This window comes from Solanum verrucosum, unplaced genomic scaffold, assembly GCF_900185275.1.
Source record: "Solanum verrucosum unplaced genomic scaffold, falcon-dt-bn FXZP01000268.1, whole genome shotgun sequence".
NCBI lineage: Eukaryota > Viridiplantae > Streptophyta > Magnoliopsida > Solanales > Solanaceae > Solanum > Solanum verrucosum.
The window spans coordinates 3,939,006-4,011,094 of NW_026019957.1; the positions used below are offsets into that span (position 1 = coordinate 3,939,006).

The 72,089-nt window shown below is 31.9% G+C and overlaps 1 non-coding gene and 3 pseudogenes across 2 annotated transcripts; all 4 read left to right on the forward strand.

Annotated features, from left to right (window-relative positions):
* The first annotated feature begins 9,497 nt into the window (after positions 1-9,497).
* On the forward strand, positions 9,498-14,001 carry LOC125814408 (patatin-17-like; annotated as a pseudogene). Its single transcript, XR_007442120.1, has 7 exons — positions 9,498-9,707; positions 11,222-11,403; positions 11,888-12,047; positions 12,392-12,556; positions 12,649-12,936; positions 13,647-13,792; positions 13,944-14,001. The product of XR_007442120.1 is annotated as a patatin-17-like (transcript).
* Positions 14,002-27,224: 13,223 nt separating this feature from the next.
* On the forward strand, positions 27,225-27,331 carry LOC125814762 (small nucleolar RNA R71). The gene has a single exon (XR_007442129.1). It is a non-coding gene; the product is annotated as a small nucleolar RNA R71 (small nucleolar RNA).
* A 5,331-nt stretch (positions 27,332-32,662) lies between these two features.
* LOC125814372 (probable inactive patatin-3-Kuras 1) lies at positions 32,663-59,241 on the forward strand (annotated as a pseudogene).
* Positions 59,242-69,000: 9,759 nt separating this feature from the next.
* The window catches only part of LOC125814415 (patatin-03-like), a 7,589-nt pseudogene continuing 4,500 nt past the window's right edge, over positions 69,001-72,089 (forward strand).

Consider the following 72,089-nt stretch of genomic DNA (forward strand, 5'->3'; position numbering starts at 1 on the left):
GGCGAAACGAAAACGGTGAAGAGCATTTTTTTACTTAAGAAATGGACGGAGGGTATTTTTATATTAAATTTGGATTCACATAGAAAGTTCCATATTGGGGAGTAAAACACTTCCTAATAAAAGCGATTTTATACTCAAGAGAACTCGAACCCAAGAATAAAAGAATACTTATCATTCCACGGGAACCTCGTTGGTAGGTTTTGGTGCTTTTGTTTTGGTAGTTGGGTGGATGGTATATATGTAATGAATGTGTGTGTACTAGGTGAACAGTTTGTTTTGATATTAATTCTTGGATTTTGGTTGTTCTGAGAATTAAAATTCTCAAAGTTTATAGCAGGTTTGTTTGGCCATAAAAATTAAGAATGGTACCACAGAATCCACAACATTTGCACCTTCTTTTTTTTGGGCTTTCCGCTCAGTGTTCAGTACTCATATTGAAGCTCGACTTAATTTGGATTCGCGCCGAAAAGTCTCACATTAAGGCGTAAAGCGGTCTCTAACAAAGGTGGCTCTATACCCAAAGAAGCTCGAATCCGAGACCTTTTGGTTAAGGATGAAAGAGTACTTATCACTCCACCACAACCCTTGTTGGTTCATTATATTGCACCTACCTATTCAAAATTTTAAGTTTTCAATTGGATTACCCATTATTTTCTTGCACCAACGTTCAAAAATATGGTATACAATATTGTACAAAACTCCAAAAAATAAATTATACGAAAAAATTATATCGTAAGGCAAATATGTGATATGTATTTACTATAGAAAATAATAGTTCAAAAGAATTACGATTCATACCTATTGTTAAAATTTTATAACAATTTCTCTCTCCTCTCTCTGCTCTCTCGCTCACCTCTCTCCTGTCTCCCTTACATCTCTCCTCTATTTGCACTCTCTCCCCCCTCTCTCTCAGCTCTCCTCTCTTTGCCCTCTCCCCTCTCTCTTGCCACATCCTTTCTCTCTCAATACAAATACAAATAGTAAGCAAATGTTAACAATCAGCGATACAAATACAAATAGTAAGCAAATGTTAACAATTAGCGATACAAATACAAATAGTAAGCAAATGTTAACAATCAGCGATACAAATACAAATAGTAAGCAAACGTTAACAATCAGCAATACAAATACAAATAGTAAGCAAATGTTAACAATCAGCAATACAAATACAAATGTGATACAAATGATAATTGTCAATTATATAAAAAAAATCAATAATATTAAATACAAACACTCATGACAATAGATGAATACAAATACACACAAGGCAACAGATACAAATGGCAATATATGAATACAAAAACACACAAGGCAACCTTTATGGACTATTCAAAATTCTATGGACTATAATTTTTCCTATTTGTAAAAATTAGGCAAATGACTTAGTATAAGAAAGAAATTACTTCCTTTCCCTACTCTTTCATTAATTACCAAAAATCCCTTTTTTAGTGTTTTTCGGATACATAATATAGCAGCGCGGATACTTTAATTAATAACGGGCTGATACTTAAATTATTAAGTTGTTAGCAACACGGATACTTAATTAACAGGCGGATGCATAATATAGCAGTGTGGATACTTTAATTAATAACGGGCGGATACTTAAATTATTAAGTTGTTAGCAGCACAGATACTTAATTAACGGGCGGATGCATAATATAGCAGCGCGGATACTTTAATTAATAACGGGCGGATACTTAAACTAATAAAGTATCCGGTTAAGTTGAATTGGGGGAAAATAAGGGATTTTTGTATTTTAATGAAAGAGTAGGGAAATATTGAAAATAGGTAAAGAAGTGTTGTGTATTTAAGTAATTTTTCCTATTTATTATTGGACTATTCAAAATTCTAAGTCTCAAACTTCAAATAATATATTATAAGAAAAAACTTTGAAAAGTATAAGAAATATTTATAAATTATATCAAAGTAAATACCTTTATGTATAAAATAAATTTTAAAAATTATATTACAACGTCGGGTTGAGTTTTTTCCGTTTAAACCAAACTAATCGAAGGTTTCTCGGATTTTTTTTAATGTCAAATCAAATTGAATCACTAATCAATTTTTTTTATTTAACTTTACTTGTGGTTTATTTTGATTTTTTGATTCAGTTTTGTTCACCCATAATCAAAATATCCTAAAACGTTGAATTAATTAATAAATCAGACATATCCATGTTTTATTTATAAATAAATATCTGTGATTACTTGTTATTATACATTTTTTATTACACATAATTTTACAAAGATTCACTAATATAATAAATCACCAATAGTAGTAACTTATTATTTTTTTGATAAATTTTTCACATGCTATGAATAATTTCTTCACATCGAGCATGAATCTTTTTTACAAAAACTAATATCATTTATATCATTATACGTATAAAATATAAACTTGTGGACCATATTTTATATTGCGATCCATGACAGAAATTATTAGCCATCTTTGTCTACATCGCTGGCAAGAGCCTTTAAAACGAAGAAAAATATCATAAATAGCTAAGATATGAAAAATGTGGTCATATGTTTCTGTTTCTCTTTGATTGTTGTGGTCACCTAATTAAAAGTAGGGAAAAGTTTGATATACTTTTCAATTTTGTCACTTAGTGTTGATTGTCTTTTATCATGAAAATAACACATATATACCTCTATGTTACACAAATGACTCACATATATCTTTTTCCTACAACAGAAGTGAAAAAGTTATTTTAAATTTTTTAAATTAAAAATCAATAATTCATGTAATGGCGTATTTTTTTAACTTTCTTTGCTTCAACGACTAATTCGAAGATTATTTTGATGGTCAAATTTATCTTTTTTCACTAATTCTTTTATAAAATTAATATATATGCCCCAATTTTTTTACAGATACAAAATTATATTATAATATGATCATAAAAAATAGTTTTAAATTACAATATAGCTGTAAAAAAAAATAGTTTTAAAATTTTCTTTTTCTTCCTTTTCTTCTCTTTTTTTCTTTCACATTTCTTTCTCTTATTTTTACATTTACACTAAAGAATGAAAAAAAAAAAATTAAAATAAGGATAAAAAAATCAAATAATAATAATTAAAGAAGTTAAAAAATAATTGATGCGTGCGAAAAATCAAATATACCTCTGACTTTTTTCAAGGATCATAGATATATTTCTACACAATTTTTGTTAAAATTTAAAAAATAAATTCAAAAACAATTTTTTTCGCTCTTGCTAGATGAAAAGGGTATATGTGAGCCATTTTTATAATGGTAGGGATATATGTGAGCTACTTTTATAACAAGACATATCAACTTTATATGGCAAAGTTGGAGGATATATCAGACCCTTTTTTTCTTAAAAATATAATCTTAGTAAAAAATGTTTTGTTAAAATGTCTGTGAGTTTCTTACTTATTTTTTTAGTGTTTGATAAGTATGCAAAAAAATATTATTTCAAAAATATTTATATAATCTAACAAAATATAATCTTAGATTTTTGCGATGTTTAATTGGAAAAATAGTGTAGCTAATGTGGTTTACTTTTATTTAATAGATTTAAATAATTTACAAGTGATAGGAAAAGAAACCAAGTGAAAATAGGTTTAAAAGAAGCTAAATTAAAGAAAATGAGAATATTGGCTAGAAACGCAAAACATTCAAATTGCCATTTTCTCCAATTTTATGTACACTATTTACAATATTTGTGTTGTGCACGCAATCAATACCATTAATTTTTATAATAATTGATTATATCTTTTATAATATGTGGAATGATATCATTATTTGAATGCACTACTATTTTAAAAGTGAGTTAAACATAAAATATAAGTTGTTTTTAAAATATGACACATAATTTTAAATTTTATTTTGAACTTTCACGGCTAAATACTGATTTTCAAATTAAGTAAAATTTCTATTAAAAAAATGTGAATAGTAATTTCTCTAGTTAAAAGGATAACTTAGAAGTGAAAGGAAATGAACAACCACAAATACTTTTTGCTTTTTTCATATAAATAAACAATAAAAAAAAACACAATTGCTACAATAAAATAATCTTTGTCCTTTAATTTTTTGGGTAAATCTTACATTTGAAAAGTAGTAGAAAGCTGACAAATACTTCCTTTCACTATATTAAAAATATTTGTTTACTTTTACTTCTCACTTTTAGCGTACTAAGAATATTATTTTTTATATTTTATCCTAAATATTAGTTACTTATTTTAAATTATTTTTAAAAACAATAAACTTATATATGAATTTATATGAATATTATGATAGAATACTCATATTAATCATTATTTAAGTGACATACAAAATTCAAATTTAATGCGAAAATCAAAGAAAAGATGTAGTGTGTAAACAAAAGGTCAAAAAAGGAGACAAAATAAAAATGAAATTGATATATAGATTAATTTATGTTATTTTAGTACATAATGAATTACCACCAAAATTAATGCCCCTCCATTCCTATTTATATGTCACCATTTTAGATTTCACGTCCCTTAACAAACTATGTAAGTTTATCATTTTAACTTTAATTAAAATTTTCTTGAAGTCAAGTTTTCATTAAATAAACATAAATTGATTTATTTTAATTAATTAAATTGCTAATGAATATGAATTACTCATTTTGTTTTTCTATGTGTGTCATTTATACTTTCAACGCTAATAACTCTTAAGAGTAAAATAGAAAGAATAGTGTCATTTATGCATTGATTTTGTTAAATAACAAATATTAAAGACCATATATTTTAAGGACGATATGTAAATGAGAATGAGGGGTGTCCCCGTCCCTATTTACTTGTCAAATATTTCATAATTTGATTTCTCTTTTTACTTGTCATTTTTGACAAATCAATGAAAGACAATACTTTTTTCCTATTATATCCTCAATTTATTAATATTGAGTTAATATCTTTGAAAAATATAGTGAGTAAATATGTTCGAAACTCTATCAATTAACAGGGGTAAAATTGTAAAACTCACCATATCAATAGTTATTTTCTTAGATATGTGGTACGCCAAATCAAATTTTGACAAGTAAATAGAAACAGAGAGAGTAATAATAACTTTTGAACTTTTTAATTTATTCGAACCGAATAGAAATGAATAACTAAGAAAATATAATTAACAAATAACTTTTGGATTTTCTCATATATCATATAAATAAGATTCTTTTTGTCAAAAAAATATTTTATTTAAAAAAAAAAGGGGAAAATGAATGTCATCTTTACAATTGTCAGAGCATTTATTTTGGTTGTTGGGTTTGGTGAATAGTTAGAAAATGTGTTAAATGTGTGTATTAGGTGAACAGTATATTCCGTTCTTTATTCTCTATTTATTGAGAGTTGAACAGTAGACCGTAGTTCTTCGAATTTAAAGAATTACTATTCACATTATTTCAATTTTTTATTATTTTATTATTATTTCTGTTATTTTGTAGTTAACATATTATTTTATATAAATTCATTAATTAAATCTCAAAAATTCGTAATTCTTTTTAAATGTAATATAATAATAAAAAATATTTATTTATTCACTATATTAAAAATACTTCCTTTATTCACTATATTAAAAATATTTATTTACTTTTACTTCTCACTTTAAGCATATTAAGAATATTTTTTCATGTTTACCTAGATATTAATTACTTATTTAATTTTAAATCATTTTTAAAGACAAACTTATATATCAATTGATATGAATATTATGATAAAATACTCATATAAATCATTAATTTAAGTGACATAACAAATTCAAAATTATTGCAAAAATCAAAGAAAAGATGTGTGTAGAAAAAAGGGAGTCAAAAAAGGAGACATATTAATGTTCCAAAAGTATGACGGAGGTAAAATGGTAAAACTCGTTATATCAATAATTGTTTTCTTGGATGTATCAAGTTAAATTTTGACAAGTAAATAGAAACAAAACTTTTGATTAATTAATTTAAATTGAATAGAAATGAATAACTAAGAAATTAACTTTTAGATTTTCTCATATATATCATATAAATAAGATTCTTTTTGTCAAAAAAATATTTTATTTTAAAAAAAAGGAGAAGATGAATGTCATCTTTACAAGTGTCAGAGCTTTAATTTTGGTTGTTGGGTGAATAGTTAGAAAATGTGTTAAATGTGTGTATTAGGTGAACAATATATTTCACTTTTTATTTTTCATTTACTGAGAGTTGAATAGTAGACATTACTTTGGTGTATACATCCGATGCGGATAATTTTTTTCTCTATTTTTACACTCTCTATTTCACCTTTTTATTATTTTATCATGATTTCTGTTATTTTGTAATTAACATATTTCATATAAGTTAATTAATTAAATCTTTAATATTCGTAATTCTTTTTAAATGTAATATAATATTTTTTTAAAAAAAATTATTTAATATATATTAGTTTCATCTCAAATTAATAATATTTCAATTTTTTTTTTTTTTTATCACTTTAATATAATTTGACTTATTATTAATATTCACTATAAAGAATGCACAAAATTAAATGGTCTATAATTGTTCAAACTATTCGCGATCCACGTTCCCAAAAGAAGAAATATTTTGCGATGAAATAAGAATCGTGCCGAAAAGATATTGAACGTGCATTCGGAGTTTTGCAATCACATTTTGTATTTTATTAATGATTTCACTTTTATTTGAATTGTCCATTAATTTGTATATTATATGATATTTGCTTGCAATTTATGTTATTTGAAAATTTAAAATAAAATATACTTTTATATCAGATAAAGATTTTGAAAAAAATAAAATTTTATATCACAAGAAAATTATATTAATTGATTATTTCAGAAAAAGAAAGAAATAATCTATATTATGAAATAAGAAAATAATTGATTATGTTCCGTTTATGACGCCAAAAAAATGTGCATTTGGGATGAGGCGAAGACATTAAATCAGTAGGGAAATAGCATAGCTAGTATTGACCTGACCCCCTGTTCAATAACTTAAGCCTACTATTTCTTCAAGATACGAAACGAACAGCCGAAAATAGTTGTTCCTATTGTACTAATAGCTTCTAATTTGTGGAGACTTGCTTGCTCCCTTGGGCATTGTTTCCATAGGAACTTGAGAAGGGATACAAATAGAGGAGTTAATAAGGTTTTGCAATTCGCTTGAAAACATTCACAATAAGAAAGTGCTGCAAGTTAAAATAAGAAAGAATTATATTTAATTGATTACTTCGGAAAAAGATAGAAAGAATTTATATATATATATATATATATGAAGAAAGTAAATTGTGCATTATAGCAAACTATTAATCTAAAATAAATATTATAGCTACAGTTTCATTTAATTCTAATTTGTAGCAAACACATTGTCATTCGTCTCTCTCCCCTGAATCTCGCTTGCCATTCTCTGGCTCGCCTCTCTCACTTTATACAAACACAAATGTATAAATTGTATTTGTGTTTGTATAAAGCGAGAGAGAACTGTATATACAAATACATATCTCTTCGTCCTATACATTTATAATTATACAAATACAAATCTTCCCATGTCCAGTTCTCTTTTGCCTTTTTCTCTTTCTCGCTATATACAAACACAAATTATACAAATTACAATGTATGATTTGTGTTTGTATAAAGCGAGAGAGATATATTTTAGAGATTTGATATACAAATACAAATGTTTTAACTCGATTCAATTGTATACAAATTCAAATTTTATGCAGATATACAAACACAACCATTGATACATATACACAATAGTTACATATATATACAATTATATAACCGATATACATATACAATCGATACAATATTATACAAATGAGATGCATGCGCATCAGATGCCTACGATTTATACAAATCAGATGCTCAATAGCAAACTATGTTTGTATGGAGCGCAAATAACAAAATTGTATCTATAGAGCGCTAATATGATTTTTATGTTTGATATTTCTAAAATTTATTTTTATATAGTTGGAGTAATTAATATGTGATACTAAAAGAATATAACTTGGTGATTATATAAGTTACATAAAATATAATTAACCATTTTCTTATCAATTTATACATAATAAATAATATACTTTAATATTAAAATGTCATGCTCCAACAGACTTTAGACAAACCAAAGAACAAAAAGAAACATCAATTATAAGACTGGGTTCTTTGGAATATTGTACTCTCTCTTGCTCAAACATGAATTGCTTCTTGCTCTTTTTTTTTTAAAAAAAAAGTTTTTCACTCCATGTTTGATATCCACATTAAAGTCTGATTAATTTGAATTCACGTTAGATAGGACCCCATTTGGGGGAGGGGGGGAGGGGAGGGTAGTGCTTCTTGTCAAAGATTTTTCTATATTCAGAGTTTGAATCTAAAATTTCTAATTAAAAAAAGAAGCAGCCACATCCATTACGCTACATCCTTTGATTATCTTGCTTTTGCTCTCTCAATACTTTCAATGAATGTATATATTATGCAAAGAAAGAGAACTCATATAATAATACATATTTCAACATCATAAGTTAGAAACAAACATGGAAATAGTTTTTTTTTTAAAAAATAGAATAAGAAAAGTACAAAAGAAGAGGGAATGTTTTCCGGGTTAATACCTCAGATGGTCACTCAACTATCTAGTCTTTCCTCAGAAAGTCACTCACATGGTGACTTTTTAGTGAAAATTAAAAGTTGAGTGACTTTCTGAGGCAAAAGTGGATAGTTGAGTGACCATCTGAGGTATTAACCCAACATTTTCCTACTATTTTTCATTTTCCCACTAATTCCTTGTAAAATTGGAATCCTAATAAATGCTCTCTTTTGTCCGAATTAAATAAATTATTGAGATTTTTTTATAATTCAAAATAAGTAAATTGTTCTAAGTCTGAGGTAATTATTGAAACTTTTTTCCATATTTAGCATTTTTTTAATATAATAGTTTGGGAATAATCAAAAGAGCAATAGGGTAAAAGAAACATATTATTTATGTCTTTAAATATTTTTCTTAAGTGTCATACTCAATAATTCGCTAAATATGATTTGGTATATTTACAATATTATTATACCAAACAAGATATTAATAATACACAAAGTTAATTGCATATATTATTCTTTTGTAATGCACTTTACCAAACGACCCCTTAGTAATGCTTACATTAGTAATATCAAATAAGAATAATGTTGAATGAGGTGTATTATTTTGTTGTGCATAGTATAATTCTGTTGAATAAGTTGTATTAATGTGCACAAGAATAATGTTGAATAAGGTGTATTAGTAATGCTTAAATTAGTAATGTTTGCATTAATAATACTTATATTTGTTATGATAACATTATTTCTTATACATTGTTTGGCATATATAACTTCTATAAAAAAATATTATTTATAAAAATACCCTCCACACTGGCCCGCTATCCACGTGTCAAAATTTGAATGGATTCTCATACAACTTTTATTGGTTATGTCTAACACAAAATAAAATTTCTCAACTTGTTTACGTGACTATATATACCATGCTTGTTATCTGCTCAAAGCACCAAAAAAATTTAAAAACACTTTGAGATATTAAGTTTTTATTAATTATAATCTGCAAAATGGCAACTACTAAATCTTTTTTAATTTTAATTTTTATGATATTAGCAACTACTAGTTCAACATTTGCTACGTTGGGAGAAATGGTGACTGTTCTTAGTATTGATGGAGGTGGAATTAAGGGAATCATTCCGGGTATCATACTCGAATTTCTTGAAGGACAACTTCAGGTAAAAATATTTTTTTATGTATGTACGTAAGTATGGCATTACTATCGTTTTTCTTTTTTTTTTTACGCTTGAATTGTATTATTTTGATGCTTATTAGTTATAGATAATATTAGTAATTGTACTTCTATATTATCGATAGGGTCATGATAAAGCTAATTATTATTATATAAATAAATCATGGTTTTCTTATGTTACAACTTATTTACTATTTTTGTAGTAATTGTTTTTGATTTATTCATTGACTTTTATATCGAAGTATATATATTTCCACAGATATTTATTTCATATGTAAACAAGATGGTACAAAAGAAAACCCTAACCTAGCTATTTATTTTATTTCCTCTTCCAACTTTGTACACTTTTTGAATTAGTAGACATGGCTGGGAGTGGACCCATGTTGAGTGAAGGGGTGTCAAGCGTTACCCTTTTCTCGAAACTTTTTATTAAATATATATATATTTAATGAAATGACACTACTAATTGACTGTAGTTACCTATTGGGTGTTTTACTATTCAAGGATGTTCATACTTTAAGACAAGTAAAAAAAAAATAAACCTTGCTGGTCAGATTATCAAAACGGAACTATAACTTCTGTTCTCTTTTTTAAGAGAAAAAACGGAACTAAAAAAATTTAAATAAAATGCCTAAGTCTGGGCTCAAACCCAAGCCTCCAAGGCAAATTTGAACAACATTAACTACTGAGCTATCTTTCTTTTCTATATCAATAGTGTTCAACAATTAGTATATATCCAAAATTATTGATATTTATCATATATACTCGCAAAAAATTTTCGACGAAGATTGTTCATGATCTGACCACTCTCGCTAATTAGGTGTAGCTTCGCCCCTGACATGTTGGTTCTTTGATTGATTTTGTAGTAGAATTGAACTCAAGACCTTTTCTATCTTAAAACTAGTCTAAATGAATGAGTCAAGGATATAACCTTCTTATATGTATGATAAATTTTTAAATTATTTTTCCTTCTATAAATTTCGACACCGCTTTCTAAAAATTCTGCATACGGCGTAAACCCCACCATACTATTGACTCACAACTATTTGGTTGGCTTTAAAAAAGATCTGTATAAACTTGAAAAATAATTTTTTGAGCCTGATACAACTCATTTAAGATGAACAATTCACATATGTTTTTATATATATAAATGTCTTTGATTAATGAGTGAACAGTGGTGGAGCGAGAATTTTTAATAAGGCGGTTTAAAATTTGAAGAAGTAAACACATGAACTAATCGAAGAGGATTCGACATCTACTATGTATACATAAAAAAAATAAAAATTAACCATGCATAAATAGTAATATTCTCCACCAAAGGGGGTTCGTATGAACCCCTGAATGTATGTTGGCTTCGCCCCTGTATATAGAGATGTTGAAAATCTACCTTGTAATTTTTTGTCGAAGGGTTCGGGTGAACCCCCGCCACCCACGTAGGTCCACCCCTGTGAGTGAATTGTTTTTGTTTCAATTTATATGACTTACTTTCTTTGTCGTCAGGAATTGGACAATAATACAGATGCAAGACTTGCAGATTACTTTGATGTAATTGGAGGAACAAGTACAGGAGGTTTATTGACTGCTATGATAACTTCTCCAAATGAAAACAATCGACCCTTTGCTGCTGCCAAAGATATTGTACCTTTTTACTTCCAACATGGCCCTCAGATTTTTAATTCTAGGTACATATACATATTTATATTCCTCTGGTTTAATTTATTTATTTAATTTTAACTTGATACGGAGTTTAAGTGTGAAAAAAGATTTTTGAGTCTTCTGATAGTCAAACATATCAATATTTAATATTGTGGTCTTAAACATGTCTAGTTGAAAGTTGAAATCAAAGAGTCACTATAAACTAAAAACAATTACTTACTCTCTTTGTTCTAATTTATGTGGCACTTTTCATTTTTCGAGAGTTAAATAGTTTAAGTTTGACCTAGAATTTGCGCATGAAATCTGCAAATTTTTTGAAATGAAATTTATATACTTGTAAATTACGTAAAAAGTACAACCAATAAATATATCCGAAAGCAATGAAATATTCAGTATTTTTGTATGTAATTGAGTAAACTTTTGAGATAGGATATAATTAACTCCAAATATATGAGATTTCTATTCTTTATACTTATATATTTAATTTGGTTACATTATTATATTATGCAGTGATCGTCCAATTATTGGCCCAAAATATGATGGAAAATATCTTATGCAAATTCTTCAAGAAAATTTTGGAGAAACTCGTTTGCATCAAGCTTTGACAGAAGTTGCCATCTCAAGCTTTGACATCAAAACAAACAAGCCAGTAATATTCACTAAGTCAAATGTAAGTCAAAATAATTATAGTGATTTGTACCGAGAAAAATGTTTTTGAAAACAAGTGAATTTTTTATTTATTTTCTAGTACGTTGGTAAATAGATACAAAAATATATATTATCTTAAAAATATGTATATGTAATCTAACAAAACATTTTGATGGTGAGATCGGACGTGTTTAGGAGTAGTTTTAACGGTGACAGTGATTCAGTGACGTAGCCACTAATTAGGTATGTCAAAATATTAAGAAGTAAAATCGTGTAGAGGTCAAGAAGTGTCTATGTAATATACACTAACTTATTTTCGTAAAGAAAATATTTTGACTAATTTTAATTTTTTTTTTTAAAATGCAGTTAACAAACTCTCCAGAATTGGATGCTAAGATGTATGACATATGTTATTCCACAGCAGCAGCTCCAACATATTTTCCTCCACATTACTTTGTTACTAATACTAGTAATGGAGATAAATATGAGTTCAATCTTGTTGATGGTGGTGTTGCTACTGTTGCTGATCCGGTACTAATATTACTTTCGATTCAATTTTTGAGTTTTTTCGAAATATCTAATCAATACTATTATGTGTTGTACGTGTGTTATGTGTAATGCAGGCGTTATTATCCCTTAGCGTTGCAACGAGACTTGCAGAAGAGGATCCAGCATTTGCTTCAATTAGGTCATTGAATTACAAGCAAATGTTGTTGCTCTCATTAGGCACTGGCACTAATTCAGAGTTTGATAAAACATATACAGCAGAAGAGGCAGCTAAATGGGGCATTATATGATGGATGTTAGCTATACAGCCAATGATTAATGCAGCAAGTTCTTACATGACTGATTATTACCTTTCTACTGCTTTTCAAGCTCTTGATTCACAAAACAATTACCTCAGGGTTCAAGTAAGTCCCAACTTTATTATTATCGGGAAGCTTACATAAATCTCACTAGTTTGCAATATTACCCATTTTACATGTATCTAGGATACATGGTCAAAATTATAGTTCTAGATACATTATTCTATCCAAGTGGATTCACATGGATCTCTAGAATCAGTGACGGATTCAGGATTTACATTAAGGGGGTTCAAAAAAAAAAAAAAAGAGTAGTGCCTAAGATTTGATCTTGGATCCTTAAGGTGAGTTTTGAACCCCTCGACCATTGAGTCAACCTCTAATCTTACATTTAGGAGGCTCAAAATCAATATATAGACATAAAAATTCTTAAAATTGCCTTAAATATACAACGAGCATAATTTTTTGTCGTGAACCCCCTCGTCAACCTCTAGGGCCGCCCCTGTCTAGAATACATTAACAAATCTTGCTCGCTCTCTCCAATCTCACTTGCCACTCTCCCATGTATTTGATATTCTAGATACATGCGAATCTCACTCGCCGTATGTTCTTCCTACTTTTGTGTATACATATATCTAAGTATGTTTTTTCTTAATATATGATAGGAAACTCTTAATAAGGGTAAGATACGTAATATTTTAAAAGTATATATGATAGTAAAGTATGTCTAATTATGTAGTTTTTTCATTATTATTATTTTATAATATGCATGTCATATATATTTTCTTTGCTAACGATATGAGTATATTTAATTCCAGGAAAATGCATTAACAGGCACAACTACTGAAATGGATAATGCTTCTGTGGCTAATATGGAATTATTAGTACAAGTTGGTGAAAGTTTATTGAAGAAACCAGTTTCCAAAGACAATCCTGATGAAACCTATGAGAAAGCTCTAAAGAGGTAAAACTCTTAGATGCGTTCGATTCTATCGGTGCTTCAAATAATTCTTTTCTTTTTGTCATATTACTATATCTCATCAGTAAATATTATTCATATTAGTTATCTTATAAATTTATTTTATTGCTAATTAAAATAGTTTATTTCGTTGTAGGTTTGCAGAAATGCTCTCTGATAGGAAGAAACTCCGAGCAAACAAAGCGTCTTATTAATTCAAGGTCTCGGATTGTAGTAGTAACCTTACTATGCTAAATAATAAGCGCTTGCAATATTTATGATTGCGCACATTTAAGGAGTTTGAGGGATAAATTTCATTAGAAATGTCTCTCTATGTAAAGAGTGTTTGGATTATGTAACCTTTTGGTTGTGTTTAATGTTTGAATAAATTATGGTGATTTTGTGTTATGACATTCGAATCTTCTTTTCTAAGAAAAAAGAAAAAAAATACTATTGTTGCGGCCAAATCGCACACGCAAGTGCACGTGATCGTTCAAGTATTAAAGTGACTCTTTTTAAGAGCCGGGTATCGTACCCACAAGGACTTACTCTTAGAAATACTTAATTCCTATAACTTTTAGCTCACACAAGTGTATTTCCAGATTTCAAAGTTGATTTATTTTCTACTTCTTTACTTAAAACAAAATGTAACAAAAGCGATTCAATTACAAAGGGTTAAAAACAATGATTTGGTGAAGTCCAGGGCTGCAACTTCTATTAGGATTCATGCAATCAATATCATTTAAATGGGTAATTATCAACTATCGAATCAATGAATCACAAGGTTAGATGTATGATCATGGTCTCCCGACCTCTAATCGCCTAAGATTAATAACACCCTAACTACATCGTTGAGCGGGGATAGGATGGATTAAATATCGAGCATTACAATTTCTTCCTGTATGGTGACCCAAGCAAGGTTTCTAGGTATATCCATATCCTAGATACGAATCAACCCTAGCTATTTAGAGTTAAATATGCTCCTTATGCCCCATGTTCTATCCTCTTATTCCTCTCCCGAGTTCAAGTTGGACAATGAATTTATTTCTATGGTGATCAATCATGAAATACTGAAAATAAGAACATAAGAAAGATTCATATGATAGTTGACATAAACCCAATAACAAACTCAATAGATTACAATCATCCTGTAGCCACAACCCTAGAACTAGGGTATTTAGCTACTCATAATCCAACAATCAATCAAATAATGTTCAAGAATCATCAAGAGATCGAAAGGAAAAGAGGTTAAGAATTAACCCTAAAACTAATAAAAACGTACTCCAAAGTCATCGTTCTTCAAAACCCAAAAAAAGAATAAATAATAAAATAAAATAACGACCTATTTATACTAAAAGTCAAAACGGCCAAATCTAGGACTTCAATGCACGACGCGGAGAGGCTGCTCAGATTTGACTCTGGGCGAATTTATCGTCTCCGCGACGCGGAGCATTCGACTTGTGATAGCTTCCTAAAATTAATTCTGGGACTCCTCTCCGAGACGCGGAGAGGGCATGACAATGCCTTAGCGGCTTTTCCTCCAGCTTCTTCCTTGCTCTCTTTTGACTTGAATCCTCTATGTTCTTCCATTGTCCCTTTTTGCACTCGTTTCTCCAATTAAGCTCACCTACACAACTAATCATGTTGGTTAGCTCATAAACAATTAAAAGACTCTATAAGACTACAAACGAATACATTTCGACTTCAAACTAGGCTTAAATGCGGGATTATTTAGCATTATTTATATGCCTAAGATCACTACCCCACACTTAAAGCTTTATTCGTCGTCGAACAACTACTAACTACTCCTAGTCCTAGACCCACTACATTGGTTTTGTGCATCCGCTACTATCTTCCAAGGATCTGTTCACAATTCACACTAGCATGTTTTCATTCATAATATGCATGACTCATGTATATGATTGGACAACTTGTTGCAATCAACACATTCACGACATATGCATCATTACCTATCACCTATCCTTCATACAACAAGTGCCCCTCACTCCAATGAATAGTTCACACACTCAGCTTAGCAAAATTGAATATGATTTAAGGACTTTTACAAACAATCTCACTCTTACTCAACAACAACATCGCACATGCATGCACTGAGACCCATAAGCATGCCCATTATGTACATCTCTACTAATAAAGAGTGTTATGTTCAAAATTAAACAGGACTTGTTCTGGTTGTAATGTAGGCTTAAGGTAAGGGAGGATTCGTTTAGATGAAATTAGTGACTATCCTCCCTAATGCACTATATTTAGATTTCTTCTTACATTCACAACTTTTTCTTTTCGTTAGCCCCCCCCCCCCCTTCTCCATCATTTTTTCCTAAGATTCCACTAGTATTACTAACCTCACCTTCGTGATTACTTGCCCCTTTATTTTCTCTAAACAATTTGTTTTTGACACTCAACAATAGCCACCCTTGACTTAGAGATTTCTCTCAAGTTAAGGTGCATAATGCCCTTTATAGGGCCACGGCCATCATCAAGGTATTCACTAAGTTAGCCACCTTCAACTTGGGTTTCTCCTAGTTGAAGTGCACAATGTCTTAAGGACCAAGGCCAATCTCAGATTCACAATCATGGGGTATTATTTTACCTTTTCTTTCATTCTTCCCCAACAACTACACATTTCCACCCTATCTACTCTTTCCGCTGCTTTTACCTTTCTTCCTAACATAGTGCATTAGGGGTTGGGATCAAAACTACAGTATCAATAAAAAGAGATGCGACTTATTATGTGGGTTAGAATAAAATCAAGGCTAAAAGGCTCAATTGGGTGAAACGACCCCAAAAATGCCCGAAAATGTGCTTCGAAAACACCTAAAATTGTAATTTCCATATATCTCAAAATCCGTGCATGATTTCGGAAATTCGACTTCATATTCTTATTCAGGGGGTCAAATTGAGTGGGAAATGGGTCTAACCCGAATTTTAGAACAACCGTATCAAATTTCGAAAATCGCAAAAAAATGCGATTTTCAGGGTCAACTTTAAAGGGGCATATCTCTTAGCACACAAGGAACTGGAAGGGCCGCTACCTATTAAATTAAAGCCCTTCAAGTTATATTTCCAATGCAATTGGTTTAACCTCATTCCGAGTTAGTATGAAGGAGTTATGACCATTTTCGTAAAACCTGTCCGGCAGAAAATGCAAATTCCAGTAGCCGAAAACACTGTTCACCCGCCTCAATTTTTTTTCTAAGTGTTGGGACGTTTTTATAAAAAGGGGACATATCCATACTTAGTCATTTAACTTCAAAACATCCAAAAACTCTCTCTAAACCCTCTCCAAAAATTCCACCAAGATCATCAACCAAATTCAAGGATCCCAAGCTTTAATTCCGGATTCAAGATTCAATCTCAAGCAATTCTCCATTCCAATCTTCATCAAGAATTCTCCAAAGTTGAGGTATGTGGGTTGATTGTGGAAACCTTCCTTTCCACAAGTCCAACCATTTATCCTCTATTTTACTTCAAGTTTATGGGTCCTTATGATCATTTATGGACTCTTGAATTATGGAATTATTACTACACATCCTATTATGGTCTATTTTTGTATATTATCATGAAATGGAATGATTATATGATGTTTATGGTTTTCATGCCTCAATGATCAAATTATGAAGGTTGTTATATATGTATATATATATGTATGTTGTTGGTGGGCTGTTTTATATGGATTTTGAAATTGGTTGGACTTAGTACTCTTGAAACACATGATTTTATTTACATGAACAAGTAGCCCACCATATGTTTGATAAAATGCCATTTATAGAATTCTTATGAAATGGAAGCTCCAATGTACGTCCTATGAGTCGGATGATTATATAAGTATTGAAATGATGATGAAATGGATACATGTATATGATTTTCTCTATATAGTGTGTGAGTCGACCAAGCCTAGCTCGGGGGGTTGTAGGCCCGGGTAACCGTATCAAGGGGTTGGTACCTTGGTTGCCTAGTACGGGGGTAGTAGGCCCGTATAACCGTATCGAGGGGTTTGTACCTTGGTTGCCTAGTACGGGGGGTAGTAGGCCCGTATAACCGTATCGAGGGGTTTGTACCTTGGTTGCCTAGTACGGGGGGTAGTAGGCCCGTATAACCATATTGAGGGGTTTGTACCTCTTTCGCCTCTCCAAGGGGGTGGTAGGCCTTGGAAATACTATATTGATGGTCACTCACTACACATATACTATGTCCTACTAAATATGATTTTTATATAAGCATCATTATACATATCATCTCATTAATATGCTATCTATCGGGTACGATTATGCATTTTGCCTATGATGTCCATCCCTTGTTGCATTGCATTGCATCCCATATACTTAGTACATTCAAACGTACTAACGCATACTCTATGCCTACATGATGTCACCATGTAGGGACCGGAGCACCGCTTGACCCTCGTCCTCCGCGTGGCTAATACGATTTTCTATCAAGGTTATTGGTGAGTCCTCCATTCCGGGGACGTTGCTTATGATCTTTTGCTATGTATAAGACTTTTCCTTTTAGTTATGTTTTGACTATGAGGGTGAGCCCAGTTGTTTGTCTTGGCCCCCGCTAAAGTACCTATGTTTAGAGGTGGTGTTGGACAAGTTGTGTATTATGTTTGAGCTTGATTCATCTATGGTATTTATGTATCATTTCTTCTTCTTTTTTCTTGCTCCCTTAGTCCCGTTTCCCCCCTTGATTATGCTTATCGCTTATGGTCATTTTAATTGCTTCCGCGACCAATGATGTGTAAGATACGCTATGAGGCTTGTTTGGGGTTCCTTCGGGTTCCCCATTCGCCGGTCACGTCTAGGCCCTAGGCTTGGGTTGTGACATTGGGCTAGACTAGGGATATTCTTTCTGAATAGGCTCAAATTTCAAACAATTCAAAGAAAGCCTGTTATCATCTTTCAAACACAATCACACTTGTATTTCGCTTCAATAACAACCTGGGCAAGTTCTAGACTCAGATGCAATCATGGATATCAGACAAAACTCACCGCTCATGGCACAAGTTGTATTCAGAATGGATTAATCACAACACACAATCATGTCACGCAGAAGGTTCAGATTAAGTTTAAGTTGCACATTCAAATCATATACAAGAATTCACTGCATTCATTCATCAATTTCAACCATGCTGTTCATACATACTCTTTTCAGATTTTTCAGCTTCAGCACAACCAAACCTACGACTCCATGACGAACTTTCCCTTAAGATGGTTGTCATCCATCTATCATTGGGCAGTTTGACTCAATCTATGACTACAGACTCAATCTTAAAAAAAAATCTTTTTGTATTTTGTACGGTTCAACGGGACTATCCTTGGCTAAAGAACCAAAAACAACTACCAAGGAACCCAAAATAAAATAAAATAGAATCAAACAATGTTCAACACAATATATGTACAGATCAAATATGTTTTTCACCCTCACCCCACACTTATACAATAGCACTGTCCCCAGTGCATTTCAAAAGTTCAACATAGTTCAAAAGGTAAGGTGAAAACACTCCCTGGTCAGTCTTTCATGGCATCACCTCCGTCAGCCTCATCACCAGCTTGCGCGGGGTCCATCTTCTCCTCAGAATTAGAATCCACATCCGAGCCAGTGCGTATGTTCTCTTCATCAGTCAGGATGTCATTCTCTGTCGGCTCTCGAAACTCAGGACCAATGCCAAGCAATGTTTTAGCATGGTCATTTAACGGGTAGCGCCGGTTCACCTCACCTACTTCCATATCAGTGGATCGTCGGCCACCAGTCTGGTGTCATAGCATCTCCAGGGCATACATCCAAGCCATGATCAACTCGTATCTCCTGTGGCGATCGACGGTGGTGAGTGTTGGGCTAAAGTCAGTATCAGGCCTCTTAGTCCGAGTAATATCCACTGTTGTAGGGTACAAAGGTGCCATGTAGTTCAACTACTCCTTTGGACCCCTATAATACAATACATTTTGGTAATCAGCCCACTAAATGCATACCTATGCCTCTTATGGACTCGAGCCTTTCACATCATCGATTTAATAATAGCCCCAATGTTCAGCTCTATGCCCATCATCAATGCATACACCAGACACACCTGGTCGCGAGTGATATTTGTGTAATGTAAGCCCGGGATCAGATACCAAACACGAGTCTCCCGAAGCATGTGAGCGTAAGGAAGAGATTTATGATACCTCTACCCACTATGCTTAGTCCATTGAGCCATGGACTGTGGCCTGCATAGTAAGTGTTGGATGGCCTGGTATGGGGGCGTATATTTAGTCCAATCAGCACAAGTGGGCCAGCGTCCTCCAGAGTACCCAATATATCATTGATGCTTGTGGGAGTGATGTGCACAGTCCTTCCTCTCATAGTCACATAATGTGATCACGCTTCGGGCGTCCAGTTTGCGTAAAACTCTCGGACCATGTGCGAATTGCACTCCTCTTGATCAACAAATGCGAAATCCATCTTGAGCTCCCTCAACCACCTCAGAATTTATGGGAACTCAATCTGAGAAATAGGGGGACTCAATATGCTTCTTGTACCATGTTTTTCCTTCTTTAGTGACTGCATTGACTCCAAATCACCTAGTTTACCTTTGGGGGCTGTAGGCGCGAGTGGTACATTCCCGCTTCTTGGGTGCTTCTTCTGGGTTGGCTGGACCACTGCATTGCCTGGTCGTTGTGAGCTTGACATGATTACCTGTAATATGTATCAAAGTTCAGCCCAAATAACTACACAATGATGAGAATGATATGGGTGGTGTGCGCACACCACCCCACACTTAGTGCAATGTAGTCTCAATCTCGATTCACAACATACTCACACAAGTACCAAGTTCATCCAACCGGATAGACGTCACCACATCGATGATAACCGTGCAACAATTAGATAGTGCTACGTAAGACTTCACACCAATAACATAGACCCAAGAATGCACATTATCACCCAGCCAATACCTACCATTCACACATTCGGCACCACAATTATGTCTACTCAAAAATTCGACAGTAAAATGGGAAGGGACTTCTACTCAAACTTCGAACGTACCCTAGCATGTCAAGACACAACCAATCTTATCCTCATCATAAAACAGTAACTATTAGACAACATGCGTATACGTTACACCCTCTCAATTCCACCCAGGACTCAAACAATGTAGTGGTTCTACTCAGATTTCGACAACACACTAACTAGATAGTACAGACAATCAATCGCAATCAAGAATGACTCATCTCTGTAATCCCAGCAATGTAACAACAACAACACTGACCATTAGGTGATTTTTACTCAAGACTTCAAAATCAAATTTCACACCAACAAGCAAACATGATCGCATGAACAACCCAAGATATTGTTCGATCCATTCCATCATCTTACCCACATTACATAATAGGTGCTTTCTACTCAAAACTTTGAAACATGCACCAACACTTGACAACTTCTAGCCCGTTTTAACTTACAAACTACACTTGTTCAAGTCAACCCATAAACCAAAATTACGTGTTCCTACTAAGCCTTCAAAACACATATAGATCAACATGAATCAAGAGATATCACAACAACAATTTTCACTACAACCCACGATTACCCAATAATTTCCCATAATAACCCACTAGGCCCACACAAAACAAATATTTTCATCCCACCAAGAGTTAATGACAAATAAGATATAACAACATCCCCTTATTACGACACCCAACTAACACAGAAGAGATCATGAAACACATACTTGGAGTGTTGAAGTGGTTGAAAATTGGATTGGAGAAGAAACGAGATTGCTTCGCGATACGGAGGAACGTTCAAAATTTAAACAAGCGAGAGAGAGGGAGGGGCAGAAAATTGGGAGTTAGGGTGAAAGAAAGGGGATTTTCTAGAGAATGGGGGTTAATAGGGGTTATGGGTCGAGGAATTAAGATTTAAAATGGGTACAACCCGTTTTATTTAATGAGAAGCGAAAGAAACTTACCAGGGAGGCACGATGCGGAGCCTACACGGAGTCCACTAGAAATTTAATTCCAGGCGAGGAAATTATTTGGCCGTTTCTCCAAGTCGCGTGGCTAGCACGGCGATGTCTTCTCTTTGACGTAAAATTAACTTACCATTGAAATTGATTTTCCAGGTCCCTTTCGCGATGCGCCAAGTACACGGGGTCCTCTGCCTCAAATGAAATTAGGCGAGGAAAAAATTCTCGCTGCCTCCACGATGTGGGCCTAGCACGTAGTGCTTTGCCTCAAATTGCATCCGATCGGGCAAAAATTCACCTTAGCTTTGCGATCGGGCTTGACACGAGATGCCTATTTTTCTGATGTAGATTCTGGGTCCCATCGAACTCAAATATCGGGACCTTATCCACGACGCGGAGCCTACACGCAGGGCTATGCCTCAAATTGCCCCAGGCGGGGCAAGATTTGGCAACACCTTCGCGACGCGCCAGCTCCACTTATCTGCCTTCGGCGAAGTTCCTGTTTCCTGCACATTTTCAACATGTAACCCATTAGTGAAAACACGATGGGTTGCTTCCCATCCAGCGCCTTAATTTTGGTCGTGACACAACTCATATATTTGTATTTTTCTGAATATATCATTTGTTTTATTTTTTTTATAATTCCTAAGATCTAAAATAAACAAACAAAAACAAAAAAATCCTAACTATTGCAGTGGTTCATGGGTTGCCTCCAGCGTAACGCTTGATTTAATGTCGCGGCACGACCTATCTCATGACTCATTCATCATTTAATGTGAACTCTTCAAGCTCACGATCTATATCCTTCCCGAAATAATGCTTGACTCGTTGACCATTTACTAGGAAGGTAGAGCTTTTATCCTTGTTTCTCAATTCCACATCACCATGTTGGGTCATTCTCACAACTTCAAAAGGGCCACCCCACTTAGATCAGAGCTTTACGGGGAACAACTTCAACCTTGAGTTGAATAGCAGCACTAATTGACCAGGCTCAAAGGTGCGCGACACAATATGGTTGTCATGCCACCTCTTGGTCTTCTCTTTGTACAACTTCACATTTTCATAGACGTGAAGCCTAAACTCTTCTAACTCGTGCAGCTATGCGATTCTCTTCCTACATGCCAACTCAGCATCCAGATTCACCTTCTTGATCGCCCAATATGCCTTGTGCTCTAATTAAGCTGGTAGGTGACAAGTTTTTCCAAACACGATTCGATAAGGAGAAGTCCCTATCGGTGTCTTGTATGCAGTCTGATATGCCCATAAGGCATCATCTAGCTTGTCAACCCAATCTTTTCTTTGGACATTCACAGTCTTTTGGAGAATCCGTTTGACCTCCCTATTCGACACTTCTACCTGCCCACTAGTTTGGGGATGATATGTTGTAGCCACTTTGTGCCTCACCCCATACTTGGCTAACAGATTATGCACTGAATTATTGATAGAATGCGTACCTCCAGCACTGATCATAGCCCTTGGTGTTCCAAACCTGGTAAAGATGTGATTTCTAATGAACTTGACAAACATTTTGGCATCATTAGTTGGTAATGTAATAGCCTTCACCCACTTAGAGACGTATTCCATTGCGACTAGAATGTATTGATTACCACGGGACGATGGGAATGGTCTGATGAAGTCTATCCCCCACACATCAAAGATCTCAACCTCCAGTATATTGCTTAATGGCATCTCATGCCTCCTTGAAATGGTGCCCATCCGCTGACATTGATCACAACCTTTCACAAACAAAACAACATCTTTAAATGAAGTAGGCCGAAAGAAACCAGATTGCAATACCTTATGCGTAGTTCGTTCGCCTCCATGATGTCCATCATATGGTGAAGAGTGACAACTCTCCAAAACTTGTGTCGCCTCCTGCTCAGCTATACACCTTCTCATCATTTGATCAGGAACCTGCTTGAATAAGTATGGCTCATCCCAAATATAGAAGTGTGCATCATACTTCAACCTCTGTTTTTGATGTGTTGATGCCTCAAGTGGATATAAACCACTCACCAGAAAATTTACAATATCAGCATACCAAGACACTTGAGCAATGTCCACACCAAGCAATTGCTCATTAGGAAACTCTTCACGAATTTGCCCTTCATTCTTCACATGAGATGAATCCTCCAGTCTGGGCAGATGAACAACTATTTGGTTCTCAATTCCCTTCCTGTCTCTTATCTCTAGATCAAACTCTTGTAGTAGCAGAATCAACCTAATCAGCCTCGATTTGGCATCATTCTTATTAAACAAGTACCAAATTACAGCATGATCAATATAGACTATAACTTTGGTTCCCACCAAGTATGATCAAAACTTATTAAATGCGAACACTAATGCCAACATCTCATTCTCTGTAACTGTGTAATTTGATTGGGTTGCATCAAGTGTTTTGCTCGCATAATATATGGAGTGAAACATCTTGTCTTTTCGCTGTCCCAACACTACTCCAACTGCTATGTCATTGGCATCACACATACGCTCAAATGGAAGCTCCCAATTTGAAGCAATTAAAATCGGAGCTTCTATCAACTTCTACTTCAACAACTCGAATGCCTGCAAATATTTTTCATCAAAAACAAACTTCATTTCTTTCTCTAACAGGCTGCACATGGGTCTTGCAGTCTTGGAGAAGTCTTTGATGAACCTCCTGTAGAAACCAACATGCCCAAGGAAGCTTCACACTCCTTTCACTGAGATGGGCCGCGACAGTTTCTCGATCACTTCCACCTTTGTTTTGTCCACTTCCAGCCCACTTTTGGAGATCTTATGCTCCAACACAATTCCCTCTCTTACCAGAAAGTGATACTTCTCCCAGTTCAGCTCCAGATTGGTCTCTTCACACTTAGCAAGAACTCTGTCAAGATTAGCCAGACAAAGTTCAAAAGACTCACCAAACACTGAGAAATCGTCCATCAACACTTCAACAAAATCCTCCACCATATCATGGAAAATTGCCATCATATATCTCTGAAATGTGGCTGGGGCATTGCACAAGCCGAATGGCATGCGCTTGAATGCATAAGTGCCATATGGGCAAGTGAATGTAGTGTTCTTTTGATCCTCTGGTGAAATAATGATCTGATTGTACCCCGAATAACCATCAAGGAAACAATAGTACTCCTGGCCAGCCAACATGTCTAACATTTGATCAATGAAAGGTACCGGATAATGGTCCTTCCTGGTGGTATCATTCAACTTTCTGTGGTCCATGCAGATCCTTCACCCAGTCACTATTCTTGTGGGGATTAACTCATTATTTTCATTCATTACCACTGTCATTCCGCCCTTCTTGGGCACACACTGTACTGGACTTACCCATTTACTGTCAGATATGGGGTACACAATCCCTGCATCCAGCCACTTGATGACCTCTTTTCTTACTACATCCTTCATCAATGGATTTAGTCCCCGCTGATGCTATGCACTTGCCTTGTACCCTTCCTTCATGTATATTTTATGCATGCACAGTGCAGGACTAATACCATGGATGTTAGACATTTGCCACCCCAAAGCTGCTTTTCTCTTCTTCAGAATGAGTAATGCTGCTTTCACCTGTTTATCAAATAATGCTGCAGATAAAATAATCGGTATAGTTTTGTCTTTACCCAAAAATGCATACCTGAGGTGGGCTGACAATGCTTTTAATTCCAGCTTGGGTGCTTCTTCAATGGTGGGTTTGGGTGGAGGACCCAACACTCTATTCAAAGGCACCCATCTCTCTCCAGATATAATTAGAAGTGCCACATCCAGAATTTGCACAATTTTCTGTGGTTGAGCATCCCCATATATATCATCACCTACCAACATTCGCTCTAGATGGTCCTTAGATGCAATGTATCGAGCTTCTGCCTCAAGATCTATCACAGTTATGGTATACAACTCCTCATACACCGCTGGCACTTTCAAAGCTTTGTATACATCAAACACCTTCACCTTATCATGAGCCCGCATAGTGAGCTGCCCAGCTGCTATATCTATCATTGCTCTCCCAGTAGCCAAGAAAGGTCTTCCCAAGATGAATGAGACCTCAGGATCAGGCTTAAAATTTAGCACAACAAAATCTACTAGGAAAATCAATGATCCCACTTGCACTAACATATCCTCTACAACACCCTCAGGCCTAGCTACAGATCTATCAGCCAACTGTAAGATAATGGTAGTAGGTTTTGGACTACCCAATCCCAACTTTTTGTACAAGGAAGTTGGCATCAAGTTGATACTGGATCCTAGATCACGCAACCCTTGTGCATGAATGCTGTGCCCGATAGTGATCTGGACCGTAAAACTATCCGAATCTTTCAAATTAGTGGGCAGCTTGTTCTGGATTTTGGAACTACACTCTTCAGTAAGTGCAACAGTCTCATACTCTGTCAACCTTCTTTTATTGGCTACGATCTCCTTCACATACTTCGTATACATGGGTATACCCTGCAAAACATCTACCAATGGCAAGCTATTATGAATTTGTTTCAAGAGAGAGAGAAAATTACCAAAACATTCATCCTCTTTCTGTTTCTTGAACTTCTGAGGAAATGGAGAAGGTGGTTTCACAATTGGTTGAACTCTTTCTTATTGTGAAACAACTTCACTCTCCTTAGGTTCGTTCTCTTTGTTCACCACCTCAGTGTTTATTTTCTTAGGAGCTAACTTCTCCAATTGTAGACCACTGCATGTACCTACCGCGTTTACCTATTTAGGATTGGGGTCAGTATTTCCAGGCAACCCTCCTAGCGGTCGTGAATTTTGGGCACTAGCAAACTGCCCGAATTGCTTCTCCAGATTCTGTGTAGCTAACTGATTATTTCTCACATCAGCAGCTAACTAGGCTTGATTAGCCATGATCTTTTTCAGCATCTCCTCCACGCTCATGTTTCCAGATTGTTGTTTAGGTTGTTCCCGTTGGGCCTGTGGTTGGTAGCCATGTGCATTTCCTTTAGGCCTATATTGATTCTTCCCTTTGCCCTAATTTTGATTTCCACCCCATGAAAAGTTTGGGTGGTTGCGCCAAATTGGGTTGTATGAGTTTTCATAGTTCTGCTTGCCTCCTCCTCGTTGGGCATTACCTACAAAATTTACCAAGTTCGAGTTTGCACCAAATACCTCTGCATTGTGATCACTACCTCCGCAGATCTCACACCAAGATGGTGATTGTTGAACTGCATTTACCTGTGCGGGCTGTTGTCCTAATGCCAGATTGCTGAAGTGGGTACTCATCACATTCTGCATAGCAAAAATCTGTGTAGTTAAAGCAGTCAAACTTCTACCTCTAGCATACCTACAGTTTTCTGTACCATAGGTTTCATCCCTCCTCCATTCCATTCAAGATTGCCTTGAGAAATTATGTTCAGTAGGGTGAAGAGTTCAGCATAAGTCTTCTCCAAAGCCTGACCACCTGCAATTGAATCACATAAAATCTTGGTGTTAGGCTCCAATCCTTCAATGAAGGTATGGACTAACACCTCATTAGACTGATGATGATGTAGGCAACTCATTAACATTAATTTAAACCTGTCCCAAGCTTGGTACAAGTTTTCTCCACCTTTTTGTCTGAAACTCAAAATATCACTCCTCAACTTAGCTGTTTTTCTAAATGGAAAAAATCTAATGAGGTACATCTATGCTAAATCATCCTAGGTGTTAATGCCAACTATCATATGAATCTTTCTTATGTTTTTATTTTCAGTATTTCATGATTGATCACCATAGAAATAAATTAATGAGGAACATCTATGCTAAATCTTTTGCTTCCCCAAGCAGAAAGAAGGGGAATAAAGTGAACCTCACGTAATCTTTGTTCACTCTAGTTGGAGTGTAAGTATCACTGATCTCGAGGAAGTTCTGTATGTGAACAATTGGATCCTCGTGTGACAGACCAGTAAGCTGCTTATTAATGTGCAACAGTTGCACCATACTCTGCTTCAATTCAAACCTCCCACCAGCTTCAGGTTTCTGAATGCATGAGGTCACATTGGTGGGGCGTGGGATTGCCACGTCTCTTACCTTCAACTCAGTCATTGCTTTAGGTTCTTCCTCCTCAACTGGTGCTACTGGAGATGTTGGTTCACTAGCCATCAGAGGGACAGGATAAACAAGTCGTATTTGCCTTCTCTGGTAATGAACAAACCTTTTCGGTTAAGCTAAGGGCGATACCAATCCTTGATCAGCGTCCAGTTTGATGCTTCAAATTAACCTTTAAAAATGAAATGCTAAGATTAGGTTATCTAACACTTGCTTTTTAACTTCAGAAGTCAGAAAAATCAAATAATTTCTAATTCTAAAGTCCTCGACAGCGGCGCCAAAAACTTATTGCGGCCAAATCGCACACGCAAGTGCACGTGGTCGTTCAAGTATTAAAGTGGCTTTTTTTAAGAGTCGGGTATCGTACCTACATGGACTTACTCTTAGAAACACTTAATTCCTCTAACTTTTAGCTCACACAAGTGTATTTCCAGATTTCAAAGTTGATTTATTTTCTACTTCTATACTTAAAATAAAATGTAACAAAAGCGATTCAATTTCAAAGGGTTAAAACAATAATTTAGTGAAGTCCAGGGCTGCAACTTCTATCAAGATTCATGCAAGCAATATCATTTAAATGGGTAATTATCAACTATCGAATCAATGAATCACAGGGTTAGATGTATGATCATGGTCTCCCGACCTCTAATCGTCTACGATAAATAACACCCTAACTACATTGTTGAGCGGGGATAAAATGGATTAAATATCGAGCATTACAATTTCTTCCTGTATATGGTGACCCAATTAAGGTTTCTAGGTATATCCCCAACCTAGATACAAATCAACCCTAACTATTTAGAGGTAAACATACTTCTTATGCCTCATGTTCTATCCTCTTATTCCTCTCTCAAGTTTCATTTGGACAATGAGTTTATTTCTATGACGATCAATCATGAAATACGAAAAATAAGAACAGAAGAAAGATTCATATGATAGTTGACATAAACCCAATAACAAACTCAATAGATTGCAATCGTCTTGTAGCCACAACCCTAGAACTAGGGTATTTAGCTACTTATAATCCGACAATCAATCAAATAATGTTCAAGAATCATCAAGAGATCGAAAGGACAGAAGGTTAAGAATTAACCCTAAAACTAATAAAAACATACTCCAAAATCGTCATTCTTCAAAACCCAAAAAAAATAAAAAAAATAAAATAACGACCTATTTATACTAAAAGTCAAAACGGCCAAATCTGGGACTTCAAGGCGCGATGCGGAGAGGCTGCTTGGATTTGACTCTGGGCAAATTTGTCGTCTCCACGACGAAGGAGTGACACGGAGCATTCTGCTCGTAATAGCTTCCTAGAATTAATTTTGGGACTCCTCTCCGTGACGCGGAGAGGGCACGACAATGCCTTAGTGGCTTTTCCTCCAGGTTCTTCCTTGCTCTCTTTTGACTTGAATCCTCTATGTTCTTCCATTGTCCCTTTTTGCGCTTGTTTCTCCAATTAAGCTCACCTACACAACTAATCATGTTGGTTAGCTCATAAATAATTAAAAGACTCTATAAGACTATAAATGAATATATTTCAACTTCAAACTAGGTTTTAATGCGGAAAACAACTTCAACTACTATGTACTACGAAAAAACACTTATTCTCTCGTAAAAATCTAGCCAAACACATCATTTTTAAAAATAAGCTTGGTCAACACTTTGACCAGCTAATACGCTAAGTCAAATATCTTTTATAAGTCAATTTGACCAACTTATAAAATTAGAATTTGTTTGGATGAGATTGTGATTTATGACTAATTATAGGTCAAAAATAATAAGTTAGGAATTCTAATTATAGTTTTTGACTGATTTTTGTCTGTTTGTGTCACGCCCCGAGCCTACACCCTGGACGTTGCTGACACTCGAGAACCATTGCTGGCACCAAGCGAACCCTTGGCCTGGCTTACTTAACTTAGCAGAAGACTTTAAGCATAATTACAATGATCAAATGAACTTACTCAAATAGCTTTATAATATAATTTAGAATGTTAAAAGAATTAAACATTCAACTTGACCAAAACGGCAACCCAAGTCTTAACATAAGATAAAATAAGAAGACTAAAGAACTAATAACTGACTGTATATGAAGCTTCTAAAACAACTAAGATGGATGTTGGGACAAACCCCACAACATCCTAATGAACTAAACTAGAAAGCAAATAACGGAATCCTCCGAATGCAAGGAGGCTCACCACAGACTTTGAGTGCTCAAGCTGGATCAAAGAGGCGCTGGATGCTGATCTTGATTACCTACATCTGCATCATAAGATGATGCAGGCCAACTGGCATCAGTACATTGAATGTACGAGTATGCGAGTTGGAATGCTAAACAATACAAATGATTGAAAAGATTCCGAAGAAGCACTTACATGGGCTTTTCTCAACTTATGAATACTTAACTCAAAATAAGACAATGAAACATATGCAATATATGGAAAGCTTTTTAAAATAGTAAAAGCAACTTAGTTCGTTAAATAAATGTGATAATAAACTCAACTTTACTCATATAATAAAGTAATATAGTTTTTGTGGGATATTCTCTAACCGACAACCTCCACTATGAGCCTAAGTGGTGATACAACGTCTTGCCCGCGCTGCCAGAACTGACCTATACTTTGTCTTCATATAGAACGCTTAACTTAGTGGATCCACTAGCTTAACTTATGTGATCATCTAAAATGTATGACCCATTAATATCCATGATGGCTACATGGCTTATGGAGACTTGAGTTAATATGAACTCGCATCCCTATATCGGTGCTCAATACTACTCCCAAAAAATATACTTAGCTCATATATTTTAAAACAACTTCTTTCTTTGGTTTGAGATAATTACTCAAAATTTAGCTTAAAAGCTCTCTTGGAATCGATGTTCCCTCTTCTTGCTCAAATGTGAAAACATTTATAAACTCTTTGGGAATACTTAGTTCCCTAATAGCTTTTTGAGAAATGAACTCAATTCTTTACTCTTTGCTTAACTTGAAACTTAAGTCTTAAAACAAAGTTAAAACGTTTGTTAAAAGACTTTTGAAAACTTTAAAAACTTTGTTTGACTTGCTTCTTAGCTTCTAGACTTGACTCTTAACTTCTCTTGACTTTGATCCTAGCTTTCCTTAAATTGGATTATGGATTCAAGGTTCATGATTTCATGTTTATGGATCATTTCATGATGTTTAGATGTACCTTAGAGTGTTAGAATCAACTAGGAAACATAGGTACATCACTTAGGAACTAGCACGAAAAGGTGGGGGAAGAATGGGGAGAATTAGCGTCCCTGGCGCTCTGAGAAGCGCGGGGCGCCAACCCTCAAACTTCAAAGGTCAAGCTGTGGCGCGCTGGCTGGTGCATCGCCCCAAGGGGTAAACTTTAGAGCCCCTTTTGGGGCACGCTGGCTGGCGTGACACCCTACCCTTTCCCTAGGTGAACTCCGACTTTTCTCCTTCGTTTTTCATCTCTAAACCCTTCAAATTTCCATGGTTTTTTCCTCAAACACTTAGGATCAATAGTACCCTCAACATACAATAGATTTAACTCGAAAATTTACCTAGAAACACGAATCAAATCAACAAGAGATTTCGACAACACAACAATCAAGAACTCAATGAATTTTCAACAATGTTCTTCAAGAACTCACTTTCTTTGCATTCAAACAACTTAAATTCGCTAAATTGAAACAAGATTGGCATGTGGGTGAACTAACCCAACACTATGTGATATCACATACCTTGTAGGGATCACCCTCGACGAATTCCACAAGTTAAACTTCGTCGATCTTGGCGATTCTTGACTTCTCTTCTTCTTTCTCCTCTTTTCTCTTTTCTCCAAGCCCTAGAGTGAATTCTAATTTTCTAAACTGACCAAAATCTGGTTTTACCCCAATAAATCTCCTAAAAAAGAATTAGAGTAATTAGGTAAGGAAAAGACTAAATTACCCTTCAAAACCCGGATTAGACATTTCCTTAATCCAGCAGCCCAACTTCCGAAAGGCACAACTTACTCATACAAACTCGGAATCGTGCAAACTCACCGGCGTTGAAAAGATCATTCCAAGAGTTATGGTCGTTTGAAGTTGATCAAAAAACTCACTTTTCCTAACTTAAACAAATTTCCAGATTTTAATTCTTTCCAAAAATGACTATTTCCAATTATAATCTTCTCCTTTGTTATTTCAATTAGCGAGATGTTACAGTTTGACTTAAAAGTCATAGTTAAGAATTCTAACTTATGACTTTTGACAAGTTTTTGTCTTTTTGAGTTTAAAACAAATGTTTAAATTTTTTTTATATTTTATTCAAACACTACAAAAATACTTCAAAGTTATTTTAGTATTCAAAATAAATTAATTCAAATAAACTCTTAGTCAAACACTCTCTAAAATAGAAAAAAACAAGAGTTAAAAATAGAGAAAAATAATTCGTAGACAGAAAGTAATAAGGTAATAAGGTATACACATTTGTAATAATATATATGGTAACACAAAACAGAAAATATCTAAGATTTAATATTGCATAGGCGTTTCAAACATCATATCACAATAATTTTTTGAACTTACTAAATCATCACACCATAGGATCACATTAGTTCATTTAACATGATATGATTAATTTTAATTTATCAAATTTAATCTATATAAAATATTAAAATATTTCGATCAAGTAGATTCATTTGAACCTTTTTGACCCTGGTCCGGCTCGCTTATAAATGTAATATTGTTAGATTACTCTGCTAACAAATATGATTACAAAGAGTAAATGATCTTCTTGGACTTGAACCAAAGACTTTTCATGTGATTATATAAACCCTCACTTGTTAGTCAATGCTTTTGTACTCCAAAAAAGATAGTCTAACAATGGAAACTAGAACATCTCATGATGTGTTCGGGAGAAATGGTAACAATTCTTAGCGTTGATGGAGGAGGCATAAGAAGAATTATTCCTGCTACTATTCTTGCTTTTCTTGAAGACCAACTTCAGGTATCGATGTATCATACCTATATTTTTAAAAAAAACGTGTGTGGGTGTGGCATTACTATATATTTTTTTACATTTGAATTGTAATATTTTGATGATTATCATGTGGAGATCGAAATAACAAGATGACATATCAAAACTAATAATTAAAAATCTTTTATGACAATAAATCTATATTATAATTAAGGATCTCGTATGTGCACAACCCAATCTATATATGAAAAATTGTCTGAGTGGAAGGTTATCTCACAATCCTTTATGAAAATTCTCTTTTAAGTCTAAATCGTGTTGTTTAAGGAATAGTAATTGTTTTCCATATTAGATTTATCGTTAGACTTTGTTACATGTTGAAAAAGCTGTTAGAGCGACGATCCTGAAAAAGATTTTCTTAGTCAGGAATTGGATGGTGAAGATGCAAGAGTTGCAGATTACTTTGATGTGATTGCTGGAACAAGTACAGGTGGAATATTAGCCACTATGATCACTGCTCCAAATGAAAATAATCTTCCCTTTTGTGCTGCCAAAGATATTGTATCCTTTTACTTTGAGCATGGCCCAAGGATTTTCCCACCTAGGTACATAATTGTTTTTAATATTATTTGATAATTTTATTCTAAACTTTAACTTTTATACATATATGTATTAAAACACATTCGGATGTTGAGTTGTCCAAATATTATATGACATCTTAGTTTAGGATAAGAAGTTCCACATCGGTAAAACATAGGAAAGATATTGGATATATAAGTAAGCAAGTCTTACCAATTAATAATGCATTTCAAAGTCGTCATAATATCACTAGCGGGTTGAACAGTCAAAAATGATATCAAAACCGATCACGTGTCAGTTTTGTCGATGTGGCCCTGACTTCAACTGAATTTAGGTAAATTCCAATAATGCGGGAAAAAACGTAGTGCTAAGTCTAGAAAAATCTCATGTGGTGGGGTAAACCTCAACAAGGACATTGAGTCCATAGAGGGGCTGTATGTGACACCCTAACTTAAGATAAGAAAACCTCAGCAAATAAGAAAACCTCAACAAGGACGTTGAGTCTATAGAGGGGATGTATGTGACAACCCAACTTAAGATAAAAAGTCTCGCATTGACAAAATACCAAAAAAATGTTGAGTATATAAGTAAACAGGTCTTATCAACAAGCGAACAATATCACTAACGGACTGGGCTGTCACATATTATTTCCATTCTACAACATATGTGTATAGGTCAAGTCAATATCAAAATATGTTTTAATACAAAAAAATTGGTTTCAATTACAGTGCATTGCCTCCAATTTTTGCTCCAAAATATGATGGAAAATATCTTCACAAAGTTTTGCAAGATAAGTTGGGAGAGATTCGTTTGCATCAAGCTTTGACAAATGATGTCATTCCAACCTTTGACATCAAGAAAAATCAGCCAATAATATTCACTAAGTCCAAGGTAAATCTTTCATATATATATATTATATTAATTTATTAATCGATTTAAAATTTACTCGAATTAAAATGAGTTGAGTTATAATAAATTAATTTTCTAAATATATTATAGAAAGTTTGGGTCAATTTTTCTACATATCAGTTCAGTTTTTTTAATAGGATGAGTCAATAAATAAACGGATCAATGACCTGTCTAAATTTGAATAAACCGAGCAAATTATATTTTTATGAGCTGATTTTAGAAATAATTATCTAATTAGACAAACTTATACTTATACACAATTAGCCAATTCTCGTGAGTTGGATGCAAAGATGTGTGACATATGCTACAGCACGGCTGCAGCTCCAACATATTTTCCACCACATTATTTTGTCATTAATGATGCTAAAATCAAGTTGAGTTCAATCTTATTGATGGTAGTGTTGCTGCTACAAATCCAGTACGTAATTAGACATACTTCACTATCATATATACTATTATTACATGTACTTTTTAAAATATTACGTATCTTATCATCAATTAAGAGTTTCCCACTACAACAAAAATGAGCATTAGTGTCATGCCCCGAGCCTACACCCCGAACGTGGCAAGCACTCGAAGACCATTGCTGGCCTCGAGCGAACCCTTGGCCTGACTTACTTAACTCAGCGAAAGACAATATTCATATCTGTAGTGATCCATGATTTTAACTGAACTGAATAATAAAATAACTGAGAATGTTTCAAAGATTAAACATTCAACTTGGCCAAAAGTGGCAACCCAAGTCTTTAACATAAGAATGATAATGCAAAGACTACTGAACTACTAACTGTCTATGAAGCCTCTAAAACAACTGAGATAGATGTTGGGACTAACCCCAAAACATCCTAATGAACTAAACTAGAAAGAAATAACAGGGTCCTCTGAAATGCAAGGAGGCTCACCAATAGGCTCAGAATGCTCAAGATGGATCAACGAGGCACTGGATGCTGATCATGGTTACCTGCGTCAGCATCATAATACGATGCAGGCTAACTGACATCAGTACATTAAATGTATGAGTATGCGAGTTGGAATGCTAACAAGCATAGGCTCGAAGGAGATTATGAAAGAAACATTTACCTTGACTCTTCTCAACTCATGAATAACTCAACTCAATATAAAGCAATAAAACACATGCGATATATATATAAAATAGAAACTATAGAAAACCTGCAACGTAAGCAAAACAAATCATTAGAAAAAATAGAACAAAATTTTGATTTTCTAAAAAACCAACAAATAGATATAATTTCTAAAGTACAAACAATAGTAGCAACAAATAAAATAATTGATAACAGTCCGCTAGAAATAATAAATTACCAACTAGAAAATTTTTATAAGGAAACGAAAGAAATTAAGAAAGAACCTCCTTAGTTTTTTTCTTTAAGTAACTTGCAAAGGGAACTTTGTATTATTTTTTCTATTCTTTTTTTTCTTTTTCTTTTTTGTAGGAATCCCTTAGTCTTTGTGCTTGTCTCTGCCACCTTATTGAAACTTGCTGACAAAATCCTTACACTTTTTGGCAATGTGTCAGCCATCAACGGATTTGATGAGTCTTTACTCGCTACCGTTTGAACGGGACTAGCTGTACCTTTAGTTGATGTAATAGCTCTTTCTACATTCGTTGGGGAATGTACACCCGTCTCCTTTATCTTAGTTTAGTAGTTTTTTGTTCCTAAATCTAAGTAATTTCTCCTAAAATTACTTTTTTTTTACGCTGTTCATTTCTCCTCATTTTACTCTGTTCATCTCTTTTTCTTAACCTATGTTTCTTAGCACCTGCTTATTTAACCACACCCTGGGATACACAGCCCTTTCGGTTCCCTATCCATGGCGGGCTTCTCAACTCCCCCAGGAATTTACAGGTTAATCCATCGGGATTACCAAGAAGATAAGGAACTAACCATTTACTAAGAGTAATTTGAACAATATATGAACATCATATAATTTGAACAGTATATGAAAACATAATCATAATAATATTAACATCATATAACCATAATCATAATAATACATACATGGGAGAAACTTACTAAGATCTAGAAAACTGATAACTACTTACATGATAATGGTCGAAAATGAGGTTTCCCTTTCGGGAGTCCCCGGGTGACCTTGCAGCTACTTGGGAAAATAAATACTCACACTCTTTGTACAGAAACACTCACACTCTTCTTTTTTTTTTTTTTTGAAAGGGAAGGGAAATATGTAAAACTAACTCTTAGAACTAATTTTCTTCTTGGTTGAATGCTCTGGTTACTCTTCACTCTCTTTTCTCTTTTTTTTTCCGCTCCCCTCGTCTTCTTGCAAATGGTCTTATTTATAGGCAAAGATCCGAATTTGAAGTTCGAATTTCAACTATTGAAATAATCTTTCTTTCCTACCGGGTGCTCTTTGGGCCCCATCGTCATATGGGTGGAAAGACTTTTTCCAAAATAATTGTCCTTTTCCTTGTTTGTTTCTGAGTAGTGGTGTCTTTAAAGTAGTGGCTTATGACATTAGTGCTTACGTATCCTTTTTTTGTCTTCTTTTGTTGACATCATTGCTTACGTATCTGTATTTTTTAGGTATCCAGGTTGTGTAGTGCTTCGAAATCGAAACTCATCCCTGAATCATTGTCTTCTTTTGGGTCGTGGTGTTGAGTAAATTGGTCTATTGATAGATCGTACTCATCACTTCCACTCCCTGTGTCTTCAGGATCAGAACTAGTAAAGAATCTGCTAGTTCTGGCTCTGGGTTTGGGTTTTCTTGTATAACCTCCTTAGTTTTTTCTTTAAGTAACTTGCAAAGGGAACTTTGTATTATTTTTTCTATTCTTTTTTTTTTCTTTTTTTTAGGAATCCCTTAGTCTTTGTGCTTGTCTCTACCACCTTATTGAAACTTGCTGGCAAAATCCTTACACTTTTTGGCAAAGTGTCAGCCATCAACGGATTTGATGAGTCTTTACTCACTACCGTTTGAACGGGACTAGTTGTACCTTTAGCTGATACAAGAGCTCTTTCTACATTCGTTGGAGAATGTACACACGTTTTATCCATTTTGAAATGAGATGGAAAACTCTTTGGTCCTTTTGGATAGTCTTGCATTTGTAATGGTATAGTTTGATTGGTATTTCCAAGTAAAAACTTTATTCTTTCTTGTAATAAGTGGATATGTTGAGTCATATTTCCTTTCTCAGTCTCTAGTTTCTCGATTGTTTGGTTTAGTCTTTTGAATCCTTCAGTCATTGAAGAACAATGATTGCAGAAAATTATCTTGTCAGTGTCCTTTTGAATATTGTATTGTAAGAAAGGTCTTGTAGTCTGTCTTAAAGCTGGGCTTATGAAATAATTTGGCCGAAGAGTTCCTCTAGCATAGTCTAGTGCTTCATTTAAATCATTGAATCCTTTGAAAAGTGGGGTGGGAAAGTCTTTAATTGAGTATACTACCTCGATCCAAGTCTGGAAGATACCTGGTAGCTTTCCTTGAACTACTACGTAGAATTTAAACTTCTTGTCTTCATTTTTCTCCGTAAAATAATAACTTACTGAGTTTAATACTGAAATAAAATACCTATTGTCTCTTGAAATTTTGTTGTACGCTATCCATAAATTGTCTATCAAACATCTTTGATGTTTATCTATTTTTGTCTCTGGCTTTACTCTGAAACTTAAATTAGATGGAGGATAAAATATTAGATTTTGTCTTCCAAAGTATAGTCTTTCCATAGGAGTATTTTGTTGGGATATACTATTAACCATGTAATTGTGTTATAGTATTTTTTATTTAATCCCTTTTAAAGATTTTTTATGTTATTTATTTAATATAATAAATTTTTGTTTAAATAGATCATTATGTATATATGTGTGTCCATTGCTTATATAGTAGACAATTTTGTGTATGGAGTATTTTAACTCATACACGGAAGATTAAAATTGTTGGTGCATATAAGTTATAAATTTATTTTCACAATCAAAGATGAAGTAGGACGAACATCTTGATGATCGTAGCACAAAATTAAATATAATTTGATCTTAATTATGAGAATGGTTAAATTCAACTTCTTGTGCTAGTACATTTTGTATGTATTGAACGGACCAATTAGAGACATTTGTTTATGTTCTGAATATTTATAAATAAATTCTCTAGTCCACTACATGTACTTACACTCTCAATCTTGATATAATTATTATGATCTATGTAATTTATTTTATTGTTTTAATCTATTAAAAGGTGAGACTTTTTGATGAGTCAATAAATTCCTAATTGATTAGATAATGACAAATTACATTAGTGAAATAATAATTAGTTGATAGAATCGTGTCTCGGACCCGAGTTGAAGACACCCCTTTATGGTTACTTATAAGTTTTCACGTGAAAACCCTGTAGGTGGATTTTAGATCCGTCACGTGAAATAAGTTAAGTAAATATAATAAAGGATTAATTTAGTCAATGAATTAAATTTTCAGATAATTTTGATTTAATTGATTGGTGTCGGTAATTCTAACACGGGGGGTTAAATAAGATGTAGTGGTAGATTTCGAAATTAAATCGAGGAGTGCAATTACAGAATTTTAGTGGAATACTTTGTAATTTATTGCGATATGGTTAATTCGTTCATTTGAGAATTATTATCGTAGTTGGAAGCCTCTATTAAATATAACTACGGTCCCTACTATGCCTGATTAATTGACCAAGTTTGAAAAGAAGGACAAATTAATTTTATTGTTGATCTTCTTTAAAGGATGAATTATTTGAGAATTAAAGATTGAGTTAGTGACAAAAACGTTTGGCCTTAAATGGATGAAAACGTTTTTGTTCTTATTACAAAAACGTTTGGCCTTTAATGGATGAAAATGTTTTTATCTCAATTTATTCTCGTGATCCTCTTGATTGCTAATTAAGCCTGAAATTTATTTGGACGTTTTTCCTATTCATTCTTGAGTTGGAAAACTAGATAAATAGGCTAGATGTGGCATGAAAGAAATTATCTTTGAAAAACAAGTAATACTTGCCCACACAAGTAACTTGGTAGTAACAGTCAATCAGGAAATAGGAGAAGATCGTAGCTCTGGATCCTTGGCATCTGGACGACTTTTGTAGAAGTTTCAACAGGTTAGTGTTCTTCTAAATTCATTTATGTTATATTGTTTAGTCTATATGTATGATTTGTGATCCTGAATATAGCTTCCGTTGTGCATATTCTGACATATTTAACCTTGCATCTTCTAATCTTATCTGTGATCGAAACAAAGTGTTTCCCAATAATGTCTGTAAGTATATATCTTTGTATTTTTGCCCAATGTTACTTGAACTGGAGGCCTTGTCTTTGTTCTTGCCTGTACTCATTCTGAAAATAAATAATTAGTTTTCATAAGTCTGCAAATAATTAGTTTTCATAAGTCTGCTTAATTGATCTGCTAAGGAATTATCTTTTCCTTTTATATGTTCTAAAGATATATTGTATATTGATGTAGCGTCTAAAAAATTTAGTCATCTTCTTTTACTACTATTTTTTCCTTCTATTTTCTGGTGGAATTTTACAATAGCTTCGTAGTCAGTTCTTACCAAAATTTCTTTCTAATTGATAATATATAATTTAAAACTATTTGATCCATAGATAACTGCTAAAATTTTTGCATCTATACTACTCATATTTCCCTTCTCCTTGTATTTTCCACTATGATAGGCGCAGATTTTTTCATCTTTCTTGTCTCCGTATTTATTATTCTTTGTTTTTAATACTGCTTCCCATCCTTCTAGACTTCCGTCAGTTTCTACTATTGGATAGTCAGTTTCTAGTGGAAGGGCTAAATCTGGTATATTTTTAACCATTTGTTTAAGCTTTTGTACTAGGTTTATGTCTTCAATGTTGAATGTCTTTTGTCCATGAATTCTTGTTTTAGAATATAAGGGTCCCGCTATTTTTCCTAGGTCTTTTATAAAATTTCTTGCATAATTTAATATTCCTAGAAATTTTTGTAAGTCTTTGGTATTATCTAATTTATCAGGCATGTCTAGGGCCTTTTTTGCTATATGGGGTTGTAATTTTATCTTTCCATTCCTAATTTCTACCCCTAGGAATTTTATAAGATTTTTACATAATTCCATTTTTTTTTACTAATTATAATTCCATTGTCTACAAGTAACTTAAACATCGTTTGTAAATGTCCTAGATGTTTGTTGGTGTTATTACTAAATACTAAAATATTGTCTACATATACTAGAATAAAATTTTTATAATCTCTAAATATATTATCCATCTTTCTTTGAAAGATTGGAGGTGTTGTTTTTAGTCCGAAAGGCATTACTAACCATTCGAAATGTCCCTCTGGGCAAGTAAAAGTTGTCCATTCTATACTGTCTTCATGCATTTTGACTTGCCAGTATCCAGATTTGCAATCAAACTTACTAAAAAAATTTCTTCCTTGTATTCAATTTATTAATTCTGATTTGTATGGTAATTTATGTCCATCCATTGTAGTATTGTCATTAAGTCTTTTATAATTTATTACCATTCTAGCTTTTCCTTTTACTATTTCACTATGATTTCTTATCATAAATGCAGCTGACCTATGTCTTGAAGTTGATCTTCTTATTACTCCCAAATTTAGTAATTCTTTTATCTGATCTTCAAATTCTTTTAGGTCTTCATTTGTGGATTCTATTGAAGCAGTTTTAACAGTATATTCTGGGTTAATAATATCAAGTCTACAAGTTATATGATTGGCTTTCCCAGTGCTTTAGAGGTCTTTCTCCAATTATTTCTAATTTATCTAAAATGGAAATTACCTCCTCTAAGTTTTTCTGATTTTTTATGACCCATATATGTTGTAATCCTTTTTTGAAATTGTAAAGTTCTGTATTTATTTCTATTAAATTATAACTTTTTTTCTAGTTGTATGTCAGACAAACTTAGCTCTAATAATTCAATTTTCTCAATTTCTTCAATAACATGTATCTTAGTACAATTACAATCTTTTCCTTTCTCACATTTTGATGTATCAGTATCTTTAAGATACCTTGATCTTGTTGGAACTGATTTTGTTGTTATTGTGGTCTGGGTCATATTTCTAGAAAAGATTACTCCGTCTCTAGTAAGGAGACAACTTCCGTTGTTATGTAATAAGAAATATAAACCTAAGACAAAATCTACTCTAATATTTAAATATCTAATCCATATCTTTTCTAATTTATATGTGGGATTGTAGAAATCTGCACATGTATTTAAGAAACTTACTTGTACATTACTAACATAATGTTTGTATATATTTGAAGATCCATCCATTTGCATGGCGCTTTGTGGTTCTGGAAATTCTTTTATTATTTCTAAAGGCAAAATACATCTATTTATTATGCTTTTTGTGCATCCTGAGTCTACTAGAGCTAGGGTTTCTATTTCATAATTTTGAATTTTAATTCCTTACTTGTACATTACTAACATAATGTTTGTATATATTTGAAGATCCATCCATTTGCATGGCGCTTTGTGGTTCTGGAAATTCTGTTATTATTTCTAAAGGCAAAATACATCTATTTATTATGCTTTTTGTGCATCCTGAGTCTACTAGAGCTAGGGTTTCTATTTCATAATTTTGAATTTTAATTCTAGTTAAAAATTTTATTGTACTAATTTTCTTATCCTCATTGCAAATTAATCCTTCAAATAATTTATACTCTTCTTTCTCATTTAAGAGTTCTATTTCTAATTCTGTTGCTGTATTTTGGCTTGTTTCTTTTACCTGTGCAATTAAAGAGTATCCTGTGCAATTAAAGCATCATTGGCTATCTAATCCTTTTCCTTTGCAAAATTGATTATGACAATGTATATTAACAAAAGTATAATCTTTTATTTTCAGATCTATCTTATCTAATCCTATTTCGTTAACTAAAATTTCTTCTTCTAAATCAGATGAATCTTGTTGTCTTCCATCTATGGCATCTATACTTATTACTGAATATATACTTTCATTATCTGACATATATTCATCAACATTTATCAGGGTTTCTTGGAAGTCTTATATAAGTTGGGCACTTCTTGTTCTGCTGTTATTTCTACCAGGACAAGTATTTGCTGGGTGTTCTTCACTTCCACATGTAAAACAGGCTAATCTGTTTTTGTAGATTCTGTTATTACTATGCTTTCTTACATGTCTGTCTTTATTTAAGTAAGGCTTCCTTGCCGCTGATTTCCTTAGATAGTATTTCTTCCTGGGTTTGTATTCTTGATTATTTTGAAACCTCTTTTTATATTTTCGTTTTGGTGTATCTTGATCATAACTTTGTGTTGTATATATGTTTTTACAAAAGCCTGTCTCGTTTGATTTTAACTGTTTTTGTATTTGTATATTAGTACATTTTTCTTGTAATATTTCCATGACATGTTGTATTTTAAGTCCTATTGACCAATTTGTGTTTGGATTTTGTATTACCCCTTCTCTTTTATTCCATCTATCTTCTATTTCTCTTCCTAAAGCTCCAGGGAGTTTGTTTAAAAGCTTTTTTCCTAAACTTTGGTCAAAAGCATTACCACTTATGGTGCAATAGTAAAAATAGTCTTTTAGAAAGTTTTTTATATAGCTCCAATTAGATATGCTAAGTTGTTCTAATTTTATTAATGCATTCTTTTGTAATACTACCAAACCACTATTTGGGTCTTCTCATGTTATTAAAATGTGTATTTTATTAGTAAAGTTATAAGGGTTTGGTCCCATATTTACTAGTTCTTGGAATTCTTGAGGGTAAGCTACTTTGTATGCTTCCCACATTCCTTTAATTGATTCTCCTAAAAAAGTTTCCAAGTATCTATACATGGTTTCTGCATCTGTTTCACCATAATGGTGTATATAGTCTGCTACTACTATTCCTTTCCATACATCTATTACTGAGTTCCACAATTGAGGGTCATGGGCAGCTATATTTATATTTTTCCTCTATCTCCTCCATCTTGGAGTTTGATAGGCGCTTCTACTGACATTCTTATTCCTATAGGTCTAACCATTTCTAGTTCTGTGGTAGGGTCTTATCTATAAACACGCTGTCGTGGTAAATTACCTATTGTATATTCCACTGGTGGTACTGAAATTGTTTTTTGGAAAGGGCTTGAACTTGTAGAGGCGGTTTCCATAAATTCTTTTAGACTTCGTATGGTTTCATCATCACTTTCTTCTTGTGTTTCTTCTTTTTTCCTATACCCATAATTATATGTTCTGAATTTGCAGTCTTTAAAATGTGTTTCTACTATAGGGAATTCTATTCTTCCTAGTTTACATCCTTTACATTTAAATAAGGTTGTTTTTTCTTTTTCATATATTTCTCTAGCCTTTAATATTGATATGTCTACTTCAAAGTCTTCTTCTTTTATGATTTGAATATTCATTCCTTCCATATTTATGGTCGATTCATTATCTTCTAAATCTTCATCTATTTCTTTTTGATCTGTATATTTATAATCACTGAATCTGATCGAGGTCTCTCCTTTATTATTAGTATATGTAAGGTGGTCATTTGGTCTTAACACTCTTTTTTTACAAATTTTTTCTAAATTCCATTCTCTACATGCATACTCTTTTGAATTTATTTTTAAAGGTTTCATTAATTTTATTCCTTTATTTCCCATTATACCTACTGCGTCGTCTATTTTTATTTTAAACCTTGAACTGCAATTGGTGGCTAATTTTCCTATAAAGCCAACACAAACTAATAGATTGTTTCCATAGTTCATTTCTTTGTAACCCTTGGTTTGTAGACCTATTTTTATGTATTTTCCAAATTCATTTGAATTTATCATGAAATCTGGACTACAGTAAAAAATTCGTCCATTATTGCTCATGTCTACTTATTTTAAACCTATTATGGATCTTTTAGATTCTGACCATCTACTATCATATAAAGTGATTAATACTTTAGTACCTAGATTTTTCCTAGCTAAACCTTTAAGTCCGATTACTACCAATCACATATGCATGAGATTCATTCGTCTTTTTTGTATTTCTTGCATAGATTCTTTACTAATTAAATTTATACTTCCACTATCGTTTTCTGATACACTCAACTGTTCTTCTCTATAATGTCTGTATAGGTGTGTTGTTGATGAAAATAGTCCTGTATTATATAAAACTTGGGGATTTAATAATTTTAATTTATTATGCTTGAAAATTTATATATCTCTATCAACATCTATTATTCTCACTTAACTGATGGCTGCTACTGGGTCTGGATGAATTCATTATTCTAGCCAGCATATTGTTTCCTAGTCTATCTTGAGAGAAACTGGCCCTTTGTCTTTCTTGGGAATTTCTATTCCTGTTTGAAAAAATGTCCATGCTTTTTCCTTTCTTCTAAGTCTATCTTTTTGAGGGGTTATTTCAGTGTTTTTGAGCTGTTCTATTAAAGCTTGTATATCGTTTTTTGATTAGCTTCTTGTTTAGAGATTTTAGTTTCTAATAAACTATCCTATTTTTTATTTATTTCAGTTATTTGATCTTCTAGGTTTTTATTTAATTCTAATAAAGCAAAAATTATTAGATTGTTTTGTTTTACGCTTATTAAATCTGTTTTTCCTCGTGGGGTATAATCTGATAATCTTTCAGGGTTAGCTTGAAATTAGGCTGCTTTTCTAAAAACTTCTTGGTAAAAGAAGTTGTTCATGAAAGGTTTAAGTCTTTAAGCTTACTTAGTTCTTTCTTAATTTCTTTCGTTTCCTTATAAAGATTTTCTAGTTGGTTATTTATTATTTCTAGCAGACTGTTATCAATTATTTTATTTGTAGCTACTATTGTTTGTACTTTAGAAATTATAACTATTTGTTGGTTTTTTAGAAAATCAAAATTTTGTTCTATTTTTTCTAATGATTTGTTTTGTTTATGTTGCAGGTTTTCTATAGTTTCTATTAGCTTTAGAAATCTATCGTCTTTAGACTGACTGTGTTCTGCTAAATTTATTATTATCTGTAATAGTATTTAAATGTTGATTATCGCTATGTAAGATATGGTCTCTTTTTGTAAAGTTACACTTAATTATTGATCCAAATTTTAATCTACGATATTTCTTTTCTGAAACTACTTCTAAATCTAAATATTCTAACCTCTTAATACTTCCTATTTTTCTTGCTTTTATACTAAATATAAAGTTCTGTTTTTCCAATCTTGTTTTTCTATTCTAATTTCTTGTATGTAATGGTTAATTCTAGCTCCTATTGTAGGTATTTGTAAATCTATCTGTTTTATTTCCTAGTGTATAGACAGTATTTGTGTAGATGTCAATAAATCTGAATATAATTCTAACTGATCTATATATAGTTGTCTTTGTTTTAATAAGAAGTCGTAGATTTAAGAATAATTTTGTCTGATTCTTAAAAGATACTAATGATATTCTTGATCAATTATGATTTGTTTTTCGTAAGGTCTAAACCTTTTCTTATATACTCTAGCTGGCATGTATACTATTACTTGCATAAATAAGGTGTAGTTTATCACAGGATGGTAACGTAGGATCTGATACATTATCAGAGCCTACGTTACTATCCTGTGATAGTAGCATACACACGTAGGCAAAATACATCTGATTTTAACTGTTTTTGTATTTGTATATTAGTACATTTTTCTTGTAATATTTCCATGACATGTTGTATTTTATGTCTTATTGACCAGTTTGCATTTGCATTAATAAAATTAGAACAAGAGTTGTTCTACTGCTATTTCTACCAAGACAAGTATTTGCTAGATGTTCTACTGTGATAGGCGCAGATTTTTTCATCTTTCTTGTCTCCGTATTTATTATTCTTTGTTTTTAATTGGCCCTTTGTCTTTCTTGGGAATTTCTATTCCTGTTTGAAAAAATGTCCATGCTTTTTCCTTTCTTCTAAGTCTATCTTTTTGAGGGGTTATTTCAGTGTTTTTGAGCTGTTCTATTAAAGCTTGTATATCGTTTTTTGATTAGCTTCTTTTTTAGAGATTTTAGTTTCTAATAAACTATCCTATTTTTTATTTATTTCAGTTATTTGATCTTCTAGGTTTTTATTTAATTCTAATAAAGCAAAAATTATTAGATTGTTTTGTTTTACGCTTATTAAATCTGTTTTTCCTCGTGGGGTATAATCTGATAATCTTTCAGGGTTAGCTTGAAATTAGGCTGCTTTTCTAAAAACTTCTTGGTAAAAGAAGTTGTTCATGAAAGGTTTAAGTCTTTAAGCTTACTTAGTTCTTTCTTAATTTCTTTCGTTTCCTTATAAAGATTTTCTAGTTGGTTATTTATTATTTCTAGCAGACTGTTATCAATTATTTTATTTGTAGCTACTATTGTTTGTACTTTAGAAATTATAACTATTTGTTGGTTTTTTAGAAAATCAAAATTTTGTTCTATTTTTTCTAATGATTTGTTTTGTTTATGTTGCAGGTTTTCTATAGTTTCTATTAGCTTTAGAAATCTATCGTCTTTAGACTGACTGTGTTCTGCTAAATTTATTATTATCTGTAATAGTATTTAAATGTTGATTATCGCTATGTAAGATATGGTCTCTTTTGTAAAGTTACACTTAATTATTGATCCAAATTTTAATCTACGATATTTCTTTTCTGAAACTACTTCTAAATCTAAATATTCTAACCTCTTAATACTTCCTATTTTTCTTGCTTTTGTACTAAATATAAAGTTCTGTTTTTCCAATCTTGTTTTTCTATTCTAATTTCTTGTATGTAATGGTTAATTCTAGCTCCTATTGTAGGTATTTGTAAATCTATCTGTTTTATTTCCTAGTGTATAGACAGTATTTGTGTAGATGTCAATAAATCTGAATATAATTCTAACTGATCTATATATAGTTGTCTTTGTTTTAATAAGAAGTCGTAGATTTAAGAATAATTTTGTCTGATTCTTAAAAGATACTAATGATATTCTTGATCAATTATGATTTGTTTTTCGTAAGGTCTAAACCTTTTCTTATATACTCTAGCTGGCATGTATACTATTACTTGCATAAATAAGGTGTAGTTTATCACAGGATGGTAACGTAGGATCTGATACATTATCAGAGCCTACGTTACTATCCTGTGATAGTAGCATACACACGTAGGCAAAATACATCTGATTTTAACTGTTTTTGTATTTGTATATTAGTACATTTTTCTTGTAATATTTCCATGACATGTTGTATTTTATGTCTTATTGACCAGTTTGCATTTGCATTAATAAAATTAGAACAAGAGTTGTTCTACTGCTATTTCTACCAAGACAAGTATTTGCTAGATGTTCTACTGTGATAGGCGCAGATTTTTTCATCTTTCTTGTCTCCGTATTTATTATTCTTTGTTTTTAATTGGCCCTTTGTCTTTCTTGGGAATTTCTATTCCTGTTTGAAAAAATGTCCATGCTTTTTCCTTTCTTCTAAGTCTATCTTTTTGAGGGGTTATTTCAGTGTTTTTGAGCTGTTCTATTAAAGCTTGTATATCGTTTTTTGATTAGCTTCTTTTTTAGAGATTTTAGTTTCTAATAAACTATCCTATTTTTTATTTATTTCAGTTATTTGATCTTCTAGGTTTTTATTTAATTCTAATAAAGCAAAAATTATTAGATTGTTTTGTTTTACGCTTATTAAATCTGTTTTTCCTCGTGGGGTATAATCTGATAATCTTTCAGGGTTAGCTTGAAATTAGGCTGCTTTTCTAAAAACTTCTTGGTAAAGAAGTTGTTCATGAAAGGTTTAAGTCTTTAAGCTTACTTAGTTCTTTCTTAATTTCTTTCGTTTCCTTATAAAGATTTTCTAGTTGGTTATTTATTATTTCTAGCAGACTGTTATCAATTATTTTATTTGTTGCTACTATTGTTTGTACTTTAGAAATTATATCTATTTGTTGGTTTTTTAGAAAATCAAAATTTTGTTCTATTTTTTCTAATGATTTGTTTTGTTTATGTTGCAGGTTTTCTATAGTTTCTATTAGCTTTAGAAATCTATCGTCTTTAGACTGACTGTGTTCTGCTAAATTTATTATTATCTGTAATAGTATTTAAATGTTGATTATCGCTATGTAAGATATGGTCTCTTTTTGTAAAGTTACACTTAATTATTGATCCAAATTTTAATCTACGATATTTCTTTTCTGAAACTACTTCTAAATCTAAATATTCTAACCTCTTAATACTTCCTATTTTTCTTGCTTTTGTACTAAATATAAAGTTCTGTTTTTCCAATCTTGTTTTTCTATTCTAATTTCTTGTATGTAATGGTTAATTCTAGCTCCTATTGTAGGTATTTGTAAATCTATCTGTTTTATTTCCTAGTGTATAGACAGTATTTGTGTAGATGTCAATAAATCTGAATATAATTCTAACTGATCTATATATAGTTGTCTTTGTTTTAATAAGAAGTCGTAGATTTAAGAATAATTTTGTCTGATTCTTAAAAGATACTAATGATATTCTTGATCAATTATGATTTGTTTTTCGTAAGGTCTAAACCTTTTCTTATATACTCTAGCTGGCATGTATACTATTACTTGCATAAATAAGGTGTAGTTTATCACAGGATGGTAACGTAGGATCTGATACATTATCAGAGCCTACGTTACTATCCTGTGATAGTAGCATACACACGTAGGCAAAATACATCTGATTTTAACTGTTTTTGTATTTGTATATTAGTACATTTTTCTTGTAATATTTCCATGACATGTTGTATTTTATGTCTTATTGACCAGTTTGCATTTGCATTAATAAAATTAGAACAAGAGTTGTTCTACTGCTATTTCTACCAAGACAAGTATTTGCTAGATGTTCTACTGTGATAGGCGCAGATTTTTTCATCTTTCTTGTCTCCGTATTTATTATTCTTTGTTTTTAATTGGCCCTTTGTCTTTCTTGGGAATTTCTATTCCTGTTTGAAAAAATGTCCATGCTTTTTCCTTTCTTCTAAGTCTATCTTTTTGAGGGGTTATTTCAGTGTTTTTGAGCTGTTCTATTAAAGCTTGTATATCGTTTTTTGATTAGCTTCTTTTTTAGAGATTTTAGTTTCTAATAAACTATCCTATTTTTTATTTATTTCAGTTATTTGATCTTCTAGGTTTTTATTTAATTCTAATAAAGCAAAAATTATTAGATTGTTTTGTTTTACGCTTATTAAATCTGTTTTTCCTCGTGGGGTATAATCTGATAATCTTTCAGGGTTAGCTTGAAATTAGGCTGCTTTTCTAAAAACTTCTTGGTAAAAGAAGTTGTTCATGAAAGGTTTAAGTCTTTAAGCTTACTTAGTTCTTTCTTAATTTCTTTCGTTTCCTTATAAAGATTTTCTAGTTGGTTATTTATTATTTCTAGCAGACTGTTATCAATTATTTTATTTGTAGCTACTATTGTTTGTACTTTAGAAATTATAACTATTTGTTGGTTTTTTAGAAAATCAAAATTTTGTTCTATTTTTTCTAATGATTTGTTTTGTTTATGTTGCAGGTTTTCTATAGTTTCTATTAGCTTTAGAAATCTATCGTCTTTAGACTGACTGTGTTCTGCTAAATTTATTATTATCTGTAATAGTATTTAAATGTTGATTATCGCTATGTAAGATATGGTCTCTTTTTGTAAAGTTACACTTAATTATTGATCCAAATTTTAATCTACGATATTTCTTTTCTGAAACTACTTCTAAATCTAAATATTCTAACCTCTTAATACTTCCTATTTTTCTTGCTTTTGTACTAAATATAAAGTTCTGTTTTTCCAATCTTGTTTTTCTATTCTAATTTCTTGTATGTAATGGTTAATTCTAGCTCCTATTGTAGGTATTTGTAAATCTATCTGTTTTATTTCCTAGTGTATAGACAGTATTTGTGTAGATGTCAATAAATCTGAATATAATTCTAACTGATCTATATATAGTTGTCTTTGTTTTAATAAGAAGTCGTAGATTTAAGAATAATTTTGTCTGATTCTTAAAAGATACTAATGATATTCTTGATCAATTATGATTTGTTTTTCGTAAGGTCTAAACCTTTTCTTATATACTCTAGCTGGCATGTATACTATTACTTGCATAAATAAGGTGTAGTTTATCACAGGATGGTAACGTAGGATCTGATACATTATCAGAGCCTACGTTACTATCCTGTGATAGTAGCATACACACGTAGGCAAAATACATCTGATTTTAACTGTTTTTGTATTTGTATATTAGTACATTTTTCTTGTAATATTTCCATGACATGTTGTATTTTATGTCTTATTGACCAGTTTGCATTTGCATTAATAAAATTAGAACAAGAGTTGTTCTACTGCTATTTCTACCAAGACAAGTATTTGCTAGATGTTCTACTGTGATAGGCGCAGATTTTTTCATCTTTCTTGTCTCCGTATTTATTATTCTTTGTTTTTAATTGGCCCTTTGTCTTTCTTGGGAATTTCTATTCCTGTTTGAAAAAATGTCCATGCTTTTTCCTTTCTTCTAAGTCTATCTTTTTGAGGGGTTATTTCAGTGTTTTTGAGCTGTTCTATTAAAGCTTGTATATCGTTTTTTGATTAGCTTCTTTTTTAGAGATTTTAGTTTCTAATAAACTATCTAATTTTTTATTTATTTCAGTTATTTGATCTTCTAAGTTTTTATTTAATTCTAATTAAGTAAAAATTATTAGATTGTTTTGTTTTACGCTTATTAAATTTGATTTTCTTGGTGGGGTATAATCTGATAATCCTTCAGGGTTAGCTTGAAATTGGGCTACTTTTCTAAAAACTTCTTGGTAAAAGAAGTTGTTCATGAAAGGGTTAAGTCTTTAAGCTTACTTAGTTCTTTCTTAATTTCTTTCGTTTCCTTATAAAGATTTTCTAGTTGGCTATTTATTATTTCTAGCGGACTGTTATCGATTATTTTATTTGTTGCTACTATTGTTTGTACTTTAGAAATTATATCTATTTGTTGGTTTTTTAGAAAATCAAAATTTTGTTCTATTTTTTCTAATGATTTGTTTTGTTTATGTTGTAGGTTTTCTATAGTTTCTATATATATATATATATATAAAGCTTATAAAACAACTGAAAACAATCTTAGTTCGTTAAAGATAAAGCAATAACAAGCTCAACTTTACTCATTTAAAAGTAATATAACTTCTGTGGGAGTTTCTCTAACCGACAACCATCACTATGAGCCTAAGTGATGGTACAACATTTTACCTTACGTTGCCAAGGACCGTCCTATACCTTGCCATCGGTATAGAACCTGAACTACTAAGTGGATCCACTAGTCTATGCTAAAAAGCACTAAGGAATCATCTAAAAAGTATGACCCTTTTTTTGCCCATGATGGCTACATGGTTTATGGGGCCTTGAGTCAATATGAACTCGCGTCCCCATATCGGTGCTCAATACTACTCCCAAAAATATACTTAGCTCATATGTTTTTAAAACAACTTCTTCTCTAGTTTGAGGTAATTATTCAAAACTTAGCTTAAAAGCTCTTCTTGGAATCGATGTTCCCTTTCTTTCTCAAATGTGAAAACATTCATAAACTCTTTGGGAATACTTAGTTCCCATATACTTCTTTGAAGAAATGAACTTCAATACTTCACTCTTTACTCAACTCGGACTTTAAGTCTTAAAACAAAGTTAAAATGTTTGTAAAAGACTTTTGAAAGCTTTGGTGAACTTCTCTTGACTTTACTTCAATTGACTCTTAACTGATCCTTGAATTGAATTATGGATTCAACGATTAAGATTTGTGATTGGAAAGATCTCATGATGTGTAGGAATAATTCTAGATAGCTAAACATGAGAAAAGTTATGAAATCACCGTCTTGGAACAAGTTTGCAACGCGGAGATGTTTCTAAATAAATGCTCACGAAATTTAATTTTGAGACAGAGCAGTCCGCGTCCTAACTACGACGTGGAGTAACTTTTGTTCACTGAGGGAACATGTTTGCGACGCGGACTTGGTACCTGTTCCTTTTTCCGACTTTTTCCTCTTCGTTTTCCAGCCCCAATTCCCCTAAACTCGTCTATTGTTCTCAAATTCATTTTCGATTCCGATACCCAGCATATACGCTCAAGAACGTAACTCAAAACAACTCTAAAACTCAACTTAAAGATCTCAAAACCCCCAAAATTCAGCCAAATTCAAGAACAACATTCAAATTCAAGAATACAAGTCAAGAACATCAACTTTCAAACTCTTTTAGGATGAATTTCGCTGAACTAAACATGTTTGGTGCGTGGGTGAACAAACCCAACGCTATGAAAGACTCACATACCTTGTAGGATCAATTCCTTGGCGAATCGACAACCAAAATTGATCGTTCTTGGCGAATCTTGCTTTTCTTCTTCTCCTTTCTCTTGCGTTCTTTCTCCAAAAACCCTGACTCTAATTTTCAAAGCGTAAAATGAACTAACTCAGTCTTGACCCCAATTATTTTACTAAAAGCGGATTTAATTAATTGCGTAAGAAAAAGACCAAACTACCCTTTAAAAATCCGGATTTGGCATTTCCTTATTCGAACAGCCCAACTTCCAAAGGACATAACTCACTCATACTAACTCGGAATCGCGCAAACTCGGCGGCGTTGGAAAGATAATTCCAAGATATTTCCAAAAATATCTGGAACTACATGTAACTCATCTTGAGCTAGCAGTTATGGCCGATTGAATTTGACCAAAAACTCAACTTTAACTTACTTAAAAATTTCCAAATTTCCTTAGACTTTCCAAAAATGATTATTTCAAGTTCTTAGCTTCTTTCTAGCTTTTCAAGTTTCGAGATGTTACAATTAGTGGCAATAAATTCTTAATTGCCGCTAAATATATACTTTTAGCGGCAATTAACACTCTTTGTATATGTCCCTAAAGCCTTTAGCGACATTGCATCTAATGTCACTTAATTAATGCTGGTAAAGACTTTAGCACTCTTTATTAATATGTTTATTTATTTCCGCTAAAAGTTGTTTTTGTTGTAGTTTCCTACGTATATTACACTTAGATACATATACTTTTGCTTCCAGATACTTAAAAATAGGGAGAGAGACGAACAAGACTAGGGAGGGAGGTGAGCGAGATTCATATGTATCTCAGATATATGTAAATTACAATAGATACATGTATATGTATGTATCTGGAGTGATTCACATGTATTTGGTTTACCAAGAGAGTGGAGAGCGGATAGGAGAGAGGCGAGGGAGGCATGCAAGGTTTGCTATATATCTCAGATACATGCGAATTCACTTGGATACAATGTATCTAGAACAACTTACACCTAAATTTGACCCCATGTATCCAAAATACATGTATCTAGAGCAAAGACGGACCCACATGGTTTGGTGGAGGTGCACGTGCACCTGTTAACTTCGAAAAAAACCATGTCTATATATGTATATCTATCTAACTGTACATCCATGAGAAACATATGAGTTTTTTTGTGATGTTGGTACAAGCTTGAGAGATCATCCGCAAGACCATAGTTCAAATCCAACTAGTGCCCTTAACTAGTGAGACTAAATATATCCTCATTAAAAACATGGTCTCGAGCTATTTATATTTTTGTTATATTATTAATGATGCAAATATGTTCTTACCAAGAATGAGTGCTATAGAGAGATCTGACATGACAATAAATATACATACAGGCCTTAGTTGCACTTAGCGTAGCAACCAACCATTCGACGCAAGCGGATCCAGCATTGTCATCAATTAAATCAATGAACTATGAACAAATTTTGCTGCTCTCATTAGGCACTTGGAATGCTGCAGATTTTTATACAACATATACAGCACAAGAAGCAGCTAAATGGGGTGCTATTGAGTGGCTAATTCATAATAAACATTCAAGTCCTTTTCTACAAATTATGTCTTCAGCAAGTTCTTATATGAATGATTATTATATTGCTACCGTTTTTCAAGCTCTTAATGATCCAAAGAATTACCTCAGGATTCAAGTAAGACCATCTCACTTAATTATTTACTTTATCGATCACTAAATTACTCGTAGCTTAGTCTGGAATAACTATATATGAGGGTGCAAGGGGGTACGTTTAATTAAATTCCTTTCGTTAGAAAAATTATTCTGTATAAATTCCCCGACAAAAGTTATAGTTCTATACCCTCGTAGCCAATAAAATTTTGTGATAATTCATCGCTAAATAGGATGGATATCTAAAGTGTATACAAGGAATACAATGTGTATAACTAATATATACATGGAACAAATATTGAGTATATTTTGTATATGTTCTTAAATAATTAATTGTTCTTTATATATAATAAAAAAAAAAAAAAGGAAAATGCACTAACAGGTTCAACTACTACAAGGCTAATATGAAATTATTGGTACAAGAAACAAAACTCCAAAGAGGATCCTGAAACTAATTACGAAGCTCTAAAGAGGTAATATATACACACACATATATATATAACTCGGTGTAATCTTCAGAGTATGTTATATGTGTTTTTATATTCAAAAATATTATTTATATTATCTTTGTATTCTATCAAATTAAGGCGCATAGAATTAAATGAAGGGAGTAGATGTAGACTTTTGCTTGTATAAGCTACATATTAGGGTTTTTTACTTTCTCAATAAATCTATTTTTAAATGCTAATTATAATATTATTATAATTTTTGTAGGTTTGCAAAATTGCTCTCCGAAAGAAAGAAACTCCAAGCAAATAAAACGTCTCATGAAATATTTGTGATTGCATGTGTCTTGTGTTATTTGTAGAACTATTTAAATATTTCAACCTCAAAAATAGAGAAGAGATTAGGGATAATTTCAATACAAATATACCTCTATGTAATATGGTTCATTTTTGTTATGATTTAAGATTATCTTTCTAAGCAAAAAAAATAAATGTTCTTTATACGGTGTTATATGAGATTTGAATCTTCTATTTTTCTAAGCAAGAAAAAGAAATAAATTTCTGGGATGAAATTTGAATTTACTTTGAGTAACCATGTAAGAAAGTAAAGTACATGTAAGTAAACCACTATATGTCAATCATCAAAACCCCATGTAATCTTAAAGGTAGATACAAAGATCAAGACAGTTCCTAAGATGACTAGACTCCTTATAAGGCTTGAACAATCATCCTTCTTTGAGCTAGCTTTTGGGATATGAGTTAGGCCCAAAACCTAATTTAACATGGTATCAGAGCAAAGCTCATTCCATAATAGGATGCACACATCCTTACTCCTATCTTTGTGCTGGTAGAGAGTTGACATAGTTGACTCAACAACATCTACATTACCCGATATGTTCCTATAGGTAGGGTGAATGTATCCTTACTCCGATCTTTGTGTTGGTAGAGAGTTGACATAGTTGACTCAACAACATTAACACTACTCGATATGATCCTACGGGTAGGGTATATGCACCCTTACTCCTATCTTTTTGAGGGGTAGAGAGTTGACATAGTTGACTCAACAACATCAACATACCCGATATGTTCCCACAAGTCGAGCGTACACAGACATTATTCCAATAGAGAGTTGACATAGTTGACTCTTTTCTTTAAAATACTTAGTAGGAAATATTTCCAGCAGGAACAGGAACATTGACATCCACAATTGAGTGGGCAATGGCTGAGCTAGTGAGGAACAAAGAAGTAATGAAGAAACTCAACTCTAAACTTCAAAATGGATCAATAAACTCAAACACCACCACCTTATCTAAATGCTTGCATTAAAGAAGTCTTAAGACTACATCCACCAATAACATTTCTACCTCAGTATGCAAGTGAAACATGTCAAGTTATGAACTATGATGTGCTATTGCAGAGACAAAAGACTTTGCTTCTTGTCCCGACTAGCAAGTGATAGTTAAAAACACAACCTAAATTATTACTTTCTTGCGAGTTTCATATCTCAGACACTTAAGATTTGTACATATTTATTTTTCAAAAAGGAAATATCGAATGATATAGGGTGTGCTTGGTATGAAGGTAAAAATGTACTTTCACGGAAAGTGTTTTCTAAAAAAATAATTTGTGTGAAAAATAAGTGATTTTCTTACTGATATCCTGAAAATATTTGTTTATAATTTAGGCAAACACTATAAAAATTGGAGGGATGTGTGAGAGGTCGAGATGGGGGTAGAGTGTATTGAAAGGTGGGGGAGGGGGGATAAAAATTAAAAATCAACTATTTGGAGGATAAATCGTGCAATTTTATGAACAAGCCGCTTAATAAGGCCCATGGACGAGTCCAATGGGTTTTTATGGACATCAACTCAAAATTAGACATAAACCCTCTCAATATCTTGATTCTTTTGATATATTATTAAGTATAAATCCCACAGTTTTAGTATGAAATTACAATCTATCCCTCATTAGTTTGCAATTACATTAATCCCTTAAAAAGTAACACAAACCGAATACATAATATGTAGCTCATATACATTAAAGAGTATCTCGAATACACTATAACATAAACCGGATACATAATATGTAGTTTGGATACATTAAAAACTAGCTCGGATACATAATATGTAGCTCGGATACATTAAATACTGGCTCGGATACATTAAAGAAATAAAGGATTTTTAAAGGTTTTTAGAAATAGAAGGGGGTATTGAAAATAAGGGAAACATAAGACGTGTATTTCAGTAATTATTCATATTATGTACTCATAACAATTCACTTTTACGACAGATCAAATTTTAAAATTTAAGTTTCGAAACTCTTCAATGGTGAATTTCAACGACAACTCTATTTTTCTTTGCAGAGCCACATATATTTAAAGGGCGTCAATAATATCACTCGTTGAAATATTACATTTTATAGTTAAATAAAAATATATTTGATAATTAAACGACCCACTCATGTGACTGCCAAAATATATTTTACATGTAACATCACTCATCAAAATATTACAAAAAATTGCAATTTATAGTACTTATCGTATAGTTTTTGAATATCTAAAAATTTTCATTTAAAATATCAAGTTAATGTAATCTAATTACACTTTGAAAATTAGTCAAATTGAGTTACGAAAAGCACAATATGATAATTAAAAGTGAACGGATGAAGTATATAGCAGATAGATATAAAAAGGTGCCTATGGTCCCCTGCATAGAATAGTAACATCCCTCGACTAGTTCGATCGAATTCAATATAGCTTTTACTTAAATAACGTCTTTTTTTTTTTTTAAATCAGCATATTCAAATTATTATTTAAATATCTAAAACTCGTAAATTGAATTCTGACTTCACCGCTATCTATTATATTACCCACCTCCACCCTAAAAATAAGAAACAGAAAGAAAACCACTACTTAGATTCATCATTATACAAAAGTTTTAGGGTACCTTTTTCTTCTTCATCATTAATTTAAGATATTTGTTTACCCACGCCTAATTTGAACAATTATTGCACCTTTGAACTAATTAGAAACTCACTTTTTAAAACAGTCATTTGGTTATGAATACAATGAGAGATAAAATGTGTTGGGTTGAATTTGAACGGAATAGACAAGGTTATTGATCAGTTCAAAAGTTATTTTAGTTGAAATAGACTAAAATAATATACATCTCATTTGAAAAAGTGTGTTATAAATAGAAATAAAATACAAAACTCAAATGTAATATGTATAAGTGGAGCACATAGTCAAATAGATGTCAGGCAGAATCAACAAGATTGGAGACCTAAAGTCAAACTTTATAAAGGGGCCCTACTATTTTTTTAATTCTTTTTTTTTTCAAAAAAATAATAATCATGTATATATTTATTTAAAATCTATTTTTCTAGCATATTTAGATATGAAGTCATTAATTACTGCTTTTTGATCGACTTGTTTTAGTAATTCCTTTTCAATTGATAATATAGCTAATGCAATCAATCTCACATTGTTGATTTTAGATAAGATTTTATCAATTTTAGTTTCGAAAAACTTCTTTCGGCCGAGGCAATAGTTACAGGAATTGTTAACATTATTCTATAAGCAATATATGCATTAGGAAAAGAATCAAGTCTTTTTATTTGATTGAGTATTTCCATTAAATCATTATCTTCTACTTGTATTGTTTCTCTTAATAATAACTAAAACGAGAATATATATACTTACTAACTAAGAATATCAACAATAACAGAAGTTCAAGAAAAATTATAAAATAAAGTTTGAATAATAAAATCTGGCTCACGAATTTGATAAGTTGATATAACAATATTGAAATAGTGTTGCGTTCCTTCAATAAAATGATTGCTTGTGGCACTTCTTAAGATTTTGAAGAAGACAATCAAAAGCAAATTTAGTTCTTTTTTAACTTGTAAGCAACAGTAAATCAATTTTTTTAGGAGAGAGTTCAATATTGAGAATAAAAAATAATAAAATAGAGAATAAAAAAGATGAGTAGAAGGTAAATAATAATATAAGGTCAAATTTTTAGGAGATAAACAAGACTTAAGGAAATTATTTTTGATATTCAGTTTAATATTTAGAAATAACATACCGAAATACTGAATATCATACCAAATTATATAGTTACATAAATTATATATATATATATATATATATGTGTGTGTGTGTGTAATGTGTTAGTATGATACAATTGAGACATTTTTTTAATTATTGAAGTCATATACTCTATTATACAAGTATATATTTTATGGAAGTGTGTAAATATCTTTTATGGTATATCATATGTTGATTACAATTACTTTTTACAGTTCAGAGACTTGATGTCTTGGGTCAGCTGGGTGGTACTCCAAGCTTTATGTTGCATCCACCAAAAGAACACTTGGTTGAAAAGGCAATTAGCATTTTGTTCTCAAACATCTTTCTGTCAATAAAAAATAATGGCTTGATGGTGGTCTTGATTTGCAGCCATAACTTACAGAAACTCATCCTTGATTTGTTATTCTCTTATTGTTTCTTTTTGTTTGTTACTTTGTTTAGTACAACAAGTAGCATCAATGATCTGATTTCTATTGTCAATGCGTCTGTCATACATTTAAGTGAATATAATAACTTATCGACAATTTTGAACAGTTCTTTCACCCAGATAACATGTCATCTGGGGAAAAAATGAAACTGGAGCTACAAAAAGTTAGAGATGAATTTAAAATGTCAGAGTCGGATTGTGGATCTGCTCGTGTTCAAGGTGCGTGATCTTGATTTACGATGTCATGTTGTTTAAGGTTGCTACTTTTTTGTTTTTACTACCTTTAGTTTCTAGTTTTAACTTCATGGCGTACAGACCTCAAGAGTTCAGACTGGACCATGTATGAACCTATTAACTGCTTTTCTTAATATCTTGATGTCCTCACATGTGTTTCCTCTCCTTTTTTTTCTAGACTTGATATTCTTTGTGCTCTTTATGCTACTTTTAAGGTTCTGTTGGGCAGTTTGTATCTGGGTTTAATTTGGAAGTTGTCTTCTTTATTTCTACATATGAGGTTCTAGATACTTCCTACTTGAGCAGATTCTATGTTCTTTTTTCTGTTTCAAAAACTACCCAATCACTATTCCTTAATTGGACATTATCCTCTACCCCTAACACCACTTTCCAGCATTTTAATCAACGCTGATGCTTGTGCTCTGTCTTAATCTTCTATTTATATCCATTGAAATAGTAGTCAGTCTGCTATGACTTTTTTACTAAGGCTGATTTAAATTTGTCCCATGGCTTTCTGATAGTAATTGTACAAATAGGGAAGATCTATATCATGTAGAAAGCAGTATTAATTTGGAGAAAAAGACAAGAATGAAGACTGAAACACATGCATGTCGCCATCCTAAAAGAAAAAAACAAAAAGAATGAAGACCAAGAAAAGCTTGGAATCTACCTTTCTTCTTATTACCTACAATTTGGGTAATGACTTCCAAGTTCCAAGTTAAGCTAGTCATGTGATGTAGTCAGTCAAACGCTTAGGCTGCCCGAGTATTTTTATGTACTCAAATGGAAGTTCAGGCCACATATGTGCTGCTCCAATGATGTTTATAGTTTCTTACATTGTATATTAAGGGACGGACGGTATTTTTATATTAAATTTGAATTCGCGTTGAAAAGTTTTATATGGGGAGTAAAATACTCCCTAATAAAAGCGATTTTATATATACTCAAGGAAACTCGTACCTAAAAATAAAAAAAATACTTATCGTTCCACCGCAACCTCGTTGTTAGGTTTTGGAGGGTAGTTGGGTGGATTGTATATATGTAATGAATGTGTGTGTACTAGGTGAACAGTTTGTTTTGATATTAATTCTTGGGCTTTGGTTGTTCTGAGAGTTAAAATTTTCAAAGTTTATAGCAGGTTTCCATTCAGTGTTCAATACTCACATTGAAGCCCGACTAAATTTCGATTTGCGCCGAAAAGTCCCACATTAAGGCGTAAAGCGCTCTCTAACAAACACGATTATGTATCCAAGGAAGTTCGAACCCGAGACCTTTTGATTAAGAATGAAGGAGTACTTTTATGTATAAAAATAAATTTTAAAAATTATATTACAATGTCGGGTTGAGTTTTTTTCTTTAAAACCAAACTAATCCAAGTATACTCGTATTTTTTTTTATGTCAAATCAAATCTAATCACTAATCATTTTTTTTATTTAATTTGACTTGTGATTTATTTTAATTTTCGATTCAATTTTGTTCACCCATAATTAGAATATCCTAAGACGTTGAATTAATTAATAAATCAGACATATCCATATTTTATTTATAAATAAATATCTGTGATTACATGTTATTATAAATTTTTTATTACACATAATTTACAAAGATTCACTAATATAATAAATCACCAATAGTAGTAACTTATTATTTCTTTGATAATTTTTTCACATGCTATGAATAATTTCTTCACATCGAGCATGAATCTTCTTTACAAAAATTAATATCATTTATATCACTATACGTATAAAATATAAACTTGTGGACCATATTTTATATTGCGGTTCATGACGGAAATTATTAGCCATCTTTGTCTACATTGCTGGCAAGAGCCTTGAAAACAAAGAAAAATATCATAAATAGCTAAGATGTGAAAAATGTGGTTATAATGCTTTTTTTTTCTCTTTGATTGTTGTGGTCATCAAATTAAAAGTAGGGAAAAGTTTGATATACTCCTCAATTTTGTCATTTAGTATTGATCGTCTTTTATCATGAAAATAACGTATATATACCTCTATTGTTACACAAATGACTCACATATATTTTTTTCCTATATCAGAAGTGAAAAATTTATTTTAAATTTTTTTAATTAAAAATCAATAATTCATGTAATGGCGTATTTTTTTTTAAGTTCTTTGCTTCAACGGCTAATTCGAATAGATTATTGTGATGGTCAAATTTATTTATTTTCACTAATTCTTTTATAAAATTAATATCTATGCCTCAATTCTTTTTACAGATACAAAACTATATTGTAATATGATCATAAAAACTAGTTTTAAATTACAATATAGCTGCAAAAATATAGTTTTAAAATTTTCTTTTTCTTCTCTTTTTTTTTTTCACATTTCTTTCTTTTTATTTCTCTTATTTTTACATTTACACTAAAGAATGAAAAAAAAAAACTAAAATAAGACTAAAAATTCAAATAATAATAATTTTCCTATTTTTGTTTCGTCGAGAGGACATATGTTTGCTCCGTTTGGTAATTTTCCTATTTTTGTTTCGTATTTAGGTAATGATACGATAACACATGTCTGCGTGAGTTCACTTTTTTCTGCAGGAATGGTAATCACGCGAACCTTAAAATATACAGATAACAACATACTTGTATAACTAATAGACAGGCTATCCAAAATTTGAAATTTATAAATTTCTTCAATAACCTCAAATTGTCATAGTCAAATATTTAATCATATATTTTGTATTACCAACAAGTTACCTTTTTTTAAAAAATAATCCATATAACTCTTGTCAAGCTAGGTGCCAATTTGTTTATTAAATACGAAAGAAGGATAATTTTACATATACAACACAATAATCAAAAGATTACATAGTTCTTAGCATATTACATAAAAAGATATTTCACTTAGTTATGGTGGAACGGTTGGAATTCCTTCATCTTTTTTAGAGCGCTACTTCAAAAATAGGCCTTGTAATGCATGGCTCGAATATAATCGAACTCCAGTAAAAATATCAAACATGGTAAAAAACAAACATAAAGGGATATTTCTACTGAAATTTATCCCTCTTCTCTTTATTTTTGTGATTAATAAACAACACAGAAAACTTGATGGGCAAAGACAACCCTTTATTCTTTAATTTGGCATATTATTTAATTAAGTAGCAATAAAAATCAAGACCTTATTAGCTTGAATTATTTAGAGGGATTTGATTTTTGAATGCAAACCTACATATATGCAAAGGAAATTATATTGTTCTCACTCAATAATAGTCGTGAGTAGATTAACTTAGCATTGAGTTGTGTTTTACACAAAGACGGTGATAGTTTATATAGATAAATAGATAATGGATAAAAACAATTTTGAGACCAAATTATAAACAGAGGGCAAACTTGTTACATTCTAATAGTTGAGGGGCAAATTTGAATCAATTCACCAATAATAAAAGCATATTTAAAATCAAACTAAAAGGGAAGGCAAAATTATTCCATTTTCCATAATTTAGGGGAATTTTTGGCCTTTTCTCTCATCTTTAATCGTTCATTAGCTTTAAAAATATTTTTGGGCTAAACGTATAAAATATATACTTGTGGTGGTAACTTATTATTTTTTTGATAAAAAAATTCAGAATAATTTCTTCACATCAAGCATGAATCTTTTTTACAAAAAATAATATCATTTATATCATTATAGGTATAAAATATAAACTCGTGGACCATATTTTATATTGCGGTCCATGACCGAAATTACTAGCCATCTTTGTCAACATCGCTGGCATGAACCTTTAAAACGAAGAAAAATATCATGAATAACTAAGATGTGAAAAATGTGGTTATATTTTTTTTTTCTCTTTGATTGTTGTGGTCACCAAATAAAAAGTAGAGTCAAGTTTGACATAGGGTGTGTTTGGTATGAAGGAAAACATTTTCCGGAAAATGTTTTCCAATTTTCTCATGTTTGGTTGGGTTAAATGTTTTGGAAAATGTTTTCCAAATCAACTCATTTTCCTCAAATTTAAGGAAAATGACTTCCCTTCAAAACTTAAGGAAAACATTTTCCAAAACTCTCTTCCAACTTCCAATTAAAAAAATAATTGTTGAAAAAATCAATTTATTTTGTCCTTACCCTCAAACCAGCCCCCCAACCACCCCCTCCCTCCCAAAAAAATAATTTAAAGCTTGTTTTTAAATTCAATTTTTTTACCCACCCTCACGCACCTCCTACCCAGCCCCCCACCCACCCCACCCCTATCACCCCCCCCCCCGCACCCACCTCTTACCCAGCCCCCCACCCCCAAAAAAAAATTTTAAGTTTGTTTTTAAAAATATTTTCAATTTCAAAATTTCATTTTTTTACCCCTACCCTCGACCCCCCACCCACCCACCCCCTACCAGCCCCCCCCCCCCCCCCCAAAAAAAAAAATAATTTAAGTTTGTTTTTAAAAATTATTTTCCACTTCAAAATTTCATTTTTTCACCCTACCCTTGACCCCCCCCCACCCACCTCCTACCCAACCCCCTACTAACCCCCCACCGCCCACCCCAACAAAAAAAATTAAGTTTGTTTTTAAAAATATTTTCAATTTCAAAATTTCATTTTTTCACCCCTACCCTCGACCCCCCACCCACCCACGCCCTACCAGCCCCCCCCCCCCCCACCACCACCCAAAAATAATTTTAAGTTTGTTTTTCAAAAATATTTTCAATTTCAAAATTTCATTTTTTTCACCCCACTCCACCCACCCCCTACCAGCACCCTCCCCCCACCACCCCCATAAAAAATTTTAAGTTTGTTTTTAAAAAATATTTTCAACTTCAAAATTTTATTTTTTCACCCCAACCCTCGACCCCCCCCCCCACCCCCTACCAGCCCCCATCCCCCCAAAAAAAATTTAAGTTTGTTTTTAAAAAATATTTTCAACTTCAAAAATTCAATTTTTCACCCCTACCCTCAACCCACCCCCTACCACCCCCCATCCCACCCCCAAAAAAATTTAAGTTTGTTTTTAAAAAATATTTTCAATTTCAAAAATTATTTTCTACCCTAGTAAAAATAAAAGATATTTCTCAAAAAAAAAAATCATTCATAAATCAAACACTAAAAATCTTTTCCGGAAAATATTTTCTACTCACCAACCAAACATGAGAAAATAAGTCAAAAATCAACTTGTTTTCCAGGAAAACATTTTCTAGGAAAACATTTTCCATGGAAAACATTTTCCTTCATACCAAACACACCCATAGTCCTCAATTTTTACATATAGTGTTGATATATCTTTTTATCATGAAAGTGGCTCATACATATCTTTATTGTTACACAAATGACTTACATATATATTTTTGGGAAAAAAGACTGAAATATATTTGAACTTTGGCCGATATTGCTGTTATGATACCGAATTTTGGAAAGAAACTTTTACCCCTTTGAATTATTTAATAGTGTATTTTAAAGGTATATATGTGTCCACATGGACATCATAATATTGCATAATTATAAATAGTAATGTGTCCACGTGGGCACATATATACCTTTAAAATACACTTTAAAATAGTACAGAGGGGTAAAAGGTCTTTCATAAAGTTTGGTATCGTAACAACAATTTTGGCTAAAATTAAAGTATTTTTCAGACCTTTTTCCCTATATTTTTTCTATAACATAAGTGGAAAAAAATTAACTTTTTTAAATTAAAAGTTTATTAATTATGATTAATAAAATTAGTCAAATGATAATTGATATGGAGTTTTAAAATTCAAATTTAATGCGAAAAACAAAGAAAAGATGTTGGGATAAGGGTCTGAAAAATACCTCAATTTTGGTCGATTTTGCTGTTGCGATACTAAGCTTTCATGAGGACCTATTATTTCCCTAGACTATTTAATACCGTATTTTAAACATATATATATGCCCACTTGGACATAAAAAATAATGCAAAATTATAAATAGTAATGTGTCCACGTGGGCACATATATACCTTTAAAATACACTATTAAATAGTTCAGGGGGTAAAAAATTCGGTATTAAATAGTCTAGGGAGGTAATAGGTCCTCATGAAAGTTTAGTATCGCAACAACAAATTCGACCAAAATTGAGGTATTTTTCAGACCCTTATCCCAAAGATGTTAGTGTGTAACAAAAAAAAGTCCAAAAATGAGACAAAATAAATATGAAATTGATATATAGATTAATTTATGTTATTTATTACATAATGAATTACCACCAAAATTAATGTTCCCTCCATTTCTATTTATATGTCACCACTTTAGATTTCACATTCCTTAACAAATTATGTAAGTTTATCATTATACTCTTATTTAGTATTCTCTTGAAATCAAGTTTTCAATACATGAACATAAAATAATTAAATTGACTAATGAATATGAATTAATCATTTAATTTTCCTATATTGGTCATATTTATACTCTCAAGGCTAATAACTCTCGAGGATAAAATAGAAAGAATAGTGTTATTTATGCATTGAGTTTGTTAAATGACAAATATTAAGGATCATATATTTGTAGTATGGACGACGTATAAATTGGAATGGAGGGTGTACTCCCTCATCCTTATTTACTTGTTAAATATTTCATAACTTGTTTTCTCTTTGTACTTGTCATTTTTGACAAATCAATGAAGGACACTATTATTTTTTCGATTATATCCTCAATTTATTTATATTAAGTTAATGCCTTTGAAAAATGGAGTAAGTAATATGTTCGAAACTCTATTAATTAATATAGGTAAAATGATAAAATTGACAATATCAATAATTGTTTTTTTTTTTTTTAAAAAAAAGGAGAGAGTAACAATAACTTTTGAACATTTTAATTTTTTAACTGAATAAAAATGAATAACTAAGAAAATATAATAAGATATAACTTTTAGATTTTCTCATATATTATATAAAATAAGATTTTTTTTGTCAAAAAAATTAATATTCTTTTGTTAAAAAGGAGAAGATGAATTTCATCTTAACAAGTGTCAGAGCTAATTTTTGTCGTTGGGTTGGTGAATAGGTAGAAAATGTGTTAAATGTGTGTATTAGGTGAACGGTAAATTTCACTCTTTATTCTTTAGAGAGTTGAATAGTAGTTATTCGAATTTGGAGAATTATTATTTATATTTTTTGTTTTATTTTTTATTTATTTTATTATTATTTCTATTATTTTGTAATTAACATATTATTTTGTATAAGGTCATTAATTAAATCTCTAGTATTCGTAATTCTTTTTAAATGTAATATAGTATTTTAAAAAATATATTATATAATATAAATTATTTTAGTCTCGAATTAATAATCTTTCAATTTTTTTTAAATTTTTCGTCACTTAATATAAATTGATTTATTATTAATATTCACTATAAAGAATGCACAAAATTAAATAGTCTACAATTGTTCAAACTATTCGTGATCGAAGTTCCCAAAAGAAGAAATATTTCACGATGAAACAAGAATCGTGCCGAATAGATGTTGAACGTGCATTCGGAGTTTTACAATTATTGTAGGACAATCACGTTTTTGGTGAAAGGAAGTGCTACATAATATAATGACTACATGTATTATACTGCACAATGCATCAATGTGATCTTAATGCACCAATTCAAGATGTCGTAGAAGCTGTTATTGCAACGACAAAATTGGTAGTAGATGAAAATCTCTCGTTTGAACAATTTTTAGTTAGACATAAAAAATTAAGGACAAAAATGCTCTTTTTAAACCCTGTAAATAGAGCATTTATGGGAGCAACATAAAAATCTTGAAAGTTGAGTATTTATCTAATGTTTATGTAATTGTATTTTATTAATGATCTCAGTTTTATTTGCATTGTCCATTAATTTGTATATCATATACTATTTGCTTGCAATTTATTTTATTTAAAATTTTAAAATAAAAAATAATTTTATATTAAATAAATTTTTTGAAAAAACAAAATTTTATATCACATGAAATTTATATTAATTGATTAATTAAGAAAAAGAAAGAAATGAATTTTATATAGGCGAAATGGCCTAATGGATTCTTATATTTGTATGAGTTTGCATTCTAGACCATCTAACTTAGCATTTTGTCAACTGAACCCTTTAACTCAATATTTTAAACCCCTTTGGCTTTGTGTGAACTTCAAACGCTCAATGAAAATGACATGTCACTATCCACATCAGATTTTATAAGACACATCATTTATTATTATTATTTTTAAAAAAATAATTGTTTCTTTTTTTCCACTCCATTATTCTCTTCATTGTTACTTGAGCAACTTCTAAAACCCTTTCCTCCATTGATACCAATGAATCACCATTAAATAGCTTAACATATCTTAATATTTGCATATAATTTTACAACACTTCATTTAATTTCATAAAGATATTCAACAATTACTTTTCAGTATTCAAAACTATCATATCTTGTCACTTTACCCTAGAAAAATAAAATAAAATGATACAAGAACAACTTTGACAACAAAAGAGGTTAAGATACTCGTTAGAAATATTTCTTTCGATAACTAGGTTTGTCCCACCAATTTTTTGAATTTTCCTTCGCTATATTCATTTTTTTTCGCACTATTTCGTTTTTAATTTGGGGAACACAAAACGGAAAAAAAGGAAAACAGAAAAAGAAATTGGAAAGGAGCAGGGAAGGGGAGAAAGAGAGAAATAGAGGTCTTGGTGGGGAAGAATGGGAAAAGTGATGGTTGAAGAGGAAAAGAAACGGCGAAGGGTGGGGGAAAGAAAGAGATGAAACATTTTTTTTTTTTTAATTCAAATTTTCTGTTTCTTTTATTTTTTTTTTATCAAAATTCTTAGGTCTACGCTCTTTTTTGTGCGTGGAATCACATGTTTGTTCCAACTCATTAGTTAAGTTGCCACATAGGCTTGGTCAATGGTCAGAGGGATTTAAAATGTTAAACTTCATTGGATTAGAGGGTGCAGTTGACAAAGTTCCAAGTAGAAAGGTCTAAAATACAAACGCATACAAGTACGGGGTTCATCAAACCATTTCACCTTTTATATATTCATGGTATTAGTGATGCATGCATTAATTCTTCTCAAGAAAAAATGTACAGAATAGTAAACATTTAAATCATATAAAATGTTATATTTGTTTTGAATAATTCTAATTCGCAACTATAATTTCGCTCAATCTTGTTGTTCGTCTGATTTGTATAATTCGCTTGATTTGTATAAATCTAGAATTTGTATAATTCTTGATTATACAAATCCAGAATTTGATATATGTGTACCCTAGCTATTTGTATACGATTTATGAAAAAAAATCATAATAAATTACCCTATTTGTATATTGACAAGCAAAGTTTTAAAAAAGTTTCTAAATGTATAAACACATAATTTGTATATACTTACCCTATTTGTACGTTCGCAACGCGAAATATACAAATGAGCAGAAATATACAACAGCAGCCTCCATAACAAATGAAAATACAGATCTGAATGCAATTACCGAAACTATAGTTATACAACCTTATTATGTCTATTATATTTGCTATTTTTGAAATTCTCTTTTTTCTAATACACTCTATCAAACGACTCCTTATTGTATTGCCCGAGCCGACACCAACTATAAATTCACTTTCCTTCAATTGGGCCCACTATCCACGTGTCAAAATTTGAACGGAGATTCTCATAGAACTTTTATTGGTTATGTCTAACACAAAATAGAATTTCTCAACTTGTTTACGTGACTATATATACCATGCTTGTTATAAGCTCAAAGCACCAAAAAAAACTTAAAAAACACTTTGAGATATTAGTTTTTATTAATTATAATATGCAAAATGGCAACTACTAAATCTTTTTTAATTTAGTTTTTATGATATTAGCAACTACTAGTTCAACATTTGCTACATTGGGAGAAATGGTGACTGTTCTTAGCATTGATGGAGGTGGAATTAAGGGAATCATTCCGGGTATCATTCTCGAATTTCTTGAAGAACAACTTTAGGTATCGTAATTTTTTTTTATTTATGTATGTATGTATGTATGTATGGCATTACTCTCGCTTTTCTTTTTTAAGCTTGAGTTGTGTTACTTCGATGTATATTAGTGATCATAATTTTACTTCTATTATCGATAGGGTCCTGATAAAGCTAATTATTATTATTCAAATAAATCATGGGTTTCTTATGTTACAACTTATTTACTATTTTTGTAGTAATTTTTTTTGACTTATTCATTGACTTTTATATCGAAGTATGTATATTTCCACAGATATTTATTTAATATGAAAACAAGATGGTACAAAACAAAACCCTAACCTAGCTATTTATTTCATTTCCTCTTCCAACTTTGTACACTTTTTGAATTAGTAGACATGGCTAGGAGTGGACCCACGTTGAGTAAAGGGGTGTCAAGCGTTACCCTTTCCTCGAAAGTTTTTACTAAATATATATATTTAACGAAATGACACTACTAATTGAGTGTGTTACCTATTGGCGTGTTGCAGCGGCGGAATCAGGATTTTCGTCAAGGATGTTCATACTTTAAGACAAGTAAAAAAAAAAAAAACCTTGCTGGTCAGATTATCAAAACGGAACTATAACTTCTGTTCTCTTTTTTAAGAGAAAAAACGGAACTAATTTTTTTAAAAATAAAATGTCTAAGTCGGGGATCAAACCCAAGCCTCCAAGGCAAATTTGAACAACATTAACTACTGGGCTATCTTTCTTTGCTATGTCAATGGTGTTCAACAATTAGTATATATCAAAAATATTGATATTTAACATATATACTCGCAAAAATATTGATAACATAACATATATAGAGATAAATGTTAAAAATTATACACTTTTTTTTAGTGTCATATATACCTAAACTATTGAGAGTGTGAGTTTCATACCTAAACTATCACTTTTTAGTTTGAGAAATATACATCTCTCTTTTATACCACTCTCATCATGGTGTGTGTAATAGACTCTCTCTTTTATTTTAAAAAATTGTCACATCACACTCTACTTGGACAAAACATTCAATCTTGACAAAAATTAAATAAATTATTAATATTAGTTAAAATTAAAAATTAAAAAATTATCATCCAAAAAATAATATTTCTTTTATAAAATAAAATGTAAAATATTTTTCTTACCCCACCCCATCACTTCCTCACACAACCCCCATCCCCCCCCCCCACCCCCGCTCCCCAAATACTAATTTAGATATTATTTTATCTTTTAAAAAAAATAATTCTTAATAGTTTTAAAATTTGTAAAACTCACACTCTCAATAGTTTAGGTATAAAACTCACACTCTCAATAGTTTGGGTATGAAACTAAAAAAAAGGGATAGTTTAGGTGTGTTTTTAACACTTATCTATCTCATAATATATATATATATATATATATGTGTGTGTGTGTGTGTGTGAGAGAGAGAGAGAGAGAGAGAGAGAGAGAGAGATTAATGAGTGAACAGTGGTGGAGCGGAGATTTTTAATAAGACGGTTCAAAATCTGAAGAAGTAAACACACGAACTAATCGAAGAGGAGTCGACATCTACTATATATACATAAAAAAAATAACCATATATAAATAGTAATATTTCCACCTAAGGGGGTTCCGTATGAACCCCTGAATGTATGTTGGCTTCACCCCTGTATATAGAGATGTTGAAAATCTACCTTGTAATTTTTTGTCGAGGGGTTCGGGTGAACCCCCGCCACCCACGTAGATCCACTCATATGAGTGAATTATTTTTGTTTTAATTTATATGACTTACTTTTCTTTTTGCGTCAGGAATTGGACAATAATACAGATGCAAGACTGGCAGATTACTTTGATATAATTGGAGGAACAAGTACAGGAGGTCTATTGACTGCTATGATAAGTATTCCAAATGAAAACAATCGACCCATTGCTGCTGCCAAAGATATTGTACCTTTTTACTTCCAACATGGCCCTAAGATTTTTGAATCTAGGTACATTATATATATATTTGTATCTCCTCCGTTTTAATTTATTTATCTAATTTTGATTTGATATAGAATTTAAGAGCGTGAAAAAGATTTTTGAATCTTCTGGTTTTAAATTGAACATATGTTAAACCTATCAAAATATCATTTAATATTATAGTCTTAAACATGTTAAGTAGAAAGTTGAAATCAAAGAGTCACTAAAAAGTAAAAGAAATTACATTTTTCTTAGATGGACTAAAAAAAAAAGAATACGTCAAACAACTCGAAACGGACAGAAAGAAAGAAGAAGAATATGTTTTGAGTAATGAATTATATTTAGAAAATATTACATAAATACCCAACTCATGATATTATACTCTCTAAAATTTCCTATCATTTAAAAAAATTACAAAAATCTCTTCTCTGACGCATCTCTATCTTTTCTGAGATACATTCTTCCCATTTTGTAATGTATTAAACGATCAAAGAATATATCTATGAGCAATGAAATATTCAATGTTTTTGTACGTAACTAGATAAATTTTGAGATAGGATGTATTAGCCCTAAACATATGAGATTTATGTACTTTATACTTAGATTTAATTTGGTAATTACATTATATTATGTAGAGGTTCAGATAAAAAATAAGGCCCAAAATATGATGGAAAATATCTTTTCCAAGTTCTTCAAGAAAAATTAGGAGAAACTCATTTGCATCAAGCTTTGACAGAAGTTGCCATCTCAAGCTTTGACATAAAGACAGATAAGCCAGTAATATTCACTAAGTCAGAGGTAAATTAAAATAACTATAGTGATTTGTATTGTATCAAGAAAAATGATTTTTTTTTTTTAAAATAAGTGAATTTCTTTCTTATTTTCTAGTATGTTTAGAAAACAAATACAAAAATATATACTTATTATCTTTAAACTATGTGGGTTCGATGATTCAGCGGCGTATAGCCAGAATATCGAATAATTAT